The sequence below is a fragment of the Lathyrus oleraceus genome, chromosome 4, assembly GCF_024323335.1.
Source record: "Lathyrus oleraceus cultivar Zhongwan6 chromosome 4, CAAS_Psat_ZW6_1.0, whole genome shotgun sequence".
NCBI classification, from domain to species: domain Eukaryota; kingdom Viridiplantae; phylum Streptophyta; class Magnoliopsida; order Fabales; family Fabaceae; genus Lathyrus; species Lathyrus oleraceus.
In genome coordinates, this window is record NC_066582.1 from 63,094,150 (window position 1) to 63,166,238 (window position 72,089).

Consider the following 72,089-nt stretch of genomic DNA (forward strand, 5'->3'; position numbering starts at 1 on the left):
TCGAGACTCCTTCTCAGTCATTTGAAGTGGTTCCTCTGCCCAGTCTTGTCCTTAAGCCAACTCCCCTTGTGCCCAAGGTTATTCGTGCTCCTCCTGCTATGATTTCTCTGAAAGATGCTCAAGCCGTGGTTGAAGATGGTGGTCGTACTGGCTGGGGTCAACTGATCGATGTACTGTACAAGTCTGATAAGTCTGGCCTGGGATTTAACTCTGAAAGGATGGTCAAAGATCAGATTAATGTTGTAGAAGATGCTGATAATGATGGTGACTTGGATAGCTGGATTTTCCCAACAATTGGTGACGGACTCAATAATTGGAAGGCTGAAGACACTATCTCGATTTCCTTTAGTCAGGAGTAGTTGTTATTGTCTATTTTAGTGTTGCAAATTTTTAAATTGAACTTCTTAAAGCATTGTGTCTATGCCCGGGGCACAATAGCTAATTTGTTAAGGGTTTTGTCATTTTCATAAGCATATTCACATTCAATAAATCAATGGACGTTTTGCATTCAAACATTGCGCTCTTTATCTTTCCTGTCATCTTTCAAACAAGCTATGTTTTCTTACACACACTCACGTAACGAATTGCAGATCCATATCCACTCTGGATCCTGTTGGTAATAGTTCTGCTACTGTTAATTATGACTTCGAAAATCCGATCTACCAAACCGAGGATGGAAGTGAGGAAGATTGCGAAGTACCTGAAGAGCTTGCCAGACTGGTACTGCAAGAAGAAAAGACTATACAGCCGCATGAAGAATCAATTGAAATTGTAAATCTGGGTACTGAAGTAGACAAGAAAGAAGTCAAAATAGGAGCAGGCTTGGGAAGCAGTGTCAAGGAAAGATTGATTCAGATGTTACGTGACTATATTGAGATTTTTGCTTGGTCTTACGAAGACATGCCAGGACTGGATACTGATATAGTAGTGCATCGTTTGCCGATGAAGGAAGATTGTCATCCTGTTAAGCAAAAGGTTCGTCGCATGCGTCCTGAAATGTCCGAGAAAATCAAAGCCGAAGTTATGAAACAATTTAACACCGGTTTCCTAGCCGTTACTTCTTATCCTCAATGGGTTGCTAATGTGGTACAAGTGCCGACGAAGGATGGTAAGGTGCGAATGTGCGTAGATTACAGAGATTTGAATAAAGCAAGTCCCAAAGATGACTTTCCACTTCCGCACATTGATGTTCTGGTAGATAACACCGCTCAACACAAGGTATTCTCCTTCATGGATGGATTCTCGGGTTATAACCAGATTAAGATGGCACCTGAAGACATGGAAAAAACTACGTTTGTGACGCAATGGGGCACTTTCTGTTACAAAGTAATGCCATTCGGTTTAAAGAATGCAGGGGCAACATACCAGCGTGCTATGGTGGTTTTGTTCCATGACATGATCCATCATGAAATAGAGGTATATGTGGATGACATGATAGCCAGATCTCATACTGAAGAAGAACATCTCGATCAATTATACAAACTGTTTGAGAGGTTGAAGAGGTACAAGTTGAGATTGAACCCGAACAAATGCACCTTTGGAGTAAGATCCGATAAACTCTTAGGCTTTATTGTCAGTGGTAAAGGAATTGAGGTTGACCCGGCTAAGGTGAGAGCTATTCAAGAAATGCCAGTTCCCCGTACAGATAAAGAAGTCAGAGGTTTCTTGGGACGCTTGAATTACATTGCCCGATTTATCTCTCATTTGACTGCTACCTGCAAACCCATCTTCAAATTACTGAGGAAAAATCAAGAGATGATATGGAATGATAAATGTCAAGAAGCTTTTGACAAAATCAAGAAGTATCTCCAAGAACCTCCAATTTTGATGCCACCAGTTGAAGGAAGACCTCTAATCATGTATTTGACCGTGTTAGAAAATTCAATGGGGTGTGTGTTGGGGCAACATGACGAGTCTGGTCGAAAAGAGCATGCCATATACTACCTTAGCAAAAAGTTTACCGACTGTGAAACAAGATACTCATTGCTCGAGAAAACTTGTTGTGCTTTGGCCTGGGCCGCTCGCCGACTAAGATAGTATATGTTGAATCATACCACTTTATTGATTTCTAAGATGGATCCTATCAAGTACATATTTGAGAAACCTGCCCTCTCTGGAAGAATAGCAAGATGGCAGATGATTTTAACAGAGTATGATATCCAATACACTACTCAGAAAGCAATCAAAGGAAACGTGCTAGCTGATCATTTGGCTCATCAAGCAGTGGACGATTACCAATCTATGAATTTTGAGTTCCCAGATGAGGATGTCATGCTTGTTACTGATTATGAAGAACCTGGACCGGATGAAGGACCCGAACTGGGATCCCGATGGACTATGGTTTTTGACGGATCTTCTAATGCATTGGGCAATGGTGTTGGTGTTGTAATCATTTCCCCCAAGGGTTGCCATACGCCTTTCACTGCTAGACTATGTTTTGATTGTACCAATAATATGGCTGAGTATGAAGCATGTATTTTGGGACTCAGGGCTTCTATAGACCTAAGAATCAAGTTTTTGAGTGTGTACGGAGACTCAGCATTAGTAATCAGTCAGATCAAAGGAGAATGGGACACTAAACATCCGAATCTCATCCCTTATCGAGAACGTGTGATGACATTAATCTCATGCTTCGAAGAGATTACATTCGAACATATTCCACGAGAAGAGAATCAGTTGGCAGACGCATTGGCTACCATGTCATCCATGTTCAGGGTCAGATGGGATGATGAAGCTCCCATGATTACCATTGAACGATTAGATGAACCAGCATACTGTTATGAACTTAACGCTGATGAAGTAGAAGAGAAACCTTGGTTCCATGAAGTAAAGAGATATTTAGAAACTCAGGAATACCCTGAAGGGGCATCCATCAATGACAGAAAATTTCTGAGGAGGTTCTCCGCTAAGTTCTTTTTGAGTAATGGGGTATTATACAAACATAATCATGATTCGACTTTGCTTCGTTGTGTGGACAAAAAAGAAGCAGAAAAGATCACGGAAGACATGCACAACGGCATCTTTGGGACTCATTCTAGTGGACATACGATGGCCAAGAAGATTCTGAGATCAGGGTATTATTGGTCTACCATGGAAGTTGATTGCCACCATCACTCCAGAATTTGTCACAAGTGCCAGATCTATGCGGACAAAGTACATGTACCTCCTGCTCCCTTGAACGTGTTGACAGCCCCTTGGCCCTTTGCCATGTGGGGCATTGATATGATTGGAGAGATTAAACCTACTGCTTCTAATGGACATCGTTTCATCCTTGTTGCTATTGATTACTTCACAAAGTGGGTAGAGGCAGCCTCATTTGCTTCTGTCACCAAGAACGTGGTGGCACGGTTCATCAAGAATAATCTCATTTGTCGATACGGCATCCCTGAAAGAGTTATCACTGACAATGGCACTAATTTGAACAACAAGATGATCACTGAACTCTGCACGCAGTTCAAGATAAAACACCATAACTCTTCTCCGTACCGGCCAAAGATGAATGGCACCGTAGAAGCCGCTAATAAGAATATTAAAAAGATTATACAAAAGATGACAGTAACATACAAAGACTGGCATGAGATGTTACCATTTGCTCTTCATGGTTATCGCACTTCAGTACGCACTTCGACCGGGGCAACTCCTTTCTCTTTAGTCTACGGAATGGAAGCCGTTTTACCAGTGGAAGTTCAGATTCCCTCTCTAAGAATCATGAAAGAGACAGATTTAGATGAGGATGAATGGATTCAGACTCGACTCGATCAGATAAATTTGATTGATGAGAAAAGACTCGCGGTTGTTTGTCATGGACAGATATATCAGAAGCGCACGACCCAAGCATTTAACAAAAAGGTCAAAAGACAGGTGTATCAAGTTGGCGACTTGGTGATGAAGCGTATCATTCTACCACAAGGTGATCCCAGAGGCAAATGGACTCCCACATACGAAGGGCCATTTGTAGTTAAGAAGGTATTCTCTGGTGGAGCCATGATGCTCACTACAATGGATGACGAAGACTTCCCGCATCCCGTGAACACGGACATAGTTAAAAAATACTACGCATAAAAGAGACCCGCTAGGTCGACGTATCTAGGCAAAAGTAAGGGCATCCCGGCGAACCAAAAATGTTCGGGCAAAAATTAGGGATAAACAAAAAAATGTACACCCGGCAAGTCGAAAACCTGAAAAGGCGGCTTGGGCAAAAAAGGGTATCCTGGTGGACTGAAAACCTGAAAAGGCGGTCCAGGAAAAAATTAGGGATAAAAGCGTATGACTATGTCCCGTTCTCAGTCAGCTTCACCTAAGTCAAAGGAACTGAACAAGCCAATCACTTCTATCCGACAGTAGGAGATGGGATGCTTGAAGACATAATGACAGTGGCAGAATTAAAATCAATAGGACTTTTTCTTCATAGCTTTTCTTTGTTTTCTCGACAATTTCCTCTTACTAGGATTTCTGTCTCCTTGTGCTCAAATTGCCTGTTTATAGGTCCTCTTTCAAAATCAATACAATGTTATTTCCAAAAAGATGCTTTTGTTTTACTTTTTCTGTTTTGTTTGCATAAACGTCCATGGATTTAATTTGAATTAATATATGCATTTGAATATGATCGATGTTTACCAAAAATGCACGCATAAAATAAAAATAGCGATTACTACAAGACTCCGGGATCGAGGTTAAGGTCTAACCATGCTTTCCAATGAATCCGTTGCCAATTCTATCCCCCAGCAAGGCCAGTTATTCCCCAGAAGAAATTGGCGTTACTAGACAGACTGGTCATCTCTTCCATCCCCAGCCAGGCTTCGGTTGAAATTTTTTACCATCAGACAGAAATCAAATACCCCCATCTAAGAAAGGGTCATCAATACAAATATCTCCAACCAGAATATTGGGATTTATTTTCCCCACGCATAATTCATTACATCATTTCACAGCATACGCATGCATACAATGTTCGCGTTTATTTTCGAAAGCATAAAACATCTCATGCATCATGACATGGCATGAAGCTAACTTTATTTTTCAGGTTAATTATCCTCCTGATACAGTCAAAATAAAGATCCATTCAGATGGATACTCTTATTGATTACATTCAAGGTTCAGATACATCTTTCAGATGTAATCCATATGAACATTCATTCTGACAAGCATTCTGATATCCTCCTAGTGATGGCATCTTTAAGCCCATCCCAGACATTTATTGCAAATACAACATATACGAATATTATCAGATATAGCCTAACATACGGTTCATTCTGATTCAGCCCAACATATGACTTCTTCAACTACTCCAATACGGTCTAACGTACGACCCATTTGGATCTTCATTCCTCAGATACTACCTAGCATACGGTACATTCCGAGGTGTAGTCTAGCGTACGACTACTTTCTTCAGATACAGCCTAACGTACGGCTCATTCTGCAACTCAGATACGATCTAACGTACGATCCATTCTGACCCTTTTCTCAGATAGAGCCTAACGTACGGCTCATTCTGCAACTCCAATACGGTCTAACGTACGACCCATTTGGATCTTCATTCCTCAGATACTACCTAGCGTACGGTACATTCCGAGGTGTAGTCTAGCGTACGACTACTTTCTTCAGATACAGCCTAACGTACGGCTCATTCTGCAACTTGGATACGATCTAACGTACGATCCATTCTGACCCTTTTCTCAGATACAGCCTAACGTACGGCTCATTCTGCAACTCCAATACGGTCTAACGGACGACCCATTTGGACCTTCCTTCCTCAGATACTACCTAGCGTACGGTATATTCCGAGGTGTAGTCTAGTGTACGACTACTTTCTTCAGATACAGCCTAACGTACGGCTCATTCTGCAACTCCAATACGGTCTAACGTATGACCCATTTGGATCTTCAACTCAGATACGATCTAGCATACGATCTATTCTGATTCTACCTTCGTCAGATACAGCCTAATGTACGGCTCATTATGCAACTCAGATACGATCTAGCGTACGATCCAGTCTGATCTTTCATCCCCAGCGAAGTCACCCGCCTAATGGATAACTCATTCTGCTACTCAGATACGATCTAGCATACGATCCATTCTGACCTTTACCTCTCCAGAGGCAGCCTAATAGACGGTTCATTCTGCAATTCAGATACGATCTAGTGTATGGTCCATTCTGATCCTTTATCCCCAGCAGCGTATGATCCATTCTGATCTCTCATCATCAAACTTCCTGGATGGCATCTTTAAGCCCATCTCCATCAAGACCAACTTTCGATTAACAAGTGCAAATTTTTAGGTCATTCTAGTGTTCAATAATCTTCCACCTCCAGACCACGAATGGCGTACATACCATTCTAACTCTCTCGGTTCAAGAATATTGAACAGGGGCAGCTGTCATACCCCAAAATTTGCCCGTTAATCTTGCAAGGCATTTTTCAAGGCACTCCAACTCGTGTTTCAAGACACTGATCTTAAAGGAACAAAGACCCAACTCACAGGTGGCCAAACCCAGAAAATGGCTCAAACTGGCATGCTCGCTAGGCGAGCAAATCCTTCGCCTAGCGAACCCTTCGCTACACCACTCGCCTAGCGAAGCTTGCGAATACCAGAAATTCTGGGCTTCGTTCTGAGCCCATTAGGTCACAGAAATCATTATAAATACCAGAGCTTCATTCAGAAAAAAGAAGAACGAAAAGGGAGGAGAAAGGCAAACACTCACAGACAACAAACCCTGGAGGCTAACCCAGAGAATTCAGAGCAACCCTAAAGGAAACCCTGAAGGAAACTCATCTGCACGAAGGTTACCTCCGCCCAACTCAATCCGGCACCAACCTCAAGAGTGATCTGCCAATTCAACGTTGCAAGTCAATTGCAAACAGGTTTGCACTATCATTACTGCTTTATACTCTTAATTTACATGTGGCATTATGATTGAATTCATGAAAATATCTTAAGTTTTGCGTGTGGATTTAAGTATGCATGGATATCTCGAATGTTTAACCATGTAATCTCTGTAATGGATGCCATAGGGTGTGAAGCTTGCTGAAATCGTACTGTTCTGAAATTCAAAACCCGCAGCCGTTCGCTAGCACATCGCTAAGCGACCATATAGCGAGTGTTCGCCAGGCCCTCGCTAGGCGAGGCAGCAGCAAACATGACAGTCGCTGATTTTTCTGTTCTGATCTTTGCCCATCTGACATGTTTTATTATTACCATGCATTGTTTACCTGACATTATTACTGTTGCGATTCCTTTTGGTTTGGTGCAACTCTCAATTGCACCCTGATTTGGTATTCTGACATGTTTGCTGAATTTTGTAAGGGTTCACGTACTCCCGAAAGGGTAGCTTGCTTGGTATCCCACTTTATTTGTGGGATACCCTTGAGAAGATTCATCCTAATTACCTAATTGATTATAATGAGGAGATTCATCCTAATTACCTAATTGATTATAAAATATTGCCTTTGAATATGTGATCTCGGCCCTCTCTTTGTTGCCTTACGGTATTACGGTATTACGGTCATGTCCCGCGAATGTGGGGGTACACTTAGCAAAGACCCTTCGATTAAATCGTCATGTCCCTATAAAATAAATCATAGTCCCTCGGATGTTGCCTACGAATATATGATTTTGTCCCTCGATGACCCTTCGTTGTAGCCTACGGTTAAATGATGATTGTCCCTTCGAATGCTAAGGTATCCTTACAAATGTTGCCTTCAATGACCAATCGATGACCCTACGATGTCCCTTTACATCCAAAGGATAAGACTACTTACTTCTCAATAGTAAGGACAGTTTTACCCTCATAAGGATAGAAAATACCTATAAAGACCTCGGGTAGGTATAACTCTTAAATGCTTACTCACAACTTAAAATACGTTTCACACCTCACACCTTTCAAAACATCTTTTAGAAAATCACCACTTGGTATACATTCGTACTAGAATCATTACCGAGTTATATTTTTCTAAACAACTTTCAAAGTTAAACGAGATAAACACTTTGTATACATTCGTACAAGAATCATTACAAAGTTAAACTCTCTTTTCAAAACATTTGCTAAACAACTCTCACACACTTTTTCAGACGAGAAAAACATAAGTGATTAAGCAATGAAGAGCCCATGGATAACCATGGATACAAAGGGTGCTAACACCTTCCCTTTGTATAATGTACCTCCCGAATCCAAAATCTAATCAAAGGTCTTTCCTGTTCTTTTCCGCCTTTCCTTATTGGATAAAAGAAAAGTCGGTGGCGACTCTTGCTATCCGCGACATTTGCTTTCCAAAGCAAAAACACACAAAGTCAGTTCACCGTATGACAATCAACAATAACAACATTTATCAACATCAACAACATACATTTATCAACAACAATAACACAAACCATTTATGAACAACAACAACAACGACAACAACATTTATCAACAAAACAACAACAACTACCTTTTATCGAAAATATTCATGGAATAATCTGAAGTTGATATACTGTTGTAGCGGGGTATTCGTTACCTTTAGATTTATTGACTAAATTAAAAGTAAGCATACAATTCGAGTCGCCACCGCACTTCTATTTATCCAAAGGAAAGGTTAGAAAGTGAACAAAAACCAAGTAAGAAGTTTTATCAAATGAAAAACTAATAAAATTGTCAGAGATCTGGGTAAGGGGGTTGGTTATGAAATGGGAAGGTTTTAAGCACCCAAAACATCCTTAGTACTCTAAGGGAGCCCTTTTTGCAAATGTGTATTGTAGGTTGGTATTTTTGAAAAGATTTGTGCAAACAAGATTGGGGAGATGAGAAAAGAATATACATATTTACAATTTTGTTGTTTGAATGGATGAACCCATTGCCTACATACCATCACAAAGGTAGGATCAAAACCTCGTAGTTCGGGGTAAAAATCTCAAAAAAAATTGATGAATTAATTTGATCAAAAGCCTTAAGGTCTTTTGTTATCAAATGGAGAAAACTCAACCTAAACCAACAATCCACCATGTGAGGAGAGCTTCAACATACTAGTGAGGGATCCACCCTATAATAAGTATGGAAGACTTGTAGTCCAATCACTAAGGATAAGGTGAGGTTTACATCAACCACTATGATAACTCAAACCTAATGACTAATGTTTATGAAAAAGTTTAACAAAGGTGGCCATTGGAACCACAAAAACAACTTGAGGTGAGTTGTATTTACAAATTAGAAGTATTCACAAAATGAAGTCAAAGTTGACTTAAGATTCATTCAAAATAAGTATTAGTAAAAAGAGTTTGAAAAATCAAAGGCATAATGCCTAGGTTTCTAATTTGAAAACAAAGTCAAAGTTTGCACAAAATGAGTTTGGCTTGGGTTAGAGTGGAGAGAAGAAGAGAAGGGTTAATCCTAAACATGCAAAGATAAGAGAAGAGATAAAACCCTTGGAGTTCCTTTTCTTGAAATCATAAAGATGATTCAAGATGGTCCTTTCCTTTGGACTTAGCAATCACTCAAGCAATCAAACAAATATTATATTCAAGCTCCTAGGATTTCCATTTGGCTTGTCTCTCTTAACTTGGTTACTCATGACAATGGTCCTTCTTACTATCTCAAGATGGAATCCCTATCATACAAGAACAAACATCAAAAAAGTTCACAACACAATAAGAGGAATGGACAAAGAATGAGTTTAGATTAGGGGTCCTTTGAATTCAACTTTAAGATTTAGCATTCTAAAGGCATGAGGCCTAGTTGCTCTTCAACAAATTTAGCATTCTAAAGACATGAGACCTAGTTGCTCTTGAACTTCTTTAAGCATAGGTAAGATCCTAATTCTAAGTCCTTTCTCCTTTTTGCATTGGGTTCACACAAACAAAGACAAAACAAACACAAAGCAACGATATATTTATATACAATAATGAGCTCAAATGAGCAAAAGGAAAATGGCATAAACATAAAATATGAGCTCAAGTGAGCAAAGTGAAAAGGTAATATGAACAAATGAGCAAGAAAGTAAATTTCATTAAAGTAAATTCCAAGAAATTAAATGCTTGAATTAAAGTTAGTAGTTAATGGTTAATGTTAGTGTGTCATAAGACAATTTAGCGCTATGTTAAGCAATCGTAAGTGGACTAATGTAGTAGTCACACCTATCTGAGGCCGGTCAATAAAACTATAGGCAAATAAACACAAGTTAGAGATCATGACTAGTAAGCCAAGCTCCTACAACTTGCCATACCAAAAGAAAAGAAGAAATGCCTTGTATGGATTTTAGGTTCTTTGCTTGACCAAGAAGCAACCTATCTTGGACACAAAGCAACTCACTTGATCTTTGATCAAGTTGAGTTTTATTTGGATCAAAGAAGGTTAAGCCTCTCATATGTCAAGACTAACCACAAATCATTAACTCATTCGCTAAAAGAAAAAGAAATAAGATGAAGATGAAATGAAATGAATAAAAGGAAAATTCAAATGATATAAACAAAACACAATGATCAAATGTGAAGTAAATCATCATCAACCAAGGTAAAACAGAAGAAAAATGAAGATTAGAAGTCAACAAAGTCAAACATATTTTTTGGTATTTTTGGAATTAAAATAAATGCAAAATTAAAATGAACAAAATATGGTCAAACCTCAAATTCAATTCAAATCAACTTCAAAAAGTCCAATTGAATCATCATAGGTCTAACATGGTCAAACAAGGTTTGACAAATTTTCTCAATATTTTTTGAAAACAGAAACCATTTAAAATCAATTAAAAACAATGAAAAATAACACAAATCAATTAAAATCTCAAATAAATCTTAAATCAATTAAGAAATTGATGAGAATATTTTTCATAGACTTATCATGATCCATATGTGTTAAGAAAATATTTTTGGAATTTTTGGATATCAAAGAGTATTTAAAATGAATTAAAAACTATTAAAAACAAAATAATTCACAAAAAATATTAAATGAAGTCACAAAAATAATTAAAAATCAGATTATGAAACTAGATTTTTCAAGAAATTTTTTGCCACTGGTCTCATATTTTTATGACTTCAAATAAAATAGTTATGAATTTTTGAAAATAAATGGAATTAAAAGAAAATAAAACAGAAAATAGAAAATGAGAAAAATCAGCAGCGCTTGGATGGCTTTCACTAAATGACGTGGCTAAATCCAATGGATCAGAAGCGCTGGCATACCATAGTCTTGAGTCAAGCGCGCAACATGAGGTATTAAAATAAGTCAACAACACACATGGCTGAGATTAGAACATTTAAAACAGATCCAAGGGCTTGGAGTCATCCACGTGGGGATGGTGGTGGAAACCACCATCTTCTCCGGTGGACCAACCAACTCCGGCCACCAATTGTAGGTTTTTGAACCTCAACCAAAATGCACGAGCCAGGTACCAAAATGAAGTTGGGGTGATGTACATCACCCCTGTAACCTTGGATTGTCCTTAAGATTTCTATCAAGTGAGAAATCTGAGCTTGAAATTCAAGGTGTGCAAACTGAAATGCTTTAAAACATGAAATCAAGACCACCACTGGCCTGCCTCTTGCTCGAGGACTTCAGAAAACGGTTTGAACACAAGCAATTCACATTGTATGATGAGATTCAGATCAAAACAGATGAGTGATCTACCTTTGAAGAGCAGCTTTGTGCAGTACGATCTACTCAAACTCTTGCTTCCAATTTGATCAAGAGATGATGAGGATGCAAGGCTTAGGAATTGAAACTTGAAGATCAACTGATTGTGTTGAAATTCAAGTTTGAAATTGAGAAATAAAAATCAGAATTCCTTTGAGTATGGTTGGGTTTTGATTTCAGTAGAGCTTCAGATTGCCTTAAGGTTGAGATTTGAATGAAGGAGAGCATGTATTTATAGCTGAGCTGCAAGCAAAGAAGGGAAATACTCGTGCGCATGATCATTGGGTCGTCCATGCATAGGCCTGTACAGGCGCATGTGAGGCCCAAAATTGAGTGTAATCACAAGCTGAGCTACAAGCAAAGAAGGGAAATACTTGTGCGCATGATCATTCTGAAGTGAAATGGACGTGCAATTGGCCTTGTGTTTGCTTGTGCATGAAGATTCAAAGTGAAATGCATAATTGGACATAAATATGCACCTCTTCGAAAGTCACACATAGAAAATCCAAACATAGGCATGTGAGTAATGGTTGGAAAGGTCTTGACATAAGGAACAAAAGCTATGTTGGGCAAAAATCCATTTGGAGTTTCGAAATTTATGAAAACTGGCCTTGAAGTTTGAGGTACAAAACATGTATAAGTTCCCTTTGAAATTTTTTGCCAAAAGTGACCAACTTCTAGCCCTTCTGTTTAAATGATGCAGGACTCAAATAGAAAAACCTCCAACATCAAAGTTGTATATCTTTTCAATATGATCAATTTGGACTTAAATTTTGCATCATTTGTATTTTTGATGAGAAAGTTATGGGCACTTGAAGTTGGATATTTTTCACTTTCAATGGTTTTGGTCCAAAGTGACCTATAATGTTTGGTATTATCACATGTGTTTCTTTTAGGATTATGAAATTTTGTCCAACATAACATTTTAAGTATACATCTTAAGATTTCCGATGCAATTGGTCTCACCTAAAAATCATAAAAAATAAGGAAGTTATGTCCTTGGGAAGTTGACCTAAAATTAGGGTTTCAGTCAAAATGACCTATAATGTTTTGAAATGAATTATGATCTTCCAAGTTTCAAATGGATTTTTTTATGAACATGAAAGTTGTTTATATGGTTCTTAAGAACATATTTTCTCTTGGGGTCATATTCATTTGACAAACACATCAAAAGTTAGGTCTTAGTGATCCTCAGTTTGGTCAGATGACTTGACTGGTCAACTTCTCAAGGCCAAACTTCAAATCTTGATGAATAAATGATTGAGAGTACTCACATAGGCTTATATATTCATATAATAATGAATTAAAGAACTTACCTTTATTGAATTTGATCATAGGCTGAGGTTGCTTCATGAGCAAGGCACAGTCAATGCATAGTTGAATTAGGGTTTCCTTGGGAAACAATCCTTAAGCCCCTTGGTTTATCTTGATCAAATTGGAAAATTGAGATACTTGGGAGACATATATGATGTTTGGGAGCTTTATGGACCATTGTCATGCTTGCTTTCATCTTCATTGAGCCACTTTATTGAGCATATGAGCCTCCTAGGAGCATGGTGAGCACATGATCACTTGAGCTTCAAAACAAAAGGTTAGTGACATATTTTTGTGCTTTTGGTTAGTAAACAATATAAGAAAAGCAATAATATACAATTCAATCATGCTTGGTGGTCTCAAACCAACTCACACAAGTCTCAACCCAAGGGTTAAGGAGCCACACATGCTATGATCCTTGAGGCAAATGCATTGAGCAATGATATGATGCCATGAGGGATCTTAGGGTCAAAATTAGGGTCTTACAACTGTGTGTTGCTATGAAGAAAAAATACAAGTTTGATGAAGCTTCCAAAATAGCTTCATACTTCTTATACTGTTTCTCCATAACAACACAAATTAAACTATTTATGAACCACACTCATAGTATGAGTTCTCATGAACCATATTTCAAAATATAAACAGTTTTCAAAATGTTAACCTATTTTGAAAACATAAACTAGCATTAACATAAACAAAAACATGACCCAAAAAGGAAGTAAATCATGTTAAATAAAAACAACGCTTTTTAAGAAGAACTAGTGTCATACATGAAACATATATGAAAAATGTAAGAAAGTTAATGGAAAATATTATCTTTTAATTTGGAGAAGGTTATCAGGACGAGTTTGCTACATTAGAAGAGAGAAATGTTAAGGTTTTGTTTTGAGAAAAAAGGAAGAAAATGTATCAATAGTATGGAAGAAAGCATATGAAGAAGAAGATGAAAGAGAAATCATATGAACTTGATTACCGTTAAGTTTGAAGATGCTAATAAGGACGAGTTCGCTGCATGTGGAAGAGATCGTTGTTAGGATTTTGTTAAGAGAGTGACACTTATTCTAAGGGAAAGGTTGATAACTTCGCTTCGCTTCTCTCTCTCTCTCTCTCTCTCTCTCTCTCTCTCTCTCTCTCTCTCTCTCTCTCTCTCTCTCTCTCTCTCTCTCTCTCTCTCTCTCTCTCTCTCTCTCTCTCTCTCTCTCTCTCTCTCTCTCTCTCTCTCTCTCTCTCTCTCTCTCTCTCTCTCTCTCTCTCTCTCTCTCTCTCTCTCTATATATATATATATATATATATATATATATATATATATATATATATATATATATATATATATATATATATATATATATATATATATATAGGGACAAAGGTATTAAGAAGAAAGGATGGGCCCATGCCCACACCACATTCTTCTTTGATTAATATTTAATAATATAAATAATATATTAATAATTTAATATCCTAAAAATTAGGAAGAAAAATTAATAATGTCCCCACTTAATAAAATGATTTGGAGTATCACACACATCCATATGCATTTAAAATAAATTAAATTCTTTAAATAAAATTAAAAAATTTAACTCTTATTTTTTTTCATATTCCTATTAATTCTCTTTTACTCTTTCCAAATAGAAACAAACCATTTTTCATATTCTTCTTTCTCCCGCTCCTTATTCTCTCACTATAAAGTGTCTTTCTGTTTCTAGCTTCTTCTCAATTGTTGATCTTTTAAAAGATAATTTTTTTAAATTTTAATCTTTATGAATTTATAATTTATTTTTATTATTGTAGTAAGAGTAAAATATATACTATTACTTTATTAAGGTTGAGATTGTGTTAATGGCAGAAAATTTATTTTTAGAGTTTTGTAGTGTTTGTTTGAAATTGTTGTGTTTGTATCAATTTTATAGTATTATTATGAATTTTCTGAATATGATTTTAATTATGATTTTTTGTTTTGTTTTTAGTAATAAGCAATGGAAAAATATTTCAAAAGAAAAGCAACAGAGCAATCATCAACTCCTAATCCTCAAACACTTAATGAACGTCGAAGCCCCAAACTGGATCCTCCCATGAAAAAAAGATTTTTGCAGTTTGAATTGGAAAAATTTCCTAACAATCCCGGTTTAAGGTAAAAAATGTCAGATTATCATCCAAGTGATAGAGATAAAATTAGAAGATATTATTTGCAAAAGGGTCCTTGTCAACCAAAAGAAATTATTTTTCCACAAAGAAAATTTGGAGATACCTTTCGTAAGTTTAATTTGGATTGGTATTTAAATTAGGATAGTTGGTTTGAATATAGTCAAAGTGAGGATGCTGCATTTTGTTTATGTTGTTATCTTATGAGGTCACATCTTGAAGAACATAAAGGTTGCGGTGATGCCTTTATAACATAAGGCTTTACAAATTGGAAAAAAAGTGAAAGGTTTCGAGTTCATATTGGAGATGTAAATAGCTCTCATAATCAAGCATGGAGAAATTGTAAAGCTCTAATGAAACAAAAGCAACACATTGAAGGTGTCTTGTGTAAATAATCCAATCAAATTAAAGAGGACTGCTAAATTCATTTGACAGGTATAATTGATTGCATTCGATATTTATTAGCACAAGGTTTAGCTTTTCGTGGTGATGATGAGTCAATTTAATCCAGAAATAAGGGAAATTTTCTTGAACTTATGAATTTTCTTGTTAACCATAATGAAGATATTTATAAAGTTTGGAAAAACTGTCGTGGAAATCTTAAGTTAACATCTCCTGATATTCAAAAGGATATTGTTAAAGCTGCTGCAACGGTCACTACTCAAGTTATACTGGATGATCTTGGAGATGATTTATTTGCTATTTTAATTGATGAATCTCGTGATATATCGGTGAAGGAGCAAATGGTTGTGGTTATACGTTATGTAAATAATGAAGGAAAAGTTATTGAGCGTTTTCTTGCTGTTGTTCATGTTTTAAATACTAGTGCTCTAACATTGAAATCGGGTTTGGAGTCATTATTTGCAAAATATGGATTAAGTTTGTCAAGGATATGTGGATAAGGCTATGATGGAGCAAGTAATATGCAGGGTGAATACAATGGTCTAAAAAGCTTGATTTTTAAAGAGAATTGTTCTGCATTTTTTATTCATTGTTTTGCCCATCAACTCCAATTAGCTCTTGTCACATTAGCAAAAAGCATTCTAAAATTGCTTTATTTTTTAATTTGGTTGCTAATTTGTATAAAGTTGTTGGAGAATCATGTAAGCGCCGAGATATTCTTCGTGAAATTCAAGCTACAAAGGTGAAACAAGCATTAGAACATGGAGAAATCTCTAGTGGGCGTGGCTTGAATCAAGAAATGACAATTAAGAAGGCAGGGGAAACAAGATGGAGCTCACATTATGGTATATTACTTAGTATAGTTTCTTTATTCTCTTCTATGATTGATGTGCTAGAAATGGTTGAGGAAGATGGAACCGATTTAGATAAAAAAAGGTGAAGCATTAATGTTGATGAATTATATGCAATCTTTTGAATTTATTTTCATCTTGCACTTGATGAAAATAGTTTTAGGAATTACACATGATTTATCTCAAGCATTACAAAGAAGTGATCAAGATATTGTAAATGCTATGAAGTTAGTAAAAGTGTCCAAAATAAGGCTACAAACTATAAGAGATAATGGTTGGGATTCTTTGTTGAATGATGTTTCATTATTTTGTGAGCATAATGATATTGACATTCCAGATATGGATGACACTTTTCAACCGACACAAAAAAAAGTCAGAGAAAAATGGAGAAAGTATCTAATTTACACCATTTTCAAGTTGGATTGTTTTATGAAGTGATTGATCGACAACTTCAAGAGTTGAACAATCATTTTACAGAAGTGAATACTGAGTTGCTCCTTTGTGTTGCTTGTTTAAGTCCAAGAGATTCATTTTCTGCATTTGATAAGGAGAGGCTGATTCGTTTAGCTCAATTTTATCCTTCAGAGTTTTCTCAAGTTGAATTATTGAGACTAGATTGTTCCTCCTTCCGTCTTAGGGCACCATTCATACCTTTCACTATCCATTATCTACCTTCGATCATAAATCGTTCACCCAGTGACATATCATTCCTTTGACATCGAAATATAGTTTTTCTTTGGAATTTCATATACACCCTTTTAGGACGCCTAGCGAAAAATCCGCATTTCCACCTAGAGTTGTTTGGCTTGTGCTCAAATATTTAATTCCTTATTTTTTTGGCTAAATATTAGATAGTGGTAACCATGCTAGTCCACGTATCGGTTGAAGTTGTTTCCCTCTATGATATAAATTCCATTTCTCTTATGGATTCCAATACACTTTCACCTTTCGGTTTCAAATTACACTTCTTCGGTCACTTATCACCAAATATTCAATTTTGTGACCTTGGTTACTTCATTTCGTTCATCTCCATGATACATTCGTATTCTACCTTCACTCACTCCATGTGATATATCAGGTATCTTTGAGCCAAATACACTACCTCTTTGTGCTCCTTCTTGCATCCCCTTGTGAACCAAGAGATATTTAGGATTGTGCCCAAACACCTATTTCTTCGTCTTTTCGGAATTACCCTATAGCGGTAACCATGCTAGCCCACGTACTGGTAATATCCACTTTACTCTTTGGTTCATGTTTTCACCCTTGTTGGAGTTCAAAACTCAATCCTTTTGTTTAGACTATACTTTGATCACACTTCTTTTCACCTTCCACCATTAGTTCTTTGAACTACGGAGCTCTGAATTCCTCATTGCACTATGAGGATACGTAGGCACGAGGGCCCCAATCCTCACCGAGCACCTTATCTATTTAATTCCTTTCCCATTCTTTTGCGAGTAATCTTTAGATAATACTCATTCGAGCGAGAACAATCAAAATGGTTCCCATGGAGTATCATGGATGTTTGGGGTGCTAATACCTTCCCCTTGCATAACCGACTTCCTTACCCAGCATATCCCTTTCCCCCGGGTTTTATCAATATTTTCCCTTTCCTTCGGGAATAAATAAAGTTTGATGACGACTCTGTTGTATGTTCAAGCGTGTGATACGTTCAGGTATATTTCCGCTAACTTCAACTTCAATGGGGCATATGCTCAAATTTCAATCTTGAAACAATAATACTTGTGGTTGTCATTGCAACATATAAACGGAGGAAGATGCATCAGTTGGATGTGAAGTTAGCTTTTCCTAATGGACTACTAGAGGGTGAGGTTAATGACAAATAACCACCAGGTTTAAGGTCAAAGGACAAGAAAAAAATGTGTATAAGATGAGAAAGACACTATATGGATTGAAGACACCTAGAGCATGAAACAAAAGAATTGGCATCCTCTTAATCAATCTAGGATTCAAAAAGTGCACATCAGAACATTAAGTGTATGTGAAAGGTACAAATAAGCAACGTCAAATTATGCTATATCTATATGTGGATGATATGTTAGTCACGAGTTTAAATGAAATTAAATTGACAAGGTTCAAATCTAGCATGGAGAATGAATTTGAAATTTCATATCTAGAAAACTTGGCATATTTTCTAGGAATGGAAGTTGTGAATACAAAGTTTGGAGTTTTCTTGCATCTGAAGAAATATGCAGAAGATATCTTGAAGAAATTCAAGATGTGCAATTGCAACCCTGCAATTAATCATACATCAAGTTGAAGAAGAACTTAGATGATGAACTTGCAGAAGAAACTTTGTACATGCAAATCATTGGTCCATAAGATATTTATGCAACACGAGACTTGATATTTGTCATAATGTTGACTTGGTAAGAAGATTTATTGAGAAACAAAGATTACGCCATTTACTTGCAGCCAAGAGAATTCTTAGATACATTAAAGGTACTAAAGGTCATTGTATACTAATGCATGCCATATCAGAAAATGCAAGAATGAAGACAAATGCTCATTGAAACTCTGACTCAGATTAGGGAGAAGATCAAAATGACAAAAAGAGTGCAGTTGGTTACTTATTCATGATTGGAGAAGCTCCAATCTCATGGAGCTCAAAGAAGCAATAAATAATGGTTATATCATCATGTGAAGCGGAATATGTTGCAGTTTCCTATGCAACCTGCCAAACATTATGGATTGAAATTTTATTGGAAGAGTTGAATTTAAGTGAACGTGTGAAGATCAAATTGTTAGTTGACAACAAATCAACAATTGATATAGCAAACCATCCAATGATCCATGGTAGAAACAAACATACAGAAAGAAAATATCATTTCTTAAGAGATTAAGTTGGCAAAGAGAAGTTGAAAATTAAATATTGCAAGAGTGAGCTACAACTTACCGATAATTTAATTAATCCATTGAAGAAAATAAGATTTGAAAGTCTCAAAAGATCAATGTGAATGAAAAGATTAGAAGATCAAAATTAAGAAGGTCGGTGTTAAAGTGCTAGAACGAAAATCCTAACAAACTATGAAAATGTTGTAAAAATTTAAACTAAAAAAACAAGAAGATAAAAAGGATAAAATAAAATATTCTTTTGATTTGATTGATTTCAATACAAATAAAACAGTACACTTAAAATACTACTCTAAACATATCTTAGCCATCCAATTGGCACAATCACAAGGACCTAAAAAAACTTCTAGAACATTATAACAATGAATCTAAACTAATATATTAAAATACTAATTTAAATATTTTAATTAATAACCATTAATTAAACTCTCTATCAATTGTATTGTAATTAAGTTATTTTGGCATAATATTTATTAAATGCATTATTTCGCCTAATTTTATTCTAAGTCATTCTAAATTCATCCATTCCTCTTTATGCTCGATGAATTGTGTGTTAAGTTACTCCCAATATTTTATATTATTATAATAGTTCATGTTTCATGTCCTTTTTGCCATCTATCTCTTAAAAACTCTCTTCATCTTTTTTTTGCCATAGATCCAATAGTGAATGATTGTAAGATTCTCTTATGAGAATTCAAATCCGCAACTCTTATATATTTGAATAAACAATTTTGATTTGATCACATTCCTTTGTTGAAAGATAACATTGTTTATATGATTCCTTTGGCGCCCCCTTTAATCACCTTGATGTTTATGTAAAAAAAAATTATAATAGTTGGTAAAGAATATTTAATAAATGAATTTGACTAACAGTTTCAAAAATCATTTTAAAATTTCGAAAATATAGAACAAAGTTGATATAGTCCTACTATTTCAAATACAAAATTAGATATTTCTTTTATGTTTTTCTATATCATTGCCATATAAGACAATTTTCAATCATATTTTCCACGAACAAGTTAGGAACCAAGCTAAAAAAAACACTCCAAATGATATATATAATTTAACTTTAATAAGCATATCAAAAGGTAAATAATGGACGTTACCTAAATAATTTTATCTTCATATGACTATGACCCCATGTCATCCATCCAAATCCAAATTCAACAAGATCACAACAACCCAAATCATAAAGCTGGCACCCAAAAGTTTCACATGTGTGAACCTTTGAAATAAAGTAACTCCCCATATTATATATCATATTCACATACATACACACACGTCAACGAACACAATTTTATTCAAACTTCAAAAATCAAAATCAACTCTAGCGTCTAGAAAGCTTCTACTTAATTAAATTGCATGTTTATACACCTTTCTTGTTTTTTCAGGATACCCTACAAGTCAATATCTATCTATTTATATGTTTGTAAACTTGTTCATTGTTCAACTATCCTTATCCTTAGCTACTACATAGCCACCAATTCTATAAATATATCTCATATATTGAAACCAAACTGATATAACCAATTATTAAGACATGGCTTCTACTGGTGATCCTGAGTACAAATCATCTTCAACTCCGGTTCCGGTTTCGAGTTCCGGCGGTGTTGATTACTTCAAGTTTGATTTGATCCTAAGGCTTCTGTTGTTTGCAGCATCATTGGCAGCAGTTTTGGTGATGGTTACTGGTAATCAAACTGAATATCTCCCTCTGCCACTCCCAGCCAAGTTCAGATATTCACCAGCTTTTGTGTAAGTTGCATGAGTATGAGTAGAGTTATTCTAATTTCAAATTAATTCTATAATAAGATCCTAACACACCTCATATTTAATTTGTTTGACTTTGCTTTCTCTATGTATTTTTCCATATAAACATGCAAGTTATCATTCATTGACACCAGAAACACGATAGGACTGACACATCCACGTCAGTAATCATTTAAATATAATCATAAGTGTCGGTGTTGGTTTCAAGCATGCATACTGACACAGACACAGATTTTTAGAGGTGTCAGCGCTTCAGATGCATTCAAGAAATTTTCAAACCGCTTCTTAAGCTTTAGCTATAGATTTATCTTATTTTGTTGAACTTGCTAGCATTTCAAACTTGACTAGTTGTGACTAAACAACTATTTTTTTGAAGGCTATAAGGAAGAAAATTCATCTGTGATGACTTAGTTTAAATACCACTTTATGTTTTTGAATTCCCACCATACTAATAATAGCTTATTCTCATTGATATGAATTGTTTTTTTTATCAATTTGTAACTAATTTATCATTATTATATATTTGTGAATCCACACAGATATTTTGTGGCTGCATTTTCTGTTTCTGGACTTTACAGTATCATTACAACTCTTGTATCACTCTCCGCAATCCGAAAGCCGAACCTTAAAACCAAACTTCTCCTGCAATTAATCTTCTGGGACGCGGTAATTAATCAATCGATTAAAACCTTTTAAATTCTTTTTATAGTGCTATTGTTCATCTTTTGACAATATCAATGATTCTGTTGCAGGTGATGTTGGGGATATTGGCCTCAGCAACAGGCACAGCGGGAGGTGTGGCGTATTTGGGTTTGAAGGGAAACAAACATACTAATTGGAATAAAATTTGCAACATATATGACAAATTCTGTAGGCATGTTGGTGCATCTGTTGCAATGGGATTGGTTGGTAGCATTGTTACACTTTTGCTCATTTGGATTTCAGCTTACAGCATTCATAGCAGAGTTCCTAAGTAGATTCAAAGAGTGTGGTGGATCATTTATAGATCTTCATTGTTAAATTGTTTGAGAAGTGATTAGTTAGTGTGTTTGTAATTTTATTAATGTGTAATTGATTTATATGTTTGGGAATCATGTTTGCTTTGTGTTGAATTGATCATTGTTTTTGTAAATGTGTGTTTTCTACCGAGGAACACAGTTGTATGTTACATTTGTTAATTAATGTTCATATGATGAATGATTTGGGCTGTAATTGTGCAAACCAACCAACTATAGTGTGAAGAAAGGTCTATAACTAATACCAATGATAAATTAGCCACACTTAACAGCATTTCTATCAATAATCATGACACGATTAAAAACTTGTACCATATCATGTTAGAGAAGGAAATGATGCCAAGTTCCATGTGATAAATTTACTCCTCTGCAAGAGCATTCTGATTTCTAACCTTCCCCTAATGCTAACTTATACTTTTTAACAGTTGTTATGACAGTTTTTCCCAGCCTGCATTTAAAATGGCCATGTCACTGAGGCAAAGTTGTTTGAAATGAATGCAAATTCCACAACTCATTTGGTTTTGAAAATTTTAACCATAAAATAAGTGTTTTACTTACACAAACAATGCATTAGCCACAACAAGTGAAACAATTGGATATGACACTTTTTTAAACAAATAACCATGGATGAAGAGAGAATGTTTTCAATACAATTACGCAATGCTGCAGCAGTTAGAAAGTTAAACATGTGTTGAATCAGTAATAGAGTGAGATATGAATTTTAAACATGCCTTGTTAAGAAGATAATAAGCATTATTATTTATTATTGCCCTGTTTTTATTAACATACAACACATGTTTAACTATACACATAGTAATAGATATTGACATATACTATTATTATACACATACTAATGCTGATAAATATTGATACTTATAGTTCATTTTTAGTTGATTTCATTTCCCTGCAGCAATTCCAATCACTGATTATCCTGATAGGACCAAGGTATTGATTTATGATCAACAGCTGAGATCTGAACGCGTAAAACCTCAAGAACAGTGCCTCGACGAAGCACTCTCAAAACAGTCTCATCTTCTTCTGTTGCCAAATTTTCCAAAGAAATCCAACGAAAAAGTAACTCATCTCTACCGCGGTATCCATGTATCCACCTACCAAGTTTCCACCACTTGACGCATACATGTCGATCTGAGATCTCGCAAGTTCGAAGGACTTTTACAAGATTATCACCCTGCAAACATAAACACTTGCATATGAAATACATATCAGTCTGATCTATTACTTCAAAAGGAGTGTGAAAAGGGATGGAATACCGGAATCCCAAGGTTTGTTATGCAATAATGCACACCAACCAAGTTAACCAACACGTTCATTTCAGGTTTAAACAGGAGCCTTTGAATGTCTTCAAAACCAAACCTTGCACCATTCACAATTTCAACGGCTTGCAGATAGTCGTCAACCTCGAGTGATTCATTACGCGAACAACCTTTCAAAAACCTCTCGACAGAGCCTGCTCTAAGTCCCAAATCGATGTGCCTCTCGAAATACAATCTTCTCCATGTCTACAATCCAAACTCAAAATAATTACCACATAACAGCTACATCACTGTTCAATTCAAAAACAACTTATAGATTATATAAAAATTGGTTGACTTTATTTTATCTTTTGTTCCAGAAATAGTTTATAATAAGCATCTATATGATAATCGCTTATGATATAAGCACTTAATTAAGCTTTCTATCCAAAGAGGAATAAGTATAAGCTACCTTGAGATTGGGAGAGAGAGGTGAACGGAATAAGGGCCATCTGTTAGTTAGAAGATGATGCCAAATGGAATCAGAGAAACAGACTTGTTTCCAGAACTTTGAAGAGCAACCCAAAGCACACAAATCCCGCACCTAAGAAAAGTTAAACAAGAAAAATGAAAGATGTATGTAGCATGAAGAAGTGGAAAATAGTAGAAAATTGAAACCTGAAGAAGTGAAGCAATTTTGAAGTTGATATCTTCAGGAAGAGAGGCGAAGAATGAAATAGAATCCGCCATATCTTTGCACGATGATGATGATGATGGAGTTGGAGTGTTTAGCTATATTCTACTCATAATTATTTGATTCCTAGTTTCTACGGTCAACCTTATTGACGGGGCACAAATGATAACTTTTTGATGATCATATCTCTATTTTTTTTATAGATGATCAGAATTAAATGTATTTGAATATCATTCTTTAACTATAAAAATTACTTGTGCCTAAGGGCACGGTTATAAAAATAAGTATTATCTTAGAAATTATGCATGGATGGTATATTAAAAATATAAATTTAATTTTTCAATTGTTATTTTTAATATATAAATGAGTTTTTTTTAACGTATGTCCCTGAGACATAATATAACATTATCTTAAAAATTATTATTCTTCAAATTGAGTAGAATATTAAAATATTAATTATTTTTAATATAATTATTATCATTTTTTTTGTTAAATAGTTAGAATTTATCGGCTGAATAAGTGGAATGTCGTGAATTTGAATTCACGTACCTGAAAATGGTTTTTCAAAGTCGCACACGGGCGAAAAACAAGTTTGATTGGTTTGAATATTTTTTAGTGATTGACGAATATTCAAACGGTAGGCTAAGTGCGGTCATTACATGAATATTCAGGAAATAAAGTAGAAAATTATTTCCACCCAAATCTTTTTTCAATCAGATTATTTATGAAATTTGTGTGACGAATCAAGTCGTGTTTCTTTAATGGACAATGAGTATATGAACGGTAGGTTAAGTGCGGTCATCACACGAATACTCGGGGAGGAGAGAAGAAAATTACTATCGCCCTAATCCTTTTTCTTCCACGAAAGAAATTAGTTTTATTCGGTTATTTAAAAAGTGTTTTGATACAATTGACGAATGTTCAAACGGTAGGTCAAGTGCAACCATCACATGAACATTCGAGGAAGGGAGAAAAAATTACTTCCTCCCTAATCCTTTTCAATCAAATTATTTATTGAAAAAAAGTGTTTGAAAACAAACAACTTGACATTGGATCAAGTATTTGAGGTTGATTATGAAAAATGTTTGAATGAAATGGGAGACAACTTGACGTTGGATCAAACATCTGATTTGACTTTGGTCTAGAGAGTGGTTCGAAAGTTAAATGGAATGTTAGTGAAATATATTGAGCATGATTATTTACATGAATGGGGTTAGAACATGGATAGAGGAATTAACTTACTAAATGAATAAACACATGAAATCAAAATAATCAAATACTATACTTAGCAACAAACATCAATTAATTAAATAATAATCAACCAATCAATAAAAAAAATCAATCAATTAATTATCATTCTAAATAACTCAATTAAAAGAAATGTAATAGAATAAATAATAAGATAAAATTAAGAGATAAAAAGCAATAACATAAATAAATAAATGAAACACAAAAGGGATATGAACATGAATATGAGGGTGTGAACTATCAAAACACAAAAAAAAATGAGCCCAAGGCCCATACATATGAGAACCCAATTTAATGATAATAATAATAATAATAATAAAAAGGAAAAAGCTAAAGTTGTTCAATCAATGGTTCTGAAGAAACCAGAACCTATGAATATAAAGCCAAGGGTTCTAAAGAAGGCAGAACCTAAGATATCAAGAGCTAAGGTTCTGAAAGGTTCAGAACCTAAGGCCAAGCTCCATTCAAGATAACAAACTTTCAAATCAAAAGTCTTGAGTGATCCTAAGCCTTATCATATGAAAGCAAAGGTACAAAACAAGAAAAAACATGTCAGAACTAACCATAAAGGACCCATAAGATTACGGGTACCTAAATCTCAAATTGTCTTTGCTACATATATGCTTGAAGGGAGAAGAAAAGCAGCACCCATAGTACCTGGACAGTGGTTACTTATAATATATGACAGGAGAAAGACTTATGTTCCAACCCTAACTCTGAAAGAGAGAGGAATTGTGGGATTTGGAGGAAACCAAACAGGAAAGATCCCTGGTATGGATATTATTGGTAACTCTTTTATCTCAATTAATAATGTTTGGCTTGTAGATGGACTTAATAACAACTTATTGAGCTTAGTCAATTTTGTGACAGTGGTTATGAAGTCATGTTTAATAAGAACAATTGCATAGTTGTGAGTGAATCTGACAAGTCCATGGTGTTCAAAGGTAAGAGAAAAGGCAATGTTTATAAAATTAATTTTTCTGAATTGGTTGATCATAAGGTATTTTGCCTTCTATCAGTAAGTGATGAAAGAAGTGGCTTTGAAATAGAAGATTAGGTCATGCTAACTAGAGATTAATCTCAAAGCTTAGCAAGTTGAAACGTTTTAAAGGATTGCCAAACCTCAATTATCACTCAGATGCTCTTTGTGGAGCATGCCAAGTAGGGAAAATTAGTAAAAAAATCTTTCAAATCTTAAAACATTATTTCTACCTCTAGACCCTTAGAACTCTTTCACACTTATTTGTTTGGTCTTGTTAGTACTGTATTAATAAATGGGAAGAAATATGGTATATTCATTGTTGATGACTATAGCATATGGACTTTGGTTAAATTCCTTAGAACCAAGGATGAATCATATGATGTATTCAGTATATTCTACATACAAGTACAAACTGTGAATTTGAAAAATGAGTCATTGAACTTTTTTTGTGAAAAACATGGAATTCTCCATGAGTTCTCTTTTCCTAGAACTCCACGACAAAATGGACTTGTAGAGAGAAAAAACAGATCTTTATAAGAAATGGCTAGATCCATGATCCACGAAAATAACTTACCAAAGTACTTGTGGGCAGAAGATGTGAACACAACATGTTATGTACAAAATAAAATATATATTAGACATATTCTAAAGAAGACATTATATGAGTTGTTCAAGGGAAGAAAGCCAAACTTTTATTATTTTCATCAGTTCATATTTACATGTTACATTCTAAACAATAAAGTATATCTGAAGAAATTTGATGCCAAAGCTCAGAAGGGTGTCTACTTGGGATACTCTGAATGCTCAAAGGCATACATGGTGTATAACTCTAAAACCAATGTGGTTGAAGAGTCAATACACATCAAATTTGACGACAAAGAGCCTGACAGTAAAATGATTGAGCTAGTTCAAAAAGTTTTAGAAATTTGTGTATCTGAAGACACATCAGGAGCTAGAGGTCCAGAAGATGGAAGTTCATAAGCTAGCAACCCATCAGAAGTTGGATGTTCATAAGCTATCAAAACTTTAGAAGTTAATGATCCATAAGTTGTTCCTACCCCAGAAGCTCATCCAGATGATGAAGAATTTGAAGAAGCACGAGATGTATCCTCATATGCATCACAATCCAAGAAGAACTTCAAGTACAAGTCTTTTCATCCATAAGAGTTAATTCTTGGAAACAAAGATAGTCCTAGAAAAACAATGTCTACCTTTAGGGAAGAGCATTCGATGTTAGAACTACTCTCCATGATTGAACCTACTTCTGTTGATGAAGCATATTCTGATGATGGATGGGTTGTGGCTATGTAAGAAGAGTTGAATCAGTTTCAAATAAATGATGTCTGGATTCTGGTACCCAAAACTTTGCAGAAGAACATTATTCGAACAAGGGTATTTAAAAACAATTTCAATGAGCAATGAGAAATGGTGAGAAATAAGGATAGACTTGTAGCTCAAGAATGAAGTGATAAAGAAGGTATAGATTCTCTGAAACCTTTGTACCAGTTGCAAGTTTAGAGGCAATTAGGTTACTTCTCTCTTATGCTATTAATCATGACATTATTTTATACCAAATTATGTTAATAGTGCATTCTTAAATGGAGTCATTTGTGAAAAAGTGTATGTCGAGCATTCACCTGGGTTTGAGGACTCAGTCCACCCAAATTATGTTTTTAAACTTAAGAAATCACTATATGGACTCAAACAAGCTCCCAGAGCTTGGTATGAGAGACTGAGTAATTTTCTGTTAGAAAATGGATTTCAAAAAGGGCAAGTTGACTCTACACTCTTCAAAATAACACTTGACAATGATTTCTTAGTTTTTCAAGTTTATGTTGATGATATTATATTTGGTTTAACTAATGTTTTTCTTTGCCAAGAATTTTCAAAGACAATGTCGGTTAAATTTGAAATGAGTATGATGGGAGAGGTTAAGTTCTTCCTTGGTATTCAAATAAATCAATGTAAAAATGGAGTCTATGTTCATCAAACTAAATATACAAAGAAGCTTATGAAGAAATTCAAGCTTGATGATTGCAAGATTGTGAGCACTCATATGCATCCAACTTGCAACCTGAGCAAAGAGGAAATCATCCCTAAGGTCTGTCATAAGTTGTATATAGGTATGATTGGCTCACTTCTTTATTTAACATCTTTTATACAATCTATTTTATTCAGTGTCTGTTTATGTGCAAGATTTCAGTCAGATCCTAGAAAGACTCACTTAATAACTATTAATAGGATCTTTAGGTATCTAAAGGGAACAACCAATCTAGGGTTGCTTTATAAAAATCTCTATATTATAAGCTAGTTGGATTATGTGATACTGACTATGTTGGGGATAGAATTGAGAGAAAATTCACTAGTGGAAGTTTTCAATTCATATGTGAAAACATAGTATCCTGGGCTAGTAAAAACAAGTAACTATTTCTTTGCCCATGGCAGAAGTAAAATACATCTCAGCTGCAAGTTGTTGCACACAACTACTCTGATAAAATATCAATTAGAAGACTACCAGATAAGTGGAAGCAATATTCCAATCTTTTGTGATAATATTTTTGTTATTTGTTTGACAAAGAATCATATTCAACATTCTATAACTAAGCACATAAGAATAAAACATCATTTTATTAGAGACTATGTTCAGAAGGGTGTGATAGATATTCAGTTCATTGATATTGATCATCAGTGGACTGATATATTTGTCAAATCCCTTACTATTGAAAGATTTGATTTTATCAAAAAGAATATGAACATTCATTTTGTTAAAGATTAGTGCTTGCTTCTGAATGGAGGATCAAAGTCTGATGATGATTAGAAGCTATTGTGGTCAGAAGCTCTGAACTAGCTTTAGATGAATAGTAGCATCTGGTGCAACTCATCCTCTGATGCTCATAATTTGATTAGTTTCCTCTGATAGCATATAAGTGGAAAAATTATTTTTGACATCTGTCCACTTATGTTTCATGAATCTGAAAGGTTCTCTTACACTTGGGTTTTCAGTTGTTGGATAATTACTGTTGGATAATGATGTAAGTGTTTTTGAATACTTTGTATCATCCCCATTTTTCATTACCATATGTTTTATTAACATTTGGTCCCTTTGTGTCTATGATTGGTTTCTATGTGCTTCTAAGTTATTTGACTCTGAACTAATTAGTTCTCTGCTAAGAAGATTTTTTGGTTTAGAAGGTCCTAAGTTAGAATTCTTCTGAGAATTTTCTATCTTCTAATCTCCGAGTCATATTAATGGAACTATCCAATCATATTTGTTTAACATCTATCATACATTTTCCTCTTATTAACAAATATGTTTGGGTTAACATTGGGAATCATTTTCCTAGGTTAAAATTAAATCTTGTTTTGTTTTCCCTTAAATCATTTCTGTTATGGTTGTGTGATTAAAATTTCTTTTATACTCACTATATTTTTCTTAACACACATAACGCAGAATTGGTTGAAATGGTTGAAAACCTCACTGGGACATTATTCTTCATGGTTCAACAATTGGATGCTAGTAACAAAAGAATCATGCAAAGGCAAAGGATATTTTATTATTAATAAGATATTACTATAAATCTTGATTCATTCTCATAAGGAACAAGATGCATTATAAAGACTATCTCTCAGAATTCCTCAGGATGAAAAGCACGACGTTTGAGGTAGTTCATCCAATCCTTGTCAGCATCCGAATCATAGTCATGAGTTGGATCCTGGCTAATATTTAGTTTCTTTGCTTTGGATACTGGTATCCTCCCCACCAAAGAAAATCCTACAGATGAACCATTTTGTGACTTTGAACCTTTAGCCTTATTGAGCTTATCTTTATTGGGTTTCTTTCCTTCAGCCTCCTTGACAGACTTGCCAATCTCTTGGAAGAGCTCTCTTTGGAATTTTTGGGTGATTTATTCATATTATCAGTTATGGGATGAGATAGATGGAAATAAGTGTGACTTTGATGGTAACGGAAGGCAAGTTTTATAGGGAGTTTGGGATGAAGCAGAATTAGTGTTGATTATTATGCACCAGTAAACTTTAGAGAGAGAGAGAGATATTCTTGGTCTTCTGGTACATCTCCCCGGCCTTGATTGTGTTATACCTATCAAATGCTCAACTATCAGAACCTGTTTTGACCATTTTGAGAATTGAAGAGTTTGTTCCCAACCATCCAAGCCAGTTTTCAATTACCTTCTCTAAATATTTTTTTAAATGATTTTTGAAAAAGGGGAAAATCAAATATGATTTTTAATTATTTCTATCCAAATCTGATAATATCCCAAACATTCTTTTTTCTGTGCAACTTATGCCTATATTTTGTTATGTGTCTATGGATTTTCTTTTGCTAAAAGAAATTTTTCTTCAGCATCTTTTCTATTTCCTTATGTTATTTTTTGTTGATAACAAAAGGGGGAGCAGATATAGAAGTATTTAAGTACTTGAAATATGACAATTATTATTTTTGCTTAAATTATGACGAACTATGATTATGCTTTAAATGTTCAAATTTAATTAACCTGGATAGGACTTAGGGGGGGAGCTTACAAACTTCACTATATGGACTATTAGACTCAGGGGGAACTTACAAACCTCAGGCCCTGAAGAGAACTAGCTAATTAAATTATCAATCATTGTTCTTAAATATTAATGTTTGTCATCATCAAAAAGGGAGAGATTATTGGAACAAAATTAATTTGTCCTGTATCCCTTAGATTTTTATGATAACAAAGTATTTAAAGAATAATTGGGTATACTAATGTTTGTTCAAGTGTGCAGGATCATAGACTAAAATTTCATGTAGAATCCAAGTATTGGTTCTGACTATGAACAATAAAAAATGAGCTTAAAGACCAAAATTGGATGATCAGAAGCTGGTGACCAGACTCTGAAGAAGTCAACTTTTGAAGAGGTTGGCGTCTGAAGGTCAGAGTCAGAAGGAGTCAGCCTTTGAAGACTAGACTTTGAAGAAGTCTGCTTCTGATTATCAGAACTTGAGTCAGTCAAAGCACAAGGACCAAGGTGACTCTGATAGGTCCCTATCAACCTATGAGTCTACTTTGTCACATGAATATCTAAGCTCTATTTTCTTCATAGAGTCTGTTGGGATGCAACTACTAATTCCTTTTGTAGCAAAGGGTTTTCAAACTAGCCTTCACCCACTTTGACAATTTGGTGAAACATCCCAACGTATTAAAACTCAAATGTGCTTGAACGTCTCTTTTCTTCTCTATTTAAGGATCAAAAGACTTGAAGAAAAATACATCAATTGACATTAAAAAAGAAGTTACTTTGTCAAAGCAAAAAGCACAAGCTAGATTTAGGATTTCTTATCCTTGTAAGTCTTAGAAATCCCTAAGTCTTAAAAGAGTTTATTGTGTTGTATTCTTTATACACATATGATTGTATATCAAGTGTATTTTCTCAAACAATCATTTATCTGTTAGGTATATTGTAAGAAGTCTCTTACTAAGTATTTGAGTATTAGAAGTCTCTTACTTGTGTGCTTGAGAAAAGAAAGTCTCTTACTTTAGTGTTTGAGCAAATTGTAATCTTGTGTGATTATAGTACAAATCTCTTGTAAGTACAAGGGGACTTGATTACTCTCAAGTTGTGAGAGGAACCAGGATAACTTTGTGTTTTATTCTTCTTTCTTGCTTATTATATCCGCTGTTGACCTTTGACTGAATCAGATTCTACAACCTTGTGTTTAGAATCTGTCTTAAGAGTTTAAAAAGAGAGAAGAAGAAAACACAATTCAACACCCTTCATCCCTCTTGTGTTTTTCTCACCTTCAAGGTTCATAACAAGTCATATTATATCACATTGGCTCGCAGAAAAGAGAATTATGAGGTAGTTAAAACGTAGAACAGATCATAGAATGTTATATAAAAAGGGAAGAGCAACTTGTAACTTTTGGCATTTATAGATAGTGACTATACTGGTGATTTGGATGATCGAAGAAATACATTTGAATTTGTATTTATGTTGGGAGTTTAAGTTGTTTCTTGGTCATTAAATAAACAATTGTGGTTGCTCGATCTACTACAGAGGCAAAATATATAGTTGTGACGATGTGCGGTTGTCAATGTGTTTGGCTCATGAGGATATTGGAGAAACTTGGAATTGAAGAGAAGACTAGTACGGTGATCATGTGTGATAACAACTCTACCATACAATTACCAAAGAATCCGGTGTTCCATGACAAGAGCAAGCACATTGATGTAAGATTTCACTTCCTTAGAGACTTGGTGAATGATGGGATCATTAAACTGAGTTGCTCCAACACTCAAGAACAAATTGCAGACATTATGACGAAGCCTTTAAATTTAAGAGCAGTTTGAGAAGCTTCGTGACATGCTTGGAGTGATTGAAGACATGCTTGGAGTGATTGAAGTTACCAAAGGAAGCTAAGATGCATTAGTTTAAGGGAGGGAATGATAGACTTAGTCGTCGTTTGTTTTTCAATTTGTTTAATAAGTCCTAGTATTTATGAAGACCTATTCTTCAAGAGTTTGTTTAATGCTTTGATTCTTTTCACTACATTATAAGATTGTTAGATATTATTAGCTATTTATTCTTTGAGTCACTTTGTAGTGGATATATATAGCCTTAGTTTGCTATGGTTCAATAAAATATTCCTTCCAATTGGCTATATTAGTCTGAGTTTTAACATGCAATAGCATTCTAATTTCTAACCTTCCCAATGCTAACTTACAATTTGCAAAAAATCGTTACAACAGTTTTTCCCAGGCTGGCAATGAAAGTTGCCATGTTTATTGCAAATGCCACAACTCCTATAGATTTGAAAACTTTAACCACAAAATGAGTGTTTTCCCAAACACGAGCAAATGCATCCGCCACAACAAATGAAACATTGGATACGACACTTTTTCAAGCAAATAACCATGGATGAAGAGAGAATTTTCAGGTCATTGGTATGAGTCTGAGAACTCTGAAGCAACACACCCTCTGAGATTGGACGTGTCTCAGTGTTCGACAGCCGTACGACATGTGTTAGACAAGGGTCTAAAAAAAATCTTCGCTACGGCACACCTTAAACACTCCTCGGACATCTCTCATATGCTAACGGATTAGAAATGTGTTGAAGCAATGATGATCAATGATCTCAGTCGCAAGAAATATCTAAGAGCAGTGTAAGTGTGTGTGTGTATAACAAGTTCCATCACCTGAATCTTTATTCCTTCTTTCTATTTTATAAAGTGTTCCCAAAATTCAACTCGGTTAACTGTAAGCTATAGACATTGAGATATTAATTCCAAACATGCCATGTGAAGAAGATAATAGGCATTGTTATTTACTACTGCCCTGACTTTGTTGGTATACAACTGCAGAATGTTATAAACTATACTTATACACATACTAATAGATAACTATAACTATACACATAGTAATAGATATTGACACGTTCTAGAAATTTCTACATACTCATGCTGATAGACATTAACATGTATAGTTGATTTCCCTGCAGCTATTCCAATCACTGGGCATCCTGATAGGACCAGGGTATTGATTTATGACCAACAGCAGAGATCTGAACTCGTAAAACCTCAAGAACAGTGCCTCGACGAAGCACTCCCAAAACAGACTCATTCTCTTTTGTTGCCAAATCTGCCAAAGAAACCCAGCGAAAAAGTAGCTCATCCCTACCGCGGTAGCCATAGATCCACCTACCAAGTTTCCACCACTTGACGCATACATGTCGATTTGAGATCTCACAGGTCCGAAGGACTTCTAAAAGATTATCACCCTGCAAACAGAAACACCTGCATATGAAATCATATCACTCTGATCTAATACTCCAAAAGGTTAGCTCAAGGCTGTAATATTCCAATTTGTCTTCTCTACAATGTAGATATACTTATCATCACCAACAGATATTTTAACCGAGAACGTACCATAAATCAGAAGCTATCCTAAACCAGGCCAATATGCAAAAGATAGAAATTGATAGAGGAAAATGCAAACCACTGACCTAACTATGATGAAGTATTTACATTTTGAAAGGAACCAAAATTATGTTGGATGTTACGCAAGAGTATCAGTAGTTAAAATGCAAATAAAATTAAATAAAGGAGGGTGAAAGGGATGGAATACCGGAATCCCAAGGTTTGTTATGCAATAATGCACACCAACCAAGTTAACCAACACATTCATTTCAGGTTTAAACAGAAACCTTTGGATGTCTTCAAAACCAAACCTTGCACCATTAATGATTTCAAAGGCTTGCAGATAGTCCCCAACCTCCAGTGATTCATTACGCGAACAGGCTTTCAAAAACCTCTCCACAGACACTGCTCTAAGTCCCAACTCAATGTGCCTCTCGAAATACAATCTTTTCCATGTCTGCAATCCAAATTCCAAATAATTATACTTAAACCGAACCGGCCCAGTATCTAATATGCCAACAGCGATAACGAATGATATCAATTACAACTTATTTGAGTTTATCTATTGACATAAACACTCGCGAAACTGTTTCCAACAAAGTATGGAAATAACTTATAACATGTCCATAAATTGTTTTGATCTTATGTCCCTAGCTCTTTAGGATAGCATAAAAAAACACAACTTATAGCTTATATGAAAATAGCTTATACATAATCACTTAATTAAGGTGCTTATTCAAACAGGACATGAGACCAAGGGATTATAAATTATATATTGAAATATGTGGCCACTAAAACCGCCATAATTTTGAGCCTAAAAAATAGTTGAACGTAAAAGGGGAAAAATGAATAAATTTAGGGTTTTGATGATTACCCAGATTCCGAAATCGAAAAAAGTGAGAAAGTTTGGTAAAATAAGAAATTGGGTGAGAGGAAAAAAACCTTGAGATTGGGAGAGAGAGGTGAACGGAATAAGGGCCATCTGTGGGTGAGAAGATGATACCAAATGGAATCAGAGAAGCAGAGTTGTTTCCAGAACTTTGAAGAGCAACCCAAAGCACACAAATCCCGCACCTAACAAAACGTTAAACAAGAAAAATCAAAGTTGTATGTAGCATGATGATATTGATCGGTAAAAGTGAAAAATAGTAGAAAATTGGAACCTGAAGAAGTGAAGCAATTTTGAAGTTGATATCTTCAGGAAGAGAGGTGAAGAATGAAATAGAATCCGCCATATCTTTGGAAATGAAAGAAAAAGGATGAGTGTTGTGTTGAATTTGTACTGTTGTTTACTTTTCTTTGATTATTATCTCATCGATGGTTCAGTTGAGTGTGGTGTTGGTGTTTAACTATTTTCTGTTGACAATTTTTTGATTGGTAGTTTCTTCGTCTATTTATTTTTAAGCTCAATTTTTAAGGTTTTCTTTTAAAATACAAAAAAAAAAAAAAAAACATCACGAATCAAAACTTGTCACTTGCACACTCAAAATTTCAAGCTAAAATAATCAAAAGAAACTCAGCATCTACCTCATTAAAACTATTATTAGGAAAATTTAAGAGGATAAAATCCAACTAAGAAAAAAAAAGAGTACAAAGCAACTAAAATGTGAATTTAATAAATTTAGGATTAATATCTTTTTTTTTTTGTCTTATTTTAGATTTGAAATTTAGTTTTGTCTCTTAATTTTAAATAGACGATTTTATTCTTCATTTTTTAAATTGTGTTATATTTATCATTTCGGTCAGATTTGTTAGTCAAAGTCAAATTTAAAGACCATGTATTATCCATATGACTCTGATGTAGAAATGAAATTAGAAAACATAGTTGAAATAAAATTGATTAACGCTTAGTCTTGAAGCAAAACAACTATCATTTGTAGAGAAATTTTATGGAGAAGACGATAGAGAATATGACGATGTAGGTTCGATGAAGCTACGAACAACAGTTTTTGGAGAATATGACGTCGTAGGCGCGGTGAAGCTACAACTTTCAAGACAATTAGTCGTTTTTAGCCCTTTTCTCATTTAGGGTTTAATTGAACATGATATCATTTTAGGGTTTTTGTGTATCTCGAAATTCTAATATAAAAATCTAGTTTTTGTGCACTTGTGTTGTGTATTAGAGGAGTCGCTCTGATATGTAGCATTGGGGATGAGATGTCTTCCATTAATTGTGTTATGTTTTTTTTTATGTTGGAGTTTGTTGTTGAGACTTTTATGTCAAACTCATTTATTTTCGCTGCTTACTTTTACATAATTGTTTAGTATTTGAGGTTTTTATACTATGGTGAAGTATGCGTGACACTCTAATTTGTGAAAGTTCTTTAAATTATTTTATTAAATGTCGAGCCAAGGATTAGGGTGTTACACTTGACTATCTGATGATGGCAACCAAGTGGAATATCAGCTCAAGTCTCATCTCAAAATAACTCAAGCAAGTGTCTCCTAAAATAAAGCATCTAACAAAGTCTTAAAATGCAAGATATTAAGTGAACATTGTAAAGCAAAAGGGAATTCTCTTAAAAGTACATGGCTAAAACACACACACACACACACGCATAAAAATTTATTTTGAAACAGTTTTTTCTCAAGAAAATCTTTTCTAAAATGTCTTAAAGTTGTGTCAGATGAATTGGGAGTAGTCACAATAGCTACGAGCAAAGTTTGGCTTTCTCTAATTGATTGGAGCTCTTGTCTAATCGATTAGATCAGTTCAAAATTGAGCTCTAAGCGATTACGACAATACCTTAATAATGTACAACAGCTAGATATATTTTCCTTCCTTTTTGGAACTAGTAATCGATTACCATTGAAGTTTCTAATCGATTAGCACTAGACGGTAATCAATTAGATTGTCTTAAAATGCATTAAAACCAATTTCCTTTTTGAGCCAACCTCTAGGCTATAAATAGAGATATTTTTCCTCATTTCATTTCATCCAAAATTATGCTTGGACACTTCTCACTCTCTAAAAAAATTCTTTTAATTTTTCTCTCACTATTGTTTAACCGAAGTGCTTATTTGAGAAAGTCTTTTTGTGAGTGACGATACTGTGTAATTTATTGAATATTCAAATAGTAAATTCATCAAGTAAATATTTTGTATACACCTTGGTTGTATATTATCCATTTATGAATTATTTTTTTGGGTCATAAGCTAAACCCATAAAAGCTTTGGTTTAGGGATTGTGTGATCAAGCCCTGGTTTAGGTCCAAGCTCAGCCCGTGATAAAAGCTTGATAGGTTCGAGATTATTTCGTGGTAAAATCTCCAAAGTTCTTGGTTAGCCCGTGGTAAAACGAAGTATAGGTTAAAGCTTAGTTTGTGATAAAATATTGGAAAAGGTTCAAGATTAGTTATGTATTAAAATCTCCTATGTTGTTAATTAGCACGTGTAAAACCAAGTTTAAGGTTCATGAGCATAGTTGATGGTAAAAGCTTACAAAGTTTGTTTAGAAACTTGAAGATTAATTGCTCAAAGATTCTCGTGGAAAGAAGATTAACTGCTTCGATCCACCTTTTTTTTTAAAGAAGACTAACCTCTTTGATCTACTGTTTGTGGGAGGAGGAGTAATCGCTTCAATCCACCATTTGGAATAGAAGAATCAATTGTTATATCCTGAGTTTTACTATTTAGTTTGGAAGTCAACCAATTTTACTTGTATAAGGGGGCTTGTGAGTTTTACCTACTAAAATCTCTCATAATTTATTGTGTAAAATCAAGCTTTCAATGAAGATGTTTTGATGAAGACAAACAAAATTGTGAAGACATGATCAAAGGTTAAAGTATGAAGAAACTACTCAAATGACTATGTTATGGATGATCAAACAAGATGGTAAATATGGTATATCATGGTTCATATGCTCTTAAGTGCTCAAACTATCTAAAAATAAATCCATGTCATATCTCATAAATCACGTCATTGCATTTTTACTTAGAAAATATTTTGCATAGTTTTCAATTTGAAAACACCAACTTTTAAGCCAAACAATCGATTGCATGGCTATGTCAATCGATTGCCTTCATTCAAATTTGGAAAAAATTTAAAACCATCAATCGATTACATGGGATAAGCAATCAATTGACATTAGTTTATAATTCAAAATTTTCAACGTATTTAAAGGTGCAATTGATTGTCTATCCCCTACAATTGATTGACACTTTGAATTTTCAGAAAAATACTTGTATGGAATGCATATTTTCATGGCTCCTTTATTGTATTTTTTCATAACAATTTCACACCGTATCATGAATTATCAAGAGTTATGTCTTGATTCAAAAGGGTGTGAATGACCATATAAATAGAGAGTATTTTATCTGATCAAATTCACTTTTTATAAAAAAAATCTTCCTAAGTATTTCACTGTATCTCACTGCATCGGTAATTTTAAATCATCAAAAACTTGTACATTATTTTCATAAATCAAATAAAGTGAAAGTTCTTGAGCATTTAAAGATATATTGTAATATACCATAATTCTTGAAAGGGAAGAAATCCTTTTGTTATGATTTATTATATCCTACTGCTTCAAACTTATATTTATAAAAAAATCAGATGCTTATAACAGTACCTTGTTGTCCAAGATTGTTGGAAACAAGAGAGTTGGAAAAAGAAAGGATTGTTTTATTTTTCAGTGTTGTAAAATCACAAGGTGTTTTGCCTTATTGATTTAGTTAGAAGCTTATGTATAAAAGCTAGGTATATGCTTGTGTTGTACCCCGAAATTTTCCCTTACATTTTCATCTTGAGAATCATTTACATATCTGCATGCTTCATGCATATGCATCGGTCATACATTCATATTCAGTTACTGATCATTGTGGATTCAAAGTTCTTGGCTTGCAAAGCTAGGGTTTTGAGAAGATAAAGCCCTAGAGGCTCAACTTGGATATTCGTCTAGTGATAAGGGGGGGAAAACCCTAATGATTTGATCTGTGAAACTCAAGTTCCATTATCATACTCTTCAAAAGGGATCCAAACCCTAAATTGCTAGTGATTGGGGGTAAAGCCGCATGATTGGTGATGTGGGCCTTATCTGGACTTCTAGAACCCTAGTTGGGGGATCATTTGTTAAAGACTTGATTGGGAAGTATCCTAATTCATCTAAGGCCTTTGATTGAAAGATTTCTCTTATGCCATTATCTTCGAGTACAAGAAGGCCCATACAAGTAAGTGTTTGATTGGGGAATTTTGGTTGGAGCTAAAACCCTAATCTTCCTGAGAAGAGTCTTTGTTCATCATCTTATCCATCAGCTCGTGCAAAGTAATTATGAATTCATCTATGCTTAACCAAGATTTAGGCCAACCTACACAACTCATGCAAGAAAACCCTGGTTTGAGACCCGCTTTCCACTTTGATCATTTGTCGACTTTTTGGTCAAATAGTTGATCAAAGTAGCCAGCATCCATAGTCCACTGCATGTTGTTGTCATATCCATCATGGTGTTACGTTTTTCAATTTGATTTCTAACTTCAATCTGACTTGAATTAATTCTAATTTCTAATTGATTTTGAATTAATTTTAATTTCTAATGAGTCTTGGAATGTTAGAATTAGTTTTAATTGATTTAAAATTTCCTTTGAATTAATTTGAATTCCTAATGAACGACGGAATTGATTTAAATTGATTTTAATTCCTAATAAATCTTGGAATGATAGAATTCATTCTAAGTGGATTTGGATTTTTGGAATTGATTTAAATTTTAGAAATTAGTTTTAATTAATTTTTAATTGATTATTAGAATTGGTCTTATTGAACCTTGAAATGTTAAGTCTTATTGAATTTTAGAGTTGATTTTAACCCAAAAGCCCAAAATATGTCAATATCCATTTATGTCCAATAACTAACCCTATCGAATTAACCCATCCATCTAAGTCCATTGTCCATTTCATTAACCATTAATCCATATTATCCATTAAATAACCCACATCACATTAGACAAGGGAGTTTGCAGCAGCACAGGTCATAAAGTTGAATACAATTTACTTTGCAGCAAACGACAGAAGCGATAAAAACGCAAGCAATTTGAGACACAATGTGAGATTCAAAGAACGAAGAAGCAACAAGGCTAGAACGCAACGCAAAACGACACCAGTAAACCCAAAACACGGAGGTTGAAATGCAACAAGCTGAAGCTAGCGAACGACGAAACGACGATAACCTGCAAAAAAATGTCCACGGTACCAAATGAGCTTATGCTTACAGATTCGAAATAACTCAAAATGGAAACGAAACTAAAATGAAATTCACATTTTTCCACCAACTGATTAAATCAAAACTAACCAATGCTAACAATTAAAATTGCTAACTAACTTTGCATTTGAATTTGGAAATGAATTTCAATATGAATTTCGTTGAAATTTTGTAACCGTTTTCTGTTTCTATATAAGCTTCAGAGCCATTCTCCCCAACGCACGCAACCCTGAAGATAGTCACTCACTCTCGCGATTCAGCACCGTTTCTCCATTCAAATTCTTGAAGCCAGTTTCTTCATCTGCATCCATTTTTCTCAGAGTGCAAGAAGAATATCAGAATAGTAGGAGGAAGCAACTCACACCAATGAAACGTAGAAAGGAAACGCAAAGCAAAGAAGAAGAATGATTCAAACCGGAAGGAGAGGATTGAAGCATACCTGGAAAACCAGAACAAGACGAGCATTCAAGAACGTCGTCTTCGTCGTCAACATCAATGCAATACGGTAGGTCCTCACTTTCCATTTGCTTTGTTATTTGTGTAAAATGGTGATTCGGGATCGGTTTACGTCATTAATAATAACACATCGCGATTCATACGACGAAGTGGAAACAACGGCGTCATGTGGTTACAACATTCGACCTGCAGATCACCTTGGGATGAGGAATCTGATGAATCCATGGAGCATCACTCAACCACAATCGACACTAGGCCAAGGTTGAAGGTCCGATGCGGAGATGGATGCACGATTGGTGAAGATGCCGAAGACAAAGGGTGTTGAATCTTGAAGATTGGATTTAAGTTAATCTTTTGTTCTGAATCGAGTTCTTCTTATCGTTCTTCAATCGAGATACTCCTTTTTGAATCTTGAAGAGAAAGAGTTTGGAAATCGTGGAATTGATGACGGCTTGGTATTTGGAGTTTGTTGGTTTGATCCAAGCATGAGGGCGTTCCATAGAAAATTTTACTTCGTACCCCTACGTTTAGCCTCGTACCCCTACGATTCTTCAAAAATACCAATTTTACCCTTAATTGGTTTTAACCAATTTACCATTTCATTTTTACCATTCAGTTGAAACTTCCAAAAATTACACATTCCACCCTCGCACCGGAACTCCTGGAAAAAGACTTCTAGTATGTATTTTTTTCCAAACCGGAAGACTTCACAAAAGACATCTGGAACACACCAAGTAGTGAACCGGAAGTCTTCAAGAAAGAGTTCCGGTTCTTTAAGAAAAAAGACACGTTCCTAAACACTTCTTGAAAGAGTTCCGGTAAACAAAGTGACACATACCGAAACTCTTTGAAGAAGTCTTCCAGTTTGTGTATTATGTATTCCGGAACTCTTTTTTGAAGACTTTCGGTTTGCTTTTTTTTTTATAATTATTTTAAAATTATTTTATTGTGCATGAATGGAAAATCTTTCCCAAATATGTGTAGATACTTCTGATGCGTTTATAACGACTGAAAGATTTGGTACACGAGAAGAGGTGATCTGATGAATTAAAGAGGTTAGAATCGATAATAAAGTAATTGTTATTATCAGTCGTTCAGATACTGAAACAGGGAAGAGAGAGAGAAGTAATAAATTAATATTTGGTTGTGATAAAGGTGGGAAACACAAGAGTACTGATAGTGGAATCCAAAGTGCGTCCAAGAAATGTGGATGCCCATTTAAAATCAGGTCGACTCCGGCGAAAGATGGGTCTGGTTGAAAGATTGATGTAAAATATGAGTTGCATAATCATGGTTTACCTGATAGATTAGAAGGTCATTCCTTTATTGGTAGGTTGACCACAGATGAGAAGCAACATGTCGTTGATTTGACAAAGAGACATGTACCACCTAGACACATATTGCTTTCCTTGCAAGACCGAGATCCTGAGAATGTCACTCGGATTACGCAAGTATACAAGCATAAAAGTGTGATACAAAAAGAGATAAGAGATCCTAGAAGTGAGATACAACATTTGTTTAAGCTTATTGAGGATGCAGGCTATGTGTATTGGAGTAGAAAAAAGGATGACTCGGAAGTTGTGAGAGACATATTTTGGGCCCATCCTGATTCAGTTAAGTTGTTGAATATTTTTCCGATTGTGTTAGTTATGGATAACACCTACAAGACAAACAAATATAGACAACCTTTGTTTGAAATTGTTGGCATGACATCAACCGAGTTGACTTTTGCTATTGCATTTGCGTATATGGAGTATGAGCAGACAGAGAATTTTTGCTGGGTATTGGAGAAACTAAAAGAGTTATTTGTGAAGAAAGACTTGTGTCCACAAATGATTTTGACAGATAGAGATCTTGCTTTGATGAAAGCAATTGAAATTGTGTTTCCCAAGTCGATTAATTTTCTATGTAGATATCACATTAACAAAAACGTTGGTGTCAAATGCAAACAACATGTGGTGAATGACCTGCAAAAGACGATAGACACATTATGGATGGAAGTTGTTTGGGTTAGTGATGAGGTTGAGTATGGTCAACGGTTGCATCAACTTGAGCAAGCATGTGTTGATTATAGTGGATTTATTAATTATGTGAAAGACACATGGTTGACTCCACATAGACATAGATTTGTTGGAGCATGGATTAATCGAGTGCTACATTTGGGTAACACAATGACTAATCGGCATGTGTTATAGTTTTTTATGTGTTATTTTTATATGTGATATTTTTTCTATGTATTTTTTATGTGTTATTTTCAATATTTTTAGGGTTGAATCTGCTCATTGGAAGTTAAAGCAGATGTTAGGAAACAGTATAGGTGACATGGTCAAATGTTGGGAAGCTATGAATAACAACTTGAGGTTACAACTGGGAAACATTAGAGCTTCTTTTCAAAACAGTTTTTTACGAAGTTGAGCACGCGCACATAAGCCCTTTTATTGTTATTTGCGTGGTTCCGTATCTCGAGCTGATTTGAGACGTATTGCTGAAGAGTTATTGAGAGTTGATTATGTTGGAACTAACAGGAAAATATGTGGTTGTACTCTTAGAACATCTTATGGGTTACCTTGTGCTTGTGAGTTAGGAAGATACACACTAGGTGGTATACCGATACCCATAGATGTTGTTCATGTTCATTGGAGGAAACTAACTATAGAAGTTGAGTTAGAGGTAGGTGCAGATGATGGATCAGAGGTGGATAAGACTTGTGCAATGGATGAATTATGGAAACGATTTAGGTCATTAGATGTTATTGGGAAAAGGGCATTAAAGAGTAGGGTATGTGAACTAGCATACCCAACAATGACTCCATTGTGTCCACCACCCGAGAAACTAAAAACCAAAGGAGGAGTGAAGAAGAAAGGGAAAAAACCAGCAGAATATGATGTTTATAGGGACCCTTCATATCATGAGTATGTTGATAAGGCATCTCAATCTTCACAAAGGGAATCTCAACCATCACAGACTTCGAAGAAGTTAAAATTATCAAAGAAGCAGCCGCAATTCACTCTTCAATTTCCTAATCATATTAGGTCATACATTGAAGATGTAGTTAATGTTGAATCAGATGGTAATTGTGGATTTAGAGTCATTGCATCATTGCATGGATATGGTGAGGATGGTTGGCCAATGGTTCGCACAGAGTTGGGGTTGGAAATGATAGACAAGGATAAGTCAACTTTGTATGACAAGTTATTTTCTAATCGGTTGTCAGAAGTGAGAGAATCTTTGATGATAGAATCCTTTGGTTCACAGCCACTTGAAAAATGGTTGACTCTACCAGATATGGGTTACTTGATAGCGACTCGCTATAATGTTGTACTTGTCTGTTTAGGCAATCCGTGCATGACTTTCTTTCCTATGACAAGTTCACATTCACCAAATGTCTCTATTTATTGCATTGGTTTTGTTAACCAAAATCATTGGGTTCAGGTACGTATTTTGTATGACAAGTTATTTTATATGATTTAATATTTTAATTATTTCACTTAATATTTTATATGACTTAATATTTTAATTATTTCACTTTATCAGGTTAACATGAAAGAGGGGTTTTCGTTGCCACCGGTCACATTAGATTGGAAGAAGTTTCATTCTCATACAGCATGGTCTTGGATGTTAGGATTTGCAGGACGTCTAACACATTGGCAATTACTTACGCCTATATTAGCATGAATATGTACTCAAAACATGAATATGTAATCAAAACATGAATTTTATATTATGTATATTATATTCAGTTCTAAAACTTAATACATAAATCAATGTGAACGAGAAATATGCAAAGCTTCAAATAAATCAGCAAATTGTGGATCTTCCTCTTCGGCATTAACCTGTCTCAGATAACGATGAATCAATGTAGATACACAAGCCCAATCAGGATCAGATGGTCCGACATCATAAACAGGAACTGGTACCTCTCTTGGATCGTCACGATGGGGAGGGACCAACCGTGGATGCGAAACACAATAATACCACTCCAGATAACCATCTTCTACATCAGATGGAGTGGTGGCCAGGGTAGTTGGACGAATCACAGCGATAACGCTCTGATGGTAACCAATCCAATCAACATCAATATCAGTCGCCATCATACAATCAAGAGGTGGGGATGGAACATACTGCTTGTACCCGAACTGACGTAAACATCTGTCAGGCAAGTATGGAACAACTGTGTCACCCCACTTTAAACACCCCCTGTAGAGACATAACTCATCAAACTGACGCCATGCTCTATGATCCTCAAATGAACGCCATATGACGTCGGCAGGTGTCAGCTTGTCCAAAATAGGTCGTAAATCATCAACCTTCAGGACTCCTTGCCTATAGGACCATCTCATCGCTCGAGGAAGACCATAATTATCAGCTGGTTTCCAATTCTCCCCTCTCTTTCCAACAGTTGGAAAGTACTCGTGAATCCAGCACTGTTACAAAATAAAAACATAATAAACAAAATAAATTAAGTTAACATATTTTATAAAATGAATCCAACACTTAATAAACAAAATTAAATTATATACCTGTAGGAGAGTAGGATATCCACCGAGCTGTTTGCAATTGAACATGGACGCATCTCCAAGATATCTGTATATAGTAACTAGTGCAGCTGCTCCCCAACTATATCCCGAACATCTATCTAAGTCCGTAAACAGTAGAAGGTATCGTGCCTCTACAAGTGTAAAGGTCTTATCGGAAAAAATGGTGGAACCCACCAACATCAACAGATATGCTCTGGTCCCATATGCCCAGTTGGAAGCAACTCTATGTTGTACGAATAAATCGTATAACCACTCCAACTTATAATACGAACCCCTGCAGCTACGAACACGTGATTGTGCCTCACCCTGTGACACTCCTAAGTAGTCAACAACAAGTTCAACAGCTACCTTTTCCGCGACATCCTGAGGACTCCAGAAGATACCCTTGATGGGAAAGTGAATCAGACATAAGACATCATCCAAAGTAATACTCATTTCACCAAACAACATGTGAAATGAAGATGTCTTTAGATGCCATCTTTCCACAAATACAGAGACAAGATTTGTGTCTATCTTGTTTAGACTAGTTCTCTGAAGTGAAGATAAACCAGATCTAGATACCCAACTCTCCACCTATTATGGAAGAGCCAGTGGAACCCTAGATGTCAGTTTCAATCCATGTCTAGCAACCTTTAACTCTTTCTTTGGACCTCTTTCCTAAAAACAGTTAAAACACATATTAGAAAACACAATATAAAATATTCAACTATTACTCATTTTCAAATATATCCTGTTTATTTACCTCACCAAACCATAAATGGCGAGCAACATGATGCTCGTACTTCACTAAAAGACACGTATCGTACGACCCTCTTGGATATCCAGCCGACTCTGCTGCAGATGAAGATGCGCCCCGGCCTAAAGTGTGGTCTGGAATCCTACCATCTGCACCTCGTCTTCGAACCACTACAAAAAAATATTATAACAAAATTATTAAAAATTAAAAAAATTATTAAAAAAATGCACTGGGACACTTCAAAGAAGAGTTCCGGTGGGGAAAAAAACAAGGTTGACTACCGGAGCACTTCTTAAAAGAGTTCAGGTTTAGTTCATCCAAACCGGAAGTCTTTAAGAAAGAGTTCCGGTATACAACCAACCAAACCGGAAGACTTTTTAAAAGACTTTCGGTTCAATGTCCCCAAAATGCAGCGAACTGGAAGACTTTAGATAAGTGTTCAGGTATACAATATGTGAACCGGATGACTTACTCTTAGTGTTCCGATTTACAATGCCAAAAAATCCAAAAATGTGTGTTCCGAAAGTCTTCAAGCGCAAATGTAGGGTACGAGGTAAAGTTTTCCGTTCCATATATTGTGGCCGAATCTGGGCCAAAGGCCCAAACGAGGTTCAAACAATACCAATCTGTTCGCACCCCCTATTCAGGTCTGTACCCCATAACCACTTGGCATTGGGCCTTTCTCGTTTTTTTTTCTTCTGCAGGAAAGATTCTGGGCCTAAGGCCCATTCGGAAAGCCACCCCCTATTGCTCTTGGGGTCAGCAGCGTAGAGCAATGGGCCTCTGCTCTGAGGCCCACCTGAACCCTCTCATTCCTCCATTGTTGGGCTTCTTTGTTCTTTAGGATTTCTTTTTAGTAAATAATTAGTGATTAGGGAGATTACTTAATCTTGTTTAATTAGGTTAATCCAATTAGAATTAGATTAATTAGGACTTAATTCTTGATTAGTAATTGGTTAATTAGAATTTTAGAAAAAAAATAGTTTTATAAGGATTTAGAAGTTTAATTGTGATTTAGAAGTTTAATTAGGATTTAGAATTAATTAGTTTAATTTTTTATTAGATTAGAAATTAGAAAGTAATAAGGACTTTTTAATTGGATTTACTAGATTTTGGGAATATTAAAATTGATATGTTTTAGAATTTTAGTTTAGTTAGATAATAAACAATTAGAATGATTAGGATTTAGAATTGATTTAATTTAGGATTTCAAGATTAAGAATTTAATTCAATATCAATATTCTTATAAAATGACCATTTTACTCCTGGGGGTTTATTTAGTTGTTTTTAGCCGTATAACAAATGCTTGCTCCCTTAGGAATCTTGACTTAGAATTTTGATGAGTCTTAATCAAGTTTTTGACTAACCAATTTATTTTCCCCTTAGGAATAGCTTGTCAATTTAATTCTAACCTTAAAATTAGGATTAATCATAGTTTTCAAATTAATTCAAACCTTTCGATTTAAGTTGATCAAAAGTAATTTTGATCAACTAAATCCTTTGATATTGTATAATCCCACAGTCTAAATTGAGTGACCAAAAGATTCTTGGTCACTTGATAAGACTTTTCCTGTAAGTTGTGGAGCTCGAGGCCTCAAGGAAGATCTTCAATCAAGGCATTATCAGTCATACCAAGCAGCGGGTTATACAAGATAAATCAAAGGTCAACACTTGGTAAATACAATTAATATTTTATGATACGAGCCTTAAGTAATAAGGAATGATGAGACAGAGTTTCTCCTATCCTTGTCTAGAGCGACTTTGCGTACGGGGCGTAGGCTCTAGCTATTCAAAGCGTTTTCCCTTATTCATAGACTTTAGTGCAATACGAATCGAATACACTACCAAGTCTTCTTCACAATAAAATAGCATCAATACAAGGAGATCCAAGAAAGATTCTTTCCCAATAACTTGCCAGTTATGAGAAGTATCATGCGCTATGAGCCTTAAACAATAAGGAATGATGAGATGGAGTTTCTCCCATCCTTGTCTAAAGCGACTTTGCGTACTGAGCGTAGACCCTAGCTATTCAAAGCGTTCACCATTATTCATAGACTTTAGTGTGATCCTCGTCAATCATCTCTCAAGTCTCTTTCTCTCTTCATAATTACAACAAACAACGACAAAGATTCTCTTCCAGTAACTTGAAAGTTATGATGAGAATTACATATCACGAGCCTTAAGTAGTAAAGAAGGAATGAGACTGGAGCTATCCTACACTCATTCTGGATATCTTTGGGTGCATGACGTTTGGCCCGTTGCTTATCGTATCCACCTTTACTCATAGACTTTAGTGTGGTTCTTATCCAACAACTATCAAGTTTAATCCATTTTTCATTCCTTCAATCTATCACTCCTCTTTCCTCCTTAATCATCTTGCTTTCAGCCCTAGTAGGCTGAACTATGAAAACTCTGATTTCCTTATTGCACTATAAGGATGTGTAGGCAGGAGAACCCAGATTCTTCGCGAGCTACCCTATTTTTTAATCCCACTCTTTCATCAATCAATACCATCTTTTTGATATCAAATATTACTTTACCTTGGTTTCCATGTACATCCTTTTAGGACGCCTAATGAATAGTCCTCCTTGTAAACCAAGAGTTGTTTGGCTTATTGCCAGACATTTAATTCCTTTGTTTTTGGTTATTCTAATATAGTGATACCATGCCTCGGGCCCCTCACTTGTTGGTTTACCTTTACTCTTAGGTTTAGAGTTTATTCCTTCATGGATCCAAGATATTATTTTCCTTTGATTTCAAATTGTTTGTTCCCCAGCAAGTGATATATTTTTCCTTGTGCCAATCAATACTTCCTTTTTGGATTCCATATTCACCCTTTTAGGACGACCTAATCAATTTCCATCTTTGTATCAAGAGTTATTTGGCTTATTGTCATACCGTTAATTCTCTTTGTTTCTAGTCATTCAACGACAGTGATACCATGCCTCGGGGCCCCCACTTGTCGGTCTGTTTGTTTACTCTTTGATTCAAAAGCCAATTTGCCTTTGTGGATTTCCCATATTACCATTCTGTTGGTACAAGTTATATTGTTCATCACTTCAATCATACCCTTTAGTTTTTTTTCTTGTCAGACCTTGTTGCTTAGACAAACACTCTTTTGTTCTCTTTTCCGTTCTTTTCGTGGTTCCACGAACTACAATTGCTCTGATTTTCTCATTGCACGGTGAGAATACATAGGCACGAGGATGCAAATCCTTGGCGAGCATACTTCTAATTATTCCTCCTCCTCCTTAGGGCATTATTCATATCTTTCATAACCCATTATCCACCTTCGATCATAAACCGTTCACTCTAGTGACATATTGTTTCTTTGAAATCAGATACACTTTCTTTGGATACCCATATATACCCTTTTAGGATGCCTAATGAAAAGTCTGCATTTGCGCCTAGAGTTGTTTGGATTGTACCCAGACATTTAATTCCTTCTTTTTTGGCCCAACCATACAGTGATACCACGTCTTAGACCCCTCACTTGTGGTTTGTTCCACCTTCCCTCTAGGGTACAAATTCTATTTCTCATATGGATTCCATCATACCCTTACCTTTGGTTTCAAACTATACCTTTTCAGTCACTTGTTATCAAAATTCAATTTTGTGACTTCGGTCATTTCATTCAATCCATCTCCATGATACATTTATATTCCACCTTCATTCACTTCATGTGATATACCTTATTATTTGAGCCAAATACATTATCTCTTTGAGTTCCATCTTGTATTCCTTTGTGAACCTAGAGCCGATTTGTTTGTCTTGTCAGACCTTGTAGCTTAGACGAACATCTCCTTACTTACTTGCAGTCGTATGCAGGAAACCCTTCTTTTCCGGTTATTCCAATACAGTGATACCATGCCTCGGGCCCCTCACTTATTAGTTCATACAAGTTTTACTCTTGGGTTCGTATTTCACCCCTTATTGGAGTTCAAATCTCATTATCCTTTGGTTTAGACCATACTTTGATCACAATTCTTTTCACCTCCCACCATTAGTTCTTTGAACTACGGAGTTCTGAATTCCTCATTGCACTATGAGGATACGTAGGCATGAGGACCCCAATCCTCACCGAGCACTTTATCTATTCTTTTCCTTTTCCCCTCATTCTTTTGCAATTAATCTTCAAATATCACACTCATTCGAGCAAGAACAATCAAAACGGTTCCCATGGAGTACCATGGATGTTAGGGGTGCTAATACTTTCCTCTTGCATAACCGATTTCCTTACCCATCATATCTCTTTCCCCGGGTTTTATCGATATTTTCCCTTTCCTTCGGGAATAAATAAAGTTCGACGGCGACTCTGTTGTATGTTCGAGCGTGCAATGTGTTCGGGTATATTTCCGCTAGCTTCAGCTTGTCCAAAGTTCTAGCAATAGTAAAATCTCTTACAGTGGTAAGGGGACTAGATGTACTCTCGGATTGTGAGAGGAACTAGTATAAACCTCATGTGTTCTTTATTTTTCCGCACTTAGTTGCTTTCATAACCTAACATCAAACCAGTAAAATAAAGATACACTCCTATAAAAACCAGAAAATTTCAAAGTACCTAATTCACCCCCTATTAGGTGTACTCTATACTTAAACATTGGATAATCTCAAGATCAATTCCTGGGGAGAGAAATAGATCATTTTCTTGTTTGATCGAACCTTTATACATCATGGTGTTCATATTTTTCTCTTAACTCTTTACTTTCCACAATTTATATTCCACATTTTACTTTCCACTGCTTAATACTCAAAACATTTTTAAACTCTGATATGCAAAGTTTGTCAAAACCATGTGTTTTGGGACAACACAATCCCCCCCCCCCTTCTTGTGTGGGAAGTCACATGTCCAACAATATGTATTTCGTGCAGGTACTTATCTCACTAAAGCTTTAGATAACAAACATTCTCCTCTAGTTGTTACTTATTAGCATGGTGTTGGTTGGACCAAAGAGCTTCCCAGCGCATCTCCACCAAGGTCCAAAGCGGCAGAGGCACATCAGGTGTACCAAGTCAGAGTAACTAGTTCTTCTTCCAGGGAAGGCCCGACCAGATCGGCAAATATGTATAATCCTCTTATAAATGGGGAGTTTGGAGGTCTATGGAGGTTACTAATAAAGCTCGTCAACTATTTATTCTTATACAAATCTTCTGCAATGAGGTCCTCGTCCTTGTATACGTATATAATGTTCCCCATAAGAAAGTTACTTTCATCCTAGTACATGGGAAACAACTTGTCACATCTCCCCCCACTCCATCCCTAATGTTGTAAATCGTATCATGAGCTTATGGGTTAATGAGGGTGACTATAAAGAATCGATCTTCAAAAGGTTGTAGCTCATAAAGAGACCCAAATCCACCTATGATCTTCTCCAAAGAAATTAACCCTATGCCTCGTGTCCGAGTTGCAAGACCACTGCAGCATTTAAATAGATGAAAGAAAAGGTTCGCATAAGGCTTTCCTTTTAGGTACTTTCACCAAAATTGGTAGACTTTCACGTACACCCAGCTTGCAAGATGGAGTTGTGGAGGATCCATTGCTAGATGCTTCAGGAATTTTATCTCAAAGGCATTAATGGGTAGGCAAAAACATAGAACTGAGAAAGTACACTTATAAAAAGGAATGGCGCAATCGCCATACTTAGTGCATATTCTTTTATCCTTAATAGGTGTCAAAGCATCCTAATTAGATGACAAACCAAACTCAAGAAAGGCTTCATTCATACTCCATTTCTTGGCGGAAATAGAAAGAATGGAAGAATAAACAGAATCACCCAGGAAGATGAAGCACTCTTCTAGGATTTTTTAGCAATCTTATGCATTTTTCTACTCATTATGCACTAACTTTTCAAATATAAAAAAAAGTGTCAAAGAATAAGATTACCACTATGAGGAAAAAGAAACAACGATGGCTCTTTAGAAAACTATATCCTAGCATGAAAAGGGAGTAGACTCTACCAAACGTGTTAAGTCACTCATGTGCAACACTCAAAGTTTCAGTTCCCAATGTCATACCCCGATTTTGACCTTGAATCATCAAATCGATACATCTATCATGACTTTCATATCAATTGCATGGCATATCATGCATTTCATTTTGCACAATGCCTAAAATGTCAACCAAAATAAATTTTCGAATTTACAAACAGACCTGGCAAACTGGTTCTCAATTGTGTGTAAAATTAGCGGGAGAAAATTTTTTAAAATCAAGTTTGCAAACGTCAGTATTATTAATCTAAGGTTCGCGTAGTTTAACCTGATGTGCTCGTTTTATTTTTTCTATTACTTTTCAGTCGTTTTTTAAACATGTATAAGCCTTTTAACCAGACATTTTTTATTTCAAAATTTGATTAAAACCTGTATGTTTTCCGAGAGGTTTATTTCGCGCTGATCATTTTGGTATATTCAGTTTGATTTTTCTGACACTTTTATGTCCGACGTTTTTTCATTTGAGTTCTTTTATTTTTATTTTTTCGTCAAAATGTTCAAAATATTTAAATAGAACTAGTTGTGGTTTTATTTCAATTTTATTGTATTTATTTTTTGAGTGTTTAATTTTTATTTTTATTTTTTATTTAGTTTTATTTAATGTAGTCTCTTAAATAAGTATGCAAGGGGTGTTTTTGGAAATTTCATTAATTGAAAACCCCGTGTGTCCACTATAAATATCACCATTTCATCTATGGAAGGGGGGCAAGCCTAAACGGCCGCCCCACCTGTTCATTGGTCTCTTAATCTCACGTGAGAAGCCTAATCCTAAGAAATACTAGTCGCATCTTATATTCTCTGATCATCCTCTCTCTCATTTTGGATTTCAAAAAGTAGAAAATGAAAAGAATAAAAAAATAAAGGAGGTGTGGATTTTTTCTTCAAGTGGTTCACACAGACCACCATTTTCCCTCCTTTCTATTCAACACACTAAAACCACTTCACACAAAAATCACAAAAACCAACCCTTCATCATGATCTCTTTTCTTTCTATAATTTGATACCACAAAAAAAAATCAAAACGTGAACCTTCAGACTCCATGATCTTCTTCACTTTAATTGAAATTCTGGTATCAGATATGAGATGTCGAAGGTAATGTCACGATACTAATATCTGAACAATACAAACAGGATAAAAGATAAAGAACAATAATGCAAGAGACACAAGCAATTGTTAACCCAATTCGGTTAAAACTCACCTACGTCTGGGGGCTACCAAGCCAGGAAGGAAACCCACTAAAATAGAATCAGTTCAAAGACTCTCAGTAAACAACGCAAGTTACAGTCTTTTTCAGCTAATCTCTACCCGTGTGACTTCTACCTAAGAACTCTTAGATATGAGATCCCACCCACTCCCCCTCAATCACACTGTGAATCCTTTAGGTTGTTCAACATATACTTCCTCATTTAAGTAGCCATTCAAGAAGGCACTTTTTACATCCATTTGGAACAGTTTGAATTTCAGAATACATGCCACTCCAAGCAATAGTCTAATGGACTCAAGGCGAGAGCTACAGGAGCAAATGTTTCATCAAAATCCACTCCTTCAACTTGAGTATATCCTTGTGCTACTAATCTTGCTTTGTTTTTAGCAACCACCCCTTATTCATCAGATTTATTCTTATACACCCACTTTGTACCTATGACATTTATTCCTTCAGGTCTAGGAACCAATTCCCATACTTCATTCCTCTTGAATTGACCTAACTCCTCCTGCATGGCATTGATCCAGAACTCATCAGTCAAGGCTTCCTTGACATTCCTAGGCTCAACCTTGGACACAAAGCAACCATGTGAGGTCACTTCCCTTGATCTAGTTGTGACCCCTTTATTTGGGTCTCCTATAATGAGATCTTTGGGATGATCCATTTGAACCCTGATGGAGGGTCCTTTGTTGATTTTGTCATCTTCAGGTTCAGCTTGAGGAGGTTCACTCTCCTTATTTTTGTCTGAGAAATCAGCTGGGGGATCATTTGGAGATGTCTCAACATCATCTGTGACATCAGTCTGTTGGTCATCAACCACAACATTGATAGATTCCATCATTACTTTTGTTCTGGAATTAAAGACTCTATAAGCTCTGTTGTTTGTTGAGTAGCCCAGAAATATTCCTTCATCACTTTTGGGATCCATCTTCCTTCTTTGTTCACGATCACTCAAGATATAACATTTAATACCAAACACATGAAAGTATTTGACTGTAGGTCTTCTCCCTTTCCAGACTTCATATAGGGTTGTAGGAGTCCCTTTCTTCAAGGTCACTCTGTTGCGAACATAGCAGGCTGTGTTCATAGCTTCAGCCCAAAAGTGGTAAGTCAATTTCTTAGCATGAACCATAGCTCTGACTGATTCTTGAAGGGTTTTATTCTTCCTTTCCACCACACCATTTTGCTGGGGAGTAATGGGAGATGAGAACTCATGATGAATTCCTTCTGAAGAGCATAACTCAGCAAATTTGATGTTCTCAAATTCCTTCCCATGATCACTTCTAATTTTGATAACTGGACTTCCCTTTTCTCTTTGAAGTTTTAGACAGAGATCTTTGAAGACTTCAAAAACATCATATTTTTCTCTTATAAAGTTGATCCAGGTGTATCTGGAGAAGTCATCCACCACTACATATGCATACTTCTTCCCACCAAGGCTTTCCACCTACATGGGTCCCATCAAATCCATATGGAGGAGTTCCAGAACTTTGGAAGTGGTGTCATGTCTGAGCTTCTGGTGTGACATCCTTGTCTGTTTTCCAATCTGACATTCTCCACAGGCTTTTCCTTCATCAATCTTCAAGTTGGGAATTCCTCTAACAACTTCAACAGATATAATCCTCTTCATACCTTTAAGATGCAGATGACCCAATCTTTGATGCCATATCTTCACTTCTTCTTCTTTGGCCAAGGTACACATTGAAGAATAACCAGTTTCTTGATAACTCCACATGTAACAGTTGTCTTTAGACCTGACTCCTTTCATGATCACTTCACTTTCTTTGTTAGTAATCAGACATTCAGTTTTAGTGAAGTTAACATTTAGACCTTGGTCACACAGTTGACTGATGCTTATTAAATTTGCAGTCAATCCCTTAACAAGTAGGACATTGTTAAGGTCAGGAACTCCAGGGAAATCAAGCTTACCAATCCCCTTGATTTCACCCTTTGCTCCATCACCAAAGGTTACATAGCTTGTGGCATGAGGATGAAGGCCAGTCAGCAGGTTTTTGTTTCCAGTCATGTGTCTGGAGCACCCACTGTCAAAATACCAATCTTCTTTGGCTGAAACTCTAAAGGAAGTGTGAGCTATCAGACTTGTAACATCGGTCCTAGGAACCCATTGCTTTTTGGTGACAGGTCTGTGATGTTTGGGTCTAGGTTGATGATGAGCAGGACTAGGATAACCATACAACTTATAACATAAAGGCTTTATGTGGCCAAATTTTCCACAGTAATGACATCTCCATCTTTGGTGTTTACCTTTCTGCTGTCTTCCTTTATGATGTTATGACATATGATGTGACATCTCAGGTTTGCTATCAATATGGCTGCACTTAGGTTTGGATTTAGGTTTGCCACCAGTGTAACTGCACTCAGCCTTAGATTCATTGAACCCAATGTCAGATTTGTCTCCTGTTATTTGTCCAGTCTGGAGAATTTTGTCTAAGGTGTCAGATCCATTGTTTAGCATTCTTACATACTTGGTCATCTCATCCAATTTAGAATTCAGGAATACAGCTTCAGTCTTCAACTTGGAGATGGTTTCCACATGTTCTACCTTCTCATTCTCCAGCTGTGCTATCACTTTCTTCTGGCTTTCAACTTGTTGACACACTTCTGCACTTCTGTGTCACAACTTTCTGTAGGTAGTGGCTAACTCTTCAAAGGTTACTTCATCATCTTCATCAGAACCCCATCTTCCAGTCAAGGCAGTCACAAGATTTTTAGACTCTTCTGTTTCACTTTCATCAGACCAAGTGGCAGCAAGACTCCTCTTCCGTTTCTTGAGGTAGGTTCCACATTCAGTTCTAATGTGTCCATACCCATCACATTCATGGAACTGAACTCCTTTTCCCTCTTTGGGCTTTTCATCTGACCTTGTTCTTCTTCTAGCATTGTTGGATTTACTGATGTCAGATGAGATGTTCTTGACATTAGCCTTAGATCTTACATCCATCTTTTTCAGAAGTCTGTTTAACTGTCTTCCCAGCATTGCTACATCATTTTCCAGATCTTCATTAATATCTTGACCACCTTCCTCCTCTTCCTCCTTAGTGTTTGACATGAAGGCTATGCTTTTGGCTTTCTTTTCAGATCCATCACACATTCCCATCTCAAATGTTTGGAGGGATCCAATTATCTCATCAACTCTCATATTGGAGATGTCTTGAGACTCTTCTATGGCTGTCACCTTCATAGCAAATTTCTTAGGGAGTGACCTGAGTACTTTCCTTACTAATTTTTCATCTGACATCTTCTCTCCCAGGGCTCCTGAGGCATTATCAATTTCAAGGATATTCATATGAAATTCATGAATATTTTCATCTTCTTTCATCCTTAAATTTTCAAACTTGGTAGTGAGCAGTTATAGTCTAGACATCTTCACTCTAGAGGTGCCTTCATGAGTGGTTTTGAGAATGTCTCAAGCATCTTTAGCCACCTCACAGTTGTTTACTAATCTGAAGATATTTTTGTCTACTGCATTGAATATAGAATTCAATGCTTTAGAATTTCCAAGGGCTAGATCCTCCTCCTCCTTGGTCCATTGTTCTTCAGGCTTCTTATTAGTTGTAGCTTCTCCTTCCTTAGTAACTACTGGATGTTCCCAGCCTATTAACACAACCTTCTAAGCCTTATTATCCAGAGATTTTAGGAAGGATACCATTCGAGGTTTCCAGTATTCATAGTTGGATCCATCCAAAATAGGTGGCCTATGAACAGATCCTCCATCTCTCTCCATAGTACCAGAAAGTATCGTCCCTAGATCTCACCCAAAACCAGAGCAGGATGCCTGCTCTGATACCAATTGAAATTCTGGTATCAGATATGAGATGTCGAAGGTAATGTCACGACACTAATATTTGAACAATACAAATAGGATAAAAGATAAAGAACAATAATGCTAGAGACACAAGCAATTGTTAACCCAATTCGGTGCAAACTCACCTACGTTTGGGGGCTACCAAGCCAGGAAGGAAATCCACTAAAATAGAATCAGTTCAAAGACTCTCAGTAAACAACACAAGTTACAGTCTTTTTCACCTAATCTCTACCCGTGTGACTTCTACCTAAGAACTCTTAGATATGAGATCCCACTCACTCCCCCTCAATCACACCAGTGATATAAACAAGAATTACAATGAAAAGAAGACACTCTTCAAAGACACACACTTGATCTTACTTAGCAGCTTCAATCAAGTAGACACACACTCATGCTTAAAAGCTTTGAGTGACAAATTACAACTCAAAAATCAGACCAATTCAATCATCTATGGATGAATTGAATGGCTTACAATTCACACGACCACACAAGACTTAAACCCTTATTCTCTCTCAATATTTCGTTCCTTATTTCTTGTGTATCAAATCAGGTTTTCCATGTCCCTTTTATAGAAGCAATTTGCTGGGCTTGGACATCATAAAACCCTAAAACTATTTTCCATTTAAATCTTCTCATGACAGTTGATTATATCTCTTTGGAAAATAAGTTAATCTCGTTGTAATTACTGATTGATAGCATGTTTAATCATATCTTCAATCATACATAGATTTTCATTAAAAACGCAATCACATAATACATAACATTCAGACTGAATGTTCTGTATACAGATGTCATGACATCGGGTCTGACATCCTGGAAAAATCCTGCATAATTACATTTTAAACATCCAGCAGGTACATGATATCTTATGTTAAGACATCACATATGACAACTTGTGAACACTCTAGGTTTTACCAAAATTGCTGCCAACACTTAGAACCAACATTAATAAACATACTTCATAACCTCACTAAAAAAATCATCATATACCATGGACTCTAGTGATCTTTCTCATTTGTAAATTAAAAAAATATATGGAAAGTAATGAATGGCAAGTTGAAACGTGAAGTAGTAGGCGGAGGAGGTGAGATCCATTTTCTGCTCCTCACAACCCGCAGAACCACTGTAGTCACTCTTATCACTATTCGCCGGTGAAATACTTCCAGTGGACCACCTTAAAAGTCTGACCATCCTCTAACATCACCACCTAATATTTTCCTCACAACCTGTACTCACCATTAATGTGCAACCACCGCGCCTTCGTGCTCTCTCTATCACCAACATCAAAACACCGTCCTCACACCCCTATTAACCTCCATAACTCCCCTGTAAGACCCCAATTTTGTCCCTAAGATCCCTCATGGCATCATAACATTGCATTGCATAGCCTCAAGGATCTTTAAGCATCTTGGTTCCCCTTGCCTTTGGGTGGGACTCCTTGTGAGTGGTTTGAGATCACCAAGCATGTTTGAATTGTATATCATTACTTTTCTCATTTTTGTTTATTAACCAAAAGCACAAAAATATGTCACTAACATCTTTTGTTTGTAGCTTGAGCAATCACAAGGTCAAAAGCTTCTAGGAGGTCATTGGCACAAAGACATGGTCAATAGGAGATGAAAGCAAGCATGGTAATGGTCCCCAAAGCTCTCATCCATCAAATATGCCTCCCTAATGTCTCAATTCATCATGTTTGATCAAAGCAAGTCAAATGGTTTGAGGGTTGTTCCCCAGAGAAACCCTAATTCATCTGTGCACCACAATGCCTTGCTCATGAAGCAACCTCAGCCCATGGTCAAATATAATCAAGGGAAGTTCTTTAATTCATCATTTAATGCATATTTGAACTTATTTGAGTGTCCTCAATCATCAATTCATCAAGATATGAGGCATGGACTTGAGAAGTTGATCAGTCAATTCATCTAACTACTTTGAAATGCACTGAGACCTAACTTTTTATGTGTTGGTCAAATGGATATGGTTCCAAAAGAACAAATGTTATTAAGGACAATATGAACAACTTTCATGTTCATCAAAAATTGATTTGAAGCTTGGAAGACCATCTTCCATTCCAATATATTATAGGTCATTTTGACTGAAACCCTAATTTTGGGTCAACTTCCCAAGAACATAACTCACTCATTTTTTATGATTTTGAGGTGGGATCAAATGCATTGGAAATATTAAGATGTCTAATTCAAATGTTATGTTGAACAAATTTTCAAAATCTCAAAGGAAATACATGTGATAATGCAAGACATTATAGGTTCTTTTGGGTCAAAGGCATTAAAAGTCAAAAAAGTCCAACTTCAAGTGCCCATAACGCTTTCATCAAAAATCCAAATTATGCAAAATTTAAGTCCATTTTTATTGTATTGAAAAGATCTACAACTTTAATGTTGGAAGTTTTTTCATTTGAAGCTTGCATCATCAAAACAGAAGGGCTTGAAAGTTGGCCAATTTTAGAAACCTTGCCTTGACATGTTTTGCACATCACACTTTAAACTCAAATTTCATAAATTTCCACATTCCAAATGGATTTTTGACCAACATAACATTTGTTCCTAATACAAATACCTTTCCAACCATTACCCATATGTCTATGCTTGGATTTTCTAATTGGTATTTTTGAAGAGGTGAATGATTAGGTTCAGTTGTGGAATTCATGTTGAAATCTTGTTGCACAAGCCAATTCAGAGAAAATTACACGTCCAAACCCTTGGCATTTGAACTCATCTTGCATTTGGCATTGCTTTTGGGTCTTGTGCATGATCATGCAAGCCCATGCAAGTGGTATCCAAATTCATGCACACGGATCATCTCACACTTTCCTTGTCAATTCCTCTATAAATAGAGCCTTCATTCCCTCCATTTTGGACTCCAATTTCAACCTGAAATGCTGCTGAAATCGTTCCCTAACCATCACTAAAGAAGCAATTGTATTTTCTTCAAAAAATTTCAGATCTAGAATTCAACTTCATCTGGTTGTTTTCTTAGATCTAGTGCTTCTAGACCTTCACCATACACTTCATTGAACTTCTGTTTTGATAAAGCAAGCAAGGTTTCAAGCTCAAATCACCACAACTCAAGCTTACACTCCAACTAGTATTTTCTTCGATTCTCTTAATCCTTTGACCTATTGGCTGTGATTTTGTGTTGGCTGAAGTCCTCTCAATAGAGGCACCATGTTTATGCTTTTAATTTTTGCAATTCATTGAGTTCATAATGAACACCAGAATTTTCAACTTCTGATTTCTCAAATCATAGAGATCTAGAATGAAAATGGATGGTATAGGGATGATGTACATCATCCCAACTTTCTATTGATGTATAGATCGCATGTTTTGGTTGCCTTTTGAATTTCTGCATTTTGGCCGGAATCTGAAAGCTCACCGGAGAAGACGGTGGCTCCGGTGGCTTCATCATGTCCAATTTAAATCTGGACCGTTTGATCTAATTTCCAGATGCAGTCAGGAGCGTTGCTTGTTATGACTTTTAATTCTTTCACATGTGCACGCATTGACCGTGGATCACCATAGGCGCGCGCCTTAGGAGCGTGTGATGTGCCAGCTAAATTAATGAGCTCAGATCCAACGCTCCTCCTTTTTTGCATTTTTATAATTTCTGTTTTTATTCTCTTAAATTCCATTTTATTTCAAAAATTCATATCTCTCTCATTTTTAATCCAAAAATTATGGGACCAATTGCATTGTTTCCCAAATAAATTCTAGTTTCTATTTCTGGTTTTTAATATTTTTTATTTCATCATTTGGTATTTTTTGTGAATTTTCTCTTTTCTGGTTATTTTTAATTCATTTTAAATAGTTCTTGATATTCAAAAAATACAAAAATATTTTCCTAACCTATTTGAATGATGATGGATCTTTGAAAAATATTCTCATCAATTTTTGAATTGATTTGAGATTTATTTGAGATTTTAGTTCAATTAGGTTATTTTTATTCATTTTTAATTGATTAAAAATAGTTTCTGACTTTTAAAAATGCTGAATTTTTTTGTCAAACTTTGTTTGACCTTGTTGAACTTAGGATAAATCACTTGGACCTTTCAAGGTTGATTTGAAGTGATTTTGAAGTTTGACCTTTCTTTAATATTTTAATTCAAGTTTATTTTTTATATTAAAAAATGCCAAAAATATTTTATTCATTTCTTGACTTCCAACCTTCATCTCACTTCTGTTTTTGATTGTTTGACCTTGACTTTCAATGTTATTGGTCAACATATGAGGATTGGTACATTTTATTCCATTTAATGAATTTATTCTGTCATTTCCATTTTCTCTTATCCATATTCATCTCCTTCTTCTTCTACTTCTTTTCTTTTTGATTAATGAGTTGAAGGTTGATAAGTTAGCATTGATTAGGGAGATTTAACATTCCTTGATTCAAATCTAATTCATCTTGATCAATTGATCAAGTGAATGGCTTTGCATTAAGGATATGTTGTCTTCTAAATCATGCAAAAGGCTTAAACCAATACAAGATCAATTCTCATTTTCTTTTTGGCATGGCAAGTTTTTGGGACTTGGTTCACTAATCAAGACTCCTAACTTGTATTTGTTGCCTACATTATTATTGACCGGCCTCAGATAGTTGTGACTTCTACATAAGTCCAATTACGATTGCTTAACATAGCGCTAAATTTTGCCTTATGGCATACTAACTATTAACCACTAACAACTAACATTTACTTTTATGCAATTTACTTTTATGCAATTTACAATTCTTGCACATATTATTCATTTGCTTTTTCCTTTGCTCATTGGAGCACATGTTTATGTTAATGCCATTTGCCTTTTGCCCACTTGGGTTTATAATTGTGAATATATCTTTTGTGCTTGTGTTTGTCTGTTTGTTGTGACTTAAATGCCAAGAATTGGACAATATGGACTTAGAATCTAGGACCCTACCCAAGCAAAATGGAATTTGAAGAGCAACTAGGCATTGGGCCTTTAGAGTGCTATAAAAGTCAAAGAGCAACTAGGCATTGGGCCTTTAGAGTGCTATAAAAATTGAAGAGAACTTTGAAAGGACTATCTTCTAAAACTCCCTCTTGTCCATTCCTTGATTGTTTATAGAACTTTTTGATGTGTGTTTTCTTTGTGCTAGGATTCCAACCTTGAGTCACTTGGAGGAACCATTACCATGAGCATCCAAAGTAAAAGAAACAAAAGCCATTGGAGGATTCTTAGAAGCATGATCTATATGTTTGATTGCTTGAAATATTTGCTTGTGATTGCTTATTCCAAAGAATGGGAGCTACTTGGATCATCAATATGATCTCAAGAGAGGAACTCCTAGTGTGGTTCATTTTCTATCCCTCACCTTTTTGTTTTGCTTAGGACTTATCCATTCTTCTTCTTCTCTCCACTCTAACCCAAGCCAAAACTTTTGTGCAAACATTTAACACTTGTTTTTTAACATTAGAAACCTAAGCCTTATGCTTTTGATTTTCAAACTTTCTTTTCATAATACTTATTCTAAATTGAATCTTTTAATCCACTTTGACCATATTTTGTAAATACTTCTAATTGGTAAATATAACCCATCCAAATGTGCTTTTTGTGGTTCCAATGGCCACTTTCTTAATCAACTTTTTCATAACCTTTAGCTATTAGGTTTGAGTTATCTTTGTGGTAGATGTAATGCTCACCTATATCCTTAGTGATGGACAATGAGTCTTCCATGCTTATTATAGGGTTAACCCCTCACTAGCATGTTGAAGTTATCCTCACATGGTGGATTTGTGGTTTGGTTGAGTTTTCTCCCTTTGATAACAAAAGACCTTAAGGCTTTTGGACCAATCAATTCACCAACTCATTTTGAGATTTTTACCCCGAACTACGGGGTTTTGATCCTAATCTTTTTAAGATGGTACGTAGGCAATGGGTTTATCCATTCAAACACAAAATGTAAATAAACTTGTATATTCTTTTCTCATCCCTTCAATCCTGTTTGCACAAATAATTTTTCACAAAATACCAACCTCACAACAAGTATGAAAAGTGCTCCCTAGGAGTACCTAAGATGTTTTGGGTGCCTAACACCTTTCCATTACATAACCAACCCCCTTACCCAGATCTCTGTTTCTTTTACTAGTTTTTTTGTTAAAACTTTTAGGTTTTTGTTCGCTTTTTAACCATTCCTTTGGATAAATAGAAGTGCGGTGGCGACTCGACTTTGTATGGTTTACCTTGGATTTAGTCAATATCTCTAATGGTAACGAATACCCCGCTACAGAAAAGTGGCGACTCTGCTGGGGAACTATTTGCCTAGTGGGTTTTGCCAACTTTTCATATTTGTTGTATTGTATTGTATTTTTGTTTTGTGACATATTTTTGTGCAATTTGGGATTACTGTATTGTATGTAATGATTGATTTGCTTGATATTAATTCCTTGTATGCTTGGTGATCCTTGTGAGATGAGTTCTGTACCCGGACTCGAGTGCACTTAGGATAGGAGAATGGCGTAGTCTTGTTGACTTATGTGGAGTTATTCCTTAGCAAGTCGACTTGCAAGTCCATTCACTTGGTGGAGGTCATGTTGGGATCAATAATGTCACACAAGTAAGTTGTGGTTAGACATTACTCTTTCCAATATAGACCTTAGAAGCCAAGGACCTTAGTCTACCAAGCCCATCTTGGCCTATTCTTAGGATGTAGTGCGAAAGTCGTTCAAGTGTAAGATTTGATACGATTGTTACGTGATACTACACTCATAAGAGTCTCTCTTGAGAATATTTTTGGAATACGAGTATTCGTTTCTCCGATAATATCCGAAAGATGGGATGATGACTATGGGAACCTCTTGTAGAACATGTTTGGCAGGTTTAAACCCTAGTACATTCCCTTTGGGTGGTTCTTAACCTAAACTCCATGCTCGTGACTTGCAACAAACCCTTGATTCATGGTTGATCTGTTCATGCATCCTTAATATCAATGGAACTTGGGTGTTGATAAGGTGTAAACCATAATCCACCAAAATGGATGATTGATATTAAAGATGATATGATCCTTCCCATGACCTTTGTTTGGTGTGCTTTACTTGATCCTTGAGTGTGATTGTTGCATTCATGCATCCATTTGCATTCATATCATCAGTAATAAAGGAAATTTTCAAGGAGCTTAAGGGGTTTATTTGCAAAATTTTCAGACATGGAAAGACAAAGAAGGAATACAAAGAAGTACAACTTCAGACAACCAGATTTGAAAGAGTTAAGGAATCTGACATCCTATGTACTAGATCCCTTGGGTTTCAAAACTCGTTTTGGGAAGCTTCTTCCTCTTCTGACTACTCAGGTGGACGAAGGATTGATGAGTGTATTGGTGCAGTTTTATGATCCCCTGTACCGTTGCTTCACGTTTCCGGACTTTCAGCTTTTGCCTACCCTTGAGGAGTATGCTTATCTTGTGGGGATACCTATTCTGGATCAGGTGCCGTTCAGTGGCTTGGAGAATGTTCCTACTTCTCAAGAGATAGCAGACATGTTGCACATAGATGAATCTCTGGTTGGTGCTCATATGACTACCAAAGGTGGAATTCAAGGTCTCCCTTCTGAGTTCCTCATTTCTCAAGCTACTATCTATGGGAAGGCCATGAGTGAGGATGCTTTTGAAGCCATATTTGTACTTCTCATATATGGATTGGTATTGTTCCCCAACATCGACAAGTTTGTGGATGAGAACGCTATTAGGATTTTTTCTACTCTTAATCCCGTTCCGACTCTATTGGGTGATGCTTATTTCTCTTTGCATATGAGGAATGCAAAGGGTGGTGGCGCTATTGTGTGCTGTTTGCCTCTGTTGTATAAGTGGTTTATTTCTCACTTACCTCAGACGGTCGCTTTCAAGGAAAACAAGGGATGTCTACGGTGGTCCACGAGACTCATGTCTCTCACTAATGATGATATCTTTTGGTATAACCGTGTGTATGATGGTGTGCAGATTATCGACTCTTGTGGTGAATTCTCCAATGTGCCTCTTCTTGGTACATGTGGTGGGATTAACTACAACCCTGTTTTGGCACGTCGTCAGCTTGGGTTCCCCCTAAAGAATAAACCTAATAACATTTTGTTAAAAGGTGTGTTCTTTCAGGAGGGTAAAGATCCCCAAGGCTTGAAAGCTAGGATGGTTCGCGCTTGGCGCAAGATTCATAAGAAAGGAAGGAGTTGGGTCCTAAGAATTGCATCGCTTTGGAGCCTTACACTGCTTGGGTAAGGAAGAGAGCTTTTGAGTATCTCATGCCTTATGAGTATCCGAGGCCTACACCTATGATTATGGTTGGGCCTTCAACCCTCCCTAATCAAGGAGTAGAGGAGTTGAGAGACGAAGACCTATCACGTGCTTGGATCCGTGAACGTGAAGAGTTGCTTCAGCAGATTAAGGAGAAAGACGCTTTGATTGAGTTCCTCGAGCATCAAGTTATTGATGATCCTAATGATGCATGGACTTCTCTACTTCCTCAGTCTTCCAAGTTTTGGAAGAGGAAGTATGACCGACTCGCCAAGGAGAAGGCAGATATGGAGGCAGCTTATGAAGAGGCTTCGTGCATCTTATCTTCCTGTATCCCGAGCTTTAGATGATTGTTTCTAGGGATCCATAGGATGATTATTTTCCTTTCCTCTTGTACATGATTGACAGTGTTATACTTCTTTTCCCTGATGTTATTTTATGAGATATTTCCATATGTGATAAAATGCTTAATGTTTCCAAAATTTGAAAATAAAACCCTAAAAGTCCTTTGAAATCATGTGCACAAGCATTGCATGCATCATGTGCATAAGCAGGTTTTGTTTCCGGTCTCTTGTCCTGTGGTCTAACTCTGTGCTCTTCATTTATTTTGAAGACAAGCTGACTCATCGGTACTACACTAGAGCCAACACTGCGAGACTAATGGATCATCTCGAGCAAGAGAACCGTGAACTCAAGGAGGAAGTGGCTAGATTGAGTGCTTTGATGGAATCGTTCCTGGCTGCCCAGAGCCAGTCTTCTCCGACGCCTTCAACTCCTCCCCATAGGACAGTTATCTCAGAGATTGTCTCCTCTATTGTGCCTGCAGCCAGTGCACACTTTGCTCCTACAGCCATGCCAACCGGGTTTCTGTGGGGGATGCCTCCTAACTTCATGCCCGAGGGTCCTGCCCCCACTTTTGCTTCTATGCCGGCATCTAGCCCGGTCCTTGCTGTTCCTCCTCCCGTCGTGCATACCATGCCTAGGATAGACGACACCATCTATCATTCTGATCCGTCTGAAGGCCCAAATGTCTATGAAAAGATGGACGCCATGAATGATCAATTTCTTGAGCTTCGCAAGGAATTGAAGACTCTTAGAGGAAAGGATCTCTTCGGCAAGGCTGCTGCCAATCTCTGCTTAGTTCCCAACGTGAAGATTCCTGTGAAATTCAAGGTCCCTGACTTTGAAAAGTACAAGGGAAATACTTGTCCTCTCAACCACCTGGTCATGTATGCCAGGAAGATGTCTACTCAGACTGATAACGACCAGTTGCTCATCCACTACTTTCAGGACAGTCTGTCCGGTGCCGCCCGGAGATGGTATATGGGTTTAGACAGCGCGAACATCCGATCCTTCAACGACCTTGGCAAGGCCTTCGTCAAGCAATACAAGTACAACGTGGATATGGCTCCCGATAGGGATCAATTGAGGGCCATGTCCTAGAAGGACAAGGAAACGTTTAAAGAGTATGCCCAAAGGTGGCGAGAGGTGGCAGCACAGATCGTGCCTCCGCTAGAAGAGAAGGAAATGACCAAGATCTTTCTGAAGACCTTGAGTTCATTCTATTATGAGCGGATGATTGCTAGCGCTCCTTCTGACTTCACCGAGATGGTGAATATGGGGATGCGTCTGGAAGAAGGGGTTAGAGAAGGGCGTCTAACCCGAGATGAAGGCTCTTCTGCCAAACGTTATGGGGCATTTGCAAAGAAGAAAGATGGAGAGGCACATGCTGTGACCTCTCATATGAAACCTAGAAGACCCTCTGTGAGGAGGAAGACTGTGCGTCCCGCCAGTAACCAGCACCAGGTGGCTCATATAGCACCTGTTTTCAGAGACAATCAATAGTATCAGCAACACAATAACCATCAGCAACCACCTCAGCAATATCAACAACAACAGCACCGTCCGCAACAGCAGGCCTACCAGCCTCGAAACAGTAATCAAACCAGCACGAGTTACAAGAGGAAAAAGGTCACTTTTGATCCTATTCCAATGACGTACGCAGAATTATATCCCTCTTTGATAGAGAGGAAGTTGATTACTCCGAGGGACCCGCCGGCTATACCTGCTAACCCCCAGTGGTGGTATAAGCCCGAGTTGCATTGTGTTTATCATTCTGATGCTCCCGGTCATGACGTGGAGAATTGTTACCCTTTGAAGACCAAGGTTCAAGACCTTGTAAGGTGTGGCATTCTGTGTTTCGAGGACGTAGGTCCTAATGTGAAGAAGAACCCATTGCTCGAGCATGGGAAATCTGTCAACATGGTCCAGGGTTGCCCTGGCAAATACAAGGTCAAATATGTTAGTCATATTCGACAGTCTCTGGTCGAGTTGCATCATTTGCTATGCGAGTACAGTCATTATGAGCACGATCATGATAGATGCCGAATATGCCCTGTTAACAGATTAGGTTGTCGTCAAGTGCGCAAGGATCTTCAGGAAATGCTGGACGAAGGGGTCATTGAAATCCTTCAGAATAGGAATGTTGATGAAGATGAACCTAAGGTCAACGTGATTTCCCCAGTATTCCGGATGCCCGAACCTGTTACCATTAAGTATGATGGTAGCAAGCAGAAGGTTTCTCCTGTTCTGATCATTAAGCATGTCGATCCAGTACCGTATTCTTCTGAAAAGGTGATTCCCTTTCGTTACAACGCTGTTGCTGTAGAAGGAGAGAAAGAGGTGTCTTTACCATCCTCCTCTGTTGTGAATATCGCTGATGTAAGCGGTTTGACCCGTAGTGGTCGCGTGTTTTCAGCACCACCGAAGCCTCAAGCTAATGCTGATTTTGTTGAACGCCCGATTGGGAATGCGGTGAATTCTCTGAATCCGGCACTTGCTGTTAAACCCTCCTCTGCATTGATAACTCCTACTTCTGTTGGCCCAAGTGGGAATGTGAAAGAAGACTGCGATGAGATGCTGAGGCTCATCAAGAAGAGCGAGTACAACGTTGTAGACCAGCTTCTACAAACGCCATCCAAAATATCTGTGTTATCATTGCTTCTGAATTCGGAACCCCAAAGAGAGGCTATGCAGAAAGTTTTGGATGTGGCATATGTAGATCATGATGTCACTATAGAGCAATTCGATAGCATTGTTGCAAACATTACTGCTTGTAACAATTTGAGTTTATGTGACTCTGATCTCCCAGAGGAGGGAAGAGACCACAACCTGGCATTACACATCTACATGAACTGTAAAGACGACGCCATATCCAATGTGCTGGTGGACACTGGGTCATCCCTGAATGTATTGCCAAAGTCCACTCTCTCAAGACTGTCGTATCAAGGGCCTCCCATGAGGCAAAGTGGAGTTGTTGTGAAAGCTTTCGATGGGTCGCGTAAGACTGTGATTGGGGAAGTTGATCTCCCAATCAAGATCGAACCGAGTGACTTCCAGATTACCTTCCAGGTTATGGACATTCACCCATCGTACAGCTGTCTCTTGGGCAGACCATGGATTCACGAAGCTGGCGCCGTGACATCCACCCTACACCAGAAACTGAAGTTTGTGAAAAATAAGAAACTGGTAGTGGTAGGGGGAGAAAAGGCTCTCTTGGTTAGCCACTTGTCTTCCTTCTCATACATAGATGCTGAGGATGAAGTTGGAACTCCTTTCCAAGATTTATCTATAGCTGAGCTCGTTGAGAAGAGAACTCCTTCATTTACTTCCTATAGAGATGCGAAGTTGGCCATCGAGTGTGGTGCAACTTCCGGATTAGGGAAAATGATTGAGTTAGAAGACAATAAGTCTCGGGATGGCATTGGCTTTTCTTCTGGGGTCTTCAACGCACAAGGGTTGTTCAAGAGTGGAGGTTTTATCCACACTGGTCAGGACGAAGAAGCTGCTGCTGTCTTGGAAGAGGATGCAGAGGATTCGGGCAATTTCATTATCCCTGGAGGGATCTGCAACAATTGAGTCGCTGTGGATGTTCCTACAGTTATCCACAAGCCAACGTAATGATCACTTTGTTTAAAAACCCATCTCCCATGCCAAAAGGAGGAGTGATGACATTGTTGGCAACATAAATACAATGATATTTTCATTCAATAAATTCATGTTAAATGTTTGTTTTTTCCAATTATTTTCCCTTTTCGTTTTTGCATGAAATTGGTGATCACATAAAACCCTAAAAATAAAATAAAATCAATCTTTTCATCTGCATAATGATTTGCCTTGTTTGAATTCTAAAGCTTTTCATATCCAAAATCATTATGCAGGTTGATTTCTAGACCCATTGAACATAATGACCCAACGCCATCTCCCAATTTTGAATTCCCTGTATTTGAAGCAGAGGAAGATGGTGTTGAAGAGATTCCTGATGAGATTACCCGTCTGCTCGAGCATGAAGAGAAGATCATTCAGCCGCACCTTGAGAATCTGGAAACAGTCAACTTGGGGTCTGAAGATTGTGTGCAAGAGGTAAAGATTGGGGCACTCCTGGAAGAATCTGTTAAGAAGGGGTTGATCGAATTGCTGCGAGAATATGTTGATGTCTTCGCCTGGTCATATGAAGACATGCCTAGTCTAGATACTGATATTGTGCAACATTTCCTTCCTCTAAAGCCTGAGTACGTGCCTGTAAAGCAGAAGCTCAGAAGAACTGATCCCGATATGGCAGTGAAGATCAAAGAGGAAGTTCAGAAGCAAACTACATATCCTCAATGGGTGGCCAATATTGTGCCCGTGCTTAAGAAAGATGGAAAAGTCCGAATGTGTGTGGATTATAGGGATTTGAATAAAGCTAGTCCGAAAGATGATTTCCCTCTAACATATATTGATATGTTGGTAGACAATACAGCTAAATTCAAAGTCTTCTCATTTATGGATGGATTTTCCGGATATAATCAGATTAAGATGGCACCCGAGGATATGGAGATGACAACATTCATCACACCTTGGGGAACATTCTGTTATCGAGTGATGCCCTTCGGTTTGAAGAACGCCGGAGCCACGTACCAACGAGCTATGACTACCTTGTTTCATGATATGATGCACAAGGAGATTGAGGTATATGTTGATGATATGATTGCTAAGTCAAGAACGGAAGTTGAACATGTAGAGCACTTGTTGAAGCTTTTTCAACGTTTGAGAAAGTACAAGCTCCGTCTGAATCCCAACAAGTGTACATTTGGAGTCCGTTCTGGCAAGTTATTGGGCTTTATCGTCAATGAAAGAGGTATTGAGGTTGATCCTGCAAAGGTCAAAGCAATACAAGAGATGCCTGCGCCCAAAACTGAGAAGCAAGTCCGAGGTTTTCTTGGCCGCTTGAATTACATTTCCAGATTCATATCCCACATGACTGCCATATGTGCGCCGATATTCAAGCTCCTCCGGAAAGATCAGTCTCATGATTGGACCGAGGATTGCCAAAAAGCCTTTGACAATATTAAAGAGTATTTGTCTGAGCCTCTGATTCTGTCTCCGCCTGTGGAAGGGAGACCCTTGATTATGTATTTGACTGTTCTTGAAGATTCAATGGGTTGTGTCCTTGGTCAGCAAGATGAGTCAGGAAAGAAAGAGTATGCTATCTACTACCTAAGTAAGGAGTTCACTGATTGTGAGTCTCGATACTCAATGCTTAAGAAGACATGTTGTGCTTTGGCTTGGGCTGCTAAGCGCTTACGCCAGTATATGATAAATCATACGACTTGGTTGATATCCATAATGGATCCGATCAAGTATATATTTGAGAAGCTTGCTTTAACGGGGAGGATTGCCCGTTGGCAGATGTTGTTGTCTGAGTATGATATTGAGTATCGAGCTCAGAAAGCTATTAAAGGTAGTATCTTGGCTGACCACTTAGCACACCAGCCGATCGAAGATTATCAGTCAGTTCAGTATGACTTCCCGGATGAGGAAATTATGTATTTGAAAGTGAAAGATTGTGATGAACCTACACTCGATGAAGGGCCAGAGCCTGGTTCCCGATGGAGTATGGTGTTTGATGGCACTGTAAATCAGTATGGAAATGGTATTGGGGCAGTAATCATTACTCCTCAGGGCACACACATTCCTTTTACAGCAAGGCTAACTTTCAAATGCACAAATAAGATGGCTGAGTACGAGGCCTGTATTATGGGATTGGAGGAGTGCATTGATCTTAGGATCAAACATCTTGATGTTTATGGTGATTCGGCCCTCGTTGTCAATCAGATTAAGGGTGAATAGGAAACGAATCAGCCTGGTCTCGTTCCATATAGGGATTATGCGAGGAGGATTTCAACGTTCTTTACTGAGGTTGACTTCCATCATATTCCTCGAGATGAGAATCGGATGGCAGATGCTCTTGCTACGCTTGCTTCCATGATTATGGTAAAACTATGGAATGAAGTTCCCAATATCACTGTGATGCGCTTAGATAGACCAGCTCACGTATTTGCAGTAGAAGAAGTGAAAGATGATAAGCCATGGTATTATGATATCAAGTGTTTCCTTCAGAACCAGGTTTACCCACCTGGGGCATCTGTGAGAGATAGGAAAACTTTGAGGAGATTATCTGGCAGTTTCTACCTCAATGGTGATGTGCTTTATAAGAGAAATTTTCACATGTTTTTGCTCAGATGCGTGGATAGACACGAAGCAGACCTGTTGATGACTGAGGTCCATGAGGGTTCATTTGGTACTCATTCCAATGGACATGCCATGGCTAGAAAGATGTTAAGAGCAGGCTACTATTGGCTGACAATGGAGTCCGACTGCTGCAAGTACGTGAAGAAATGTCATAAGTGTCAGATTTACGCGGACAAGATTCATATTCCTCCGACACTTCTGAACGTGATTTCATCACCATGGCCCTTCTCCATGTGGGGAATTCACATAATTGGCATGATAGAGCCGAAAGCGTCCA

At 36.5% G+C, this 72,089-nt stretch overlaps 2 protein-coding genes and 1 pseudogene across 4 annotated transcripts; 2 read left to right on the forward strand and 1 right to left on the reverse strand.

Moving 5' to 3' along the window:
- Nucleotides 1-14,889: 14,889 nt before the first annotated feature.
- LOC127136030 (uncharacterized) lies at nt 14,890-17,194 on the forward strand (annotated as a pseudogene).
- A 3,249-nt stretch (nt 17,195-20,443) lies between these two features.
- Nucleotides 20,444-22,161, forward strand: LOC127073351 (CASP-like protein 1D2). Its single transcript, XM_051014505.1, has 3 exons — nt 20,444-20,934; nt 21,489-21,615; nt 21,702-22,161. Exons 1-3 carry the CDS (start codon nt 20,720-20,722, stop codon nt 21,924-21,926), a joined length of 567 nt encoding a protein of 188 aa, XP_050870462.1. The 5' UTR covers nt 20,444-20,719; the 3' UTR covers nt 21,927-22,161.
- A 519-nt stretch (nt 22,162-22,680) lies between these two features.
- Nucleotides 22,681-35,427, reverse strand: LOC127073350 (uncharacterized). Of its 3 annotated transcripts, none has more exons than XM_051014504.1 (4): nt 35,210-35,427; nt 23,691-23,822; nt 23,237-23,485; nt 22,681-23,154 (listed from the first exon to the last, which is right to left on the reverse strand). In XM_051014504.1, exons 1-4 carry the CDS (start codon nt 35,279-35,281, stop codon nt 22,885-22,887), a joined length of 723 nt encoding a protein of 240 aa, XP_050870461.1. In that variant the 5' UTR covers nt 35,282-35,427; the 3' UTR covers nt 22,681-22,884. The 3 variants fall into 3 exon arrangements, with proteins under 3 accessions (XP_050870461.1, XP_050870460.1, XP_050870458.1); XM_051014503.1 differs by lacking the exon at nt 35,210-35,427 and adding an exon at nt 23,897-24,095; XM_051014501.1 differs by lacking the exons at nt 22,681-23,154; nt 23,237-23,485; nt 23,691-23,822 and adding exons at nt 33,430-33,907; nt 34,255-34,503; nt 34,989-35,120 and having other exon boundaries at nt 35,210-35,422.
- Between the last annotated feature and the right edge of the window lie 36,662 nt (nt 35,428-72,089).

Excerpts from the sequence above, each read along its gene's own strand:
- LOC127073350 (XM_051014504.1), bottom strand. The coding sequence starts at position 35,281 with ATGGCGGATTCTATTTCATTCTTCACCTCTCTTCCTGAAGATATCAAC. Across the intron at positions 23,823-35,209 it reads AAATTGCTTCACTTCTTCAG|GTGCGGGATTTGTGTGCTTT; the intron begins GTTCCAATTTTC and ends AACTTTTCTTAG. Across the intron at positions 23,155-23,236 it reads TAACAAACCTTGGGATTCCG|GGTGATAATCTTGTAAAAGT; the intron begins GTATTCCATCCC and ends TTATGTTTGCAG.
- LOC127073351 (XM_051014505.1), top strand. The coding sequence starts at position 20,720 with ATGGCTTCTACTGGTGATCCTGAGTACAAATCATCTTCAACTCCGGTT. Across the intron at positions 20,935-21,488 it reads AGATATTCACCAGCTTTTGT|ATATTTTGTGGCTGCATTTT; the intron begins GTAAGTTGCATG and ends GAATCCACACAG. Across the intron at positions 21,616-21,701 it reads AATTAATCTTCTGGGACGCG|GTGATGTTGGGGATATTGGC; the intron begins GTAATTAATCAA and ends ATTCTGTTGCAG.